This window comes from Helianthus annuus, chromosome 1, assembly GCF_002127325.2.
Source record: "Helianthus annuus cultivar XRQ/B chromosome 1, HanXRQr2.0-SUNRISE, whole genome shotgun sequence".
Lineage (NCBI taxonomy): Eukaryota > Viridiplantae > Streptophyta > Magnoliopsida > Asterales > Asteraceae > Helianthus > Helianthus annuus.
This window is the reverse complement of record NC_035433.2, coordinates 8,571,969-8,638,889: the sequence shown is the minus strand read 5'-3', so window position 1 is coordinate 8,638,889 and position 66,921 is coordinate 8,571,969. Positions and strand designations below refer to the sequence as shown.

The window sequence follows — 66,921 nt, the reverse complement described above, 5'->3', positions numbered from 1 at the left end:
TAAGCGCGTACCGTGAGTTCCTACGCGACACAGTGCTTACACTGCAAAACGCAGACAGCGCAGAAAACCCAGGAATATGCCAGGAATATGCCAGTAATATACCAGGAATATGCCAGGAATATGCCAGGAATATGCCAGGAATATGCCTGGAATATGCCAGGAATATACCAGGAATATACCAGGAATATACCAGGAATATGCTAGGAATATGCTATATGGAAGGTCTATAAATACCACCATTCCATCACTCCATCTTCCTCATCACCACACTTCCACTCTCTCCCTCTCTCTCTCTAGAAAAGCTACGGCCAAACACCCCCTCTCAATCCATCAATTTTTCGGTTTTGATCACCACATTCCAAGTCCATAAAGTATCAAGAATCCCGTATAAGGAGGCTTGGTGCAAACGGAAAACGAAAGACCTCATTCTCTTGCTTTTATCCACCCTATTTGCGTCTAGATTCTTCCCTAGCCTCGAGCTAGTGGTATGTTGCTTAAATCACATTCTTGAACTATTTTGAAGTGGTTAATATGATATGTAACGGTTAAAACTCGAAATCTTACAAATTGATGCATTAAAGTCTACTAAAAACACTAATAATGATGGTTAAAAGCTCATATGTTGTGTAAATGTTGTAGTAATTGATTTGTGTGGTTATTTGGACCCGATCTATGTTGTGGTAGCTCGGATCATCATTTAACCCGGGTTGGTCATGATCATGGATCATGACATAAGGATGTTTTGAAAGAAACAAGGGTGAAAGGGTGAAACTCTACTATACATGAATCATGAACTTGTGTAAAAAGGAATTTTTCTTGTAAAATGAAGTTCTAAACTAATAGATCTAAAGATCTACAAGTGGTATTTTCGAAAGACCAACTGTAAGACGAAACCATGTTTTAAAACCGAACCTTTCATGAACTAGAGGTGTTTTTGTGAACAAACAAGTGTGTGGACACTTGTGTAACAAAAGTTTTAACAAAGAAATAATTTTCTTAAAAACCGACTAGAAGTTGTGAAACTTCATATTCTTTAAAAATAAGGTTTTTAAGAAATTAAACTTATTTATAAAGATAACAAGACTTACTAAATGTGCTAGTAAATTACTACACATTTTTGTAAATATTCAAGTTCATGAAATGGAGTAATTAGTGAATGTTGTTGATGATTAGTGTTGATAATTGTTGATGTTGATTGTTGACGATTTAAACGAAAATAAACACATGTTTTGGAAACATGGGAAACCTCCATTTTTAGGGGAAACTCTGTCAAAATTTTTATAAATTTTGACACTTAGAAAAAAAATATAAGTTTTTGAAGAACTTATTCCCTAAAAATGTATTTAAGAGTATTACTAAGGTTTCCCTAATTTTTGGTGATAAGAAATGAGGATTTCTTCAAAAATAAAAATGGATATAAGTATGTATATTTTTGAGAGAAAAATATATATTATTTTATCACCAACTTTTGTGCTAAGTGGATATAGTATGTGTTATACGTGCTAGCGTATTAAGACTTAAAAATACACATACATCATACAAGATACATAATTCGGGTGCAAAGTGCAAAACACAAGATACTTATATTAATTTTAGAGAAAATAATATAAGTAAGATACTTAGTTAAAAATATAAAATATTTTTAACACAAGAATATATACACAAAAGAGAGTGACTGTACTTGTGCGATGCAAGTCTAGTGACTAACGTTAAGAAAACGCGTATAGGTTACGACGTTAATTAAGCAAATCCGGTGAAGTTTACGATGCACAGGAACGCAAAGTTGTGAGTTCATGCTCCCCCTTTTCTCTTAACTGTTTTCAGTTTATAACTTCGGGGGTGAAATACATGTCACAAATATTTTTATGTTTAACAAATGGTATGATAATAAAAAGCACACTTGGTGAGAACGAGTACCAAGTGTGTAGCAATATAAGAATACAAGAAACACACTTGGTGAGAAACGAGTACCAAGTGTAAAGTGATATAAGAATACGGGAAGCGCGCTTGGTGAGAAACGAGAACCAAGTAGGATGCGCTATGAAAAATGATGCGAGAAATCGTGTCACGAATAGGGTACAGAAGCACCATTAATCAACAATATACCTAGACCGCAGAACAAAAGGTTAGATCTAACGGGTGCCAGGCAGCCACACTCTCGGTGAGGGCGAGTACCGAGTAGTGCTTTTGTGTCTCAGAATATACCAATTAAATGCCTAAGGTTTGGTGACTTCCTATGTCGTGTCACATGTTAATGGCTTTGCAACCCATTAACAATCCTGATACTTACAGGAATACCTTATTTACATAAAATTTCATACCATACTAAAACTTGATGAATACTTGAGTACGTGGGGTACTCAAGAAAATGGGAATTATATTTGAGTACGTGGGGTACTCAAGAATAATTTGAATTATACATGAGTACGTGGTGTACACATGAAACTGGATTTATATATATGAAAACTTGATTTATTCACAAACTATGTTTTCATATAAAGTATACAAACGTGAAATACAAAACTGCATGAATTCACACCAACATTATGTTGACGTTTTTTCCAAAACTCACATGTATTTCCGGTAACTAGGATGGATGTGCGCGTGGTCTTACTTATGCTCTTGGATGTCGCTTATGTTTATCTTTAAATAAAGTTGTAAACTTTTAAGACAATGTTTTATGTGACCTAGCGATGTAAACGCTAAGCGTATGTTTCAAATTATGGTATTTGAAGTTATTTTCATGAGCATATAGTATGTTTACCTTTCGTATGCAATGAGATCCTTTCATGATCACACCTCGTGCTTCCGCCGCAGAAAGGGGTGTGACACTCTTATGGTTGGTTAAGCTTAAAAACATGGTTGAGACATCTAAATCAGGGGTTAAAACCTCATAAACTTTCTGTTTTTAATTAGGGTTTTACCCACAAGTAGTGTTCAAGTATGAAACTTGATGAATGTGTGATGGTTGGACTAGCTTAGGCTATCCTTCATAAGAATCCACTCATTACTTGATGTTTTGCTATAGTTTAGTTGTTGTTAATACCATAATACTTGTATGTTCGTGACCCTCCTTGTTGTTTATAACAACAAGTGTAGTGGTGAACAATAGAGGTGCCTAAATGGAAGCTTGTTCTTCCTACCTCATGTATGAACTCTATGACACAAAGAGGTGCCTAAATGGAGACATTAATCTCCTACCTCATGCTTGAATCATAAGACTTGTAATCTATATAATATATAAGCTATTCTATATACCTATATACCTAAGTAACTAAACTTGATGATAACTTAATAGTTACTTGTCAAGAAAATGTTACATCATCTATGACCATGCTCTTGTTACGACTCTAATGGATCTTTGAATCCATGAAATCATACCAACTCTTTTGAGTTCTAATAGTGTCAAGAACAAGGGTTATGTGTACAAGATGATTATTTTTACTTATGTTATTTTCTATACATTTTAAACTCTGAATCTATAATCTCCCGTAAACGCCAAACTCACACACCTTGTTTGCCTCGTGTAGAAGGACAAGGTGCTCCAAACTAATCCATCCACCAACTCACTCGCGGGAATTCAAGTAGGAAAAGCTTGCAAACACCGTGAGTATACTTGCACCCCCTTTTTATGTTTACCACTTTTTGGGGTGTAACATGTTTTACTATTAAACTACACTTAAACTTATTCTTTATGCAATGCACAAAACAATCCTTATACATGAATACTATGTTATGATACTTGATGCTTATGTGGACCATACTTATGTGATATGTTTTAGTCATTAGCTCTCACGAGCCTCCCTTCGACATGTATAGCGCTATAGGAGTAACGCATCGCCCCCCTTAAACTTGGGTCATGTTGAATTAATTAAACTTTCTTGCGTAAACAGAGGTTGGCTAGAAATATTGCATGCCACGCTAGGTTGATCTCGTATAGACTAAGTTGCCATGTGGATTCGTTTTAAACTTTTACACTTATACTTATGCTTAAACTTGTATACTCGCCTTTGCTTTTGCATTGAATTGTATTTTAAACATGTTACAGGTTGATGATGACGATGCTATGAAAAGAAGTAGCGTTGATGCCTAGATACACATATAGACGTTAGGTTTAATATGTTGTATCAATTTTGATTATGTTGTTATGTATTTCCTTTGAACACGTTATTTGAATTTCCTTGTATGTTTGACAATTTATCTATGAAATGAAATCGGTTTATTAAATATTGTCACAAATAGCGTTATGATGTCTCTAGCAATCTTCACACTTCGTCTCATCCCGATGTTTCCGCCATTGGTTGGGGTGTGACAGATTGGTATCAGAGCCATAACTATAGGGAATTAGGAAAATTGCTATGCTTTTGCCCTAGTCTATAGTTTTAGGAACTTTGTCTCTTATTTGTTGTTTAAAACTTTTGTACTCTACCATGCATGCTTCCTAGCTACACTTCTTGTTATTAAATTTATGCGCCTTTCCTAAGGCTAACACGAATACACTTATGCTATTTTATACTCTTGTAACATCAACGAGACAACTTTACCAAAATAGGCGTGAAACCCACAATTTGGTAAACGACTCTCACTCTACCTTTAATCTATTTTTGCACGAAATTTCACCATTAAGCTAGGAGTGACATCCACAACTTAATGGTAATTTCCATTTCAACTCTAGTGGACCCTTGTCAAAGTGTCAAAATTTTATTTTGGCCGACAAGTACCAACCACATTTAGGGTACGAAATCGTCAAGTTAGGGGTGAAACCCGCATCTTGTCGATTAAGTCCCATTCCTTGATTTTTATTCTCGCCAAAGTCCCGAATGTTCCAATCATTTAGAGATGTGTAGTAACCGGAAGGGTAAGATACCGTTAATCGCTTCTCGACGAGAGTATCTTACTTATAGGCCAAAGCACAATATCTCTAAATCGAAAGGACTTTCGACCCACTTTGGAATTGTCGACGTTTCTCTACCCGAAACAATCCTATGTTTTATTGAGCCTTTCTTTTATGTATCTCAATTTATATGTGATTTTATACTTGAACGTTCATTCATTTCGAAATGTCGTTTTAATCATTTCGCACGTTACCGCAATCACAAACAATAATAATTCTCGTGAACAAACTAAATTTATACCATCTTTACGCAACTTATGTGTTATACTTGTTGAATGCATGTGGAAACTTATGCGCTATGTGAACTTTACTTGATACATGAACATTTACTTGGAAAACATACACAAACCTTATTTTCAACTAATGATCAAGTCTCATCCTTTCCTTCTCTTTTTCAATCTTTTAGATGTCGTCTAGTTCCTCCAAGAGACGCAAGTCAAAGAAGGGTTCGACTTCCACCGCCATGTCTCAAAAAGATTGCATGAAATTTATGGCCAAGCAATTTGCTAAAGTCCTACCCGACATCGTTAGCAAGATTCAACCCGATTCACCGCATGGCTCTGTTGACTCAAAGGCAGACAAACCCAAACCGACCTTCCAGTTTAAGCAATTCATGGCTTGTAAACCCTTAGAATTTACTGCCAAGAATGGCGCTACCGCCATGATGAACTGGTTTGATGCCATCGAGCTTACCTTCTTGCAAAGTGGTTGCCCTGACGAACTAAGAACCTTGAATGCAACTGGGGTGTTTCGTGAAAAGGCACTCGAGTGGTGGACGACTGAACGTAACAAAAGAGGAAACGAGGTCGCACATGCTATGCCTTGGGACGATCTCAAACAGCTTATGAAAGACCACTTCTGTCCTCCTCATGAACTCCAAAAATTGGAGAACGAATTTTGGAACCTTACTCAGAAGGGGAGTGACATGGATGGCCTGATTACGCGCTTCAAACAACTCAGTGTTCTTTGTCCTGGACAAGTCGAGACCGTTCCCAAAACCGTAGCCAAATTCGTCCGTTGTGTTGCACCTTCCCTGACAAACCACCTTGCCTCTGCTAATCCCCAAACCATTGAAGATGCTTTTCGTATAGCCACAGAACTTAACAACAACTGCGTTATCCATGGAACCTATGATAAAGTTTCAATGAAGAATGCACGCCAAGCTACAACTGAAACTACCACTGTTGAGCCCTCACCCTCCCAATCGTCCAAGAAAAACCAAGGCAAGAAGCGGAAGGCTTCGAGCCAAAATTGTGCGGTCGTCACTCCGCCAAACCCTCAACCCTTACAAGCTTTAGCCGCCGTTGCACCCGCAAACACCGAACCACCAAAACAAGGTTATGTTGGAACTCATCCCAAATACACCACCTGTCTGTTTCACCATCCTGCCAATGTACCTTGCCGCAAATGTGCCAACTGTCAGAAGTATGGTCATTTTGCTACCCGTTGTCGAATCTCCTCTCAAAATGCTCCTGTGCGAGCATGCTACAAGTGCGGAGACCTCAATCATCTCGCCAATGTTTGTCCCCAACGCTATCAACCTCAACAACAGCAGCAAATGCAGCAACCGCAACAACCACCACATCAGCAACAACAAGCTCAGCAACCTGCTAGAGGCCGAGCTTTTGTCATCACCGCTGCTCAGGCTCAAAACGCAAACGACGTCATTACCGGTACGTTTCTTGTGAACCATATTTACGCTTCTTGTCTATTTGATACTGGCGCCGATAAGAGTTTTGTGTCGCTAGAATTCGAGCAATTGCTTAAGTGTAAACGCTCTAAGTTGCCAAAATCTTTCGCTGTCGAAGTCGCTAATGGTAAATCCGTCACTGTTGATTCCGTTCTTCCCAATTGTTCCTTGATTCTCAACGATCATACGTTTTCGATCAACCTTATACCTATGCAAATGGGTAGCTTTGACATCATAGTAGGCATGGACTGGCTTAGGCGAGTTCGTGCTGAAGTTGTTTGTTCTGAAAAGTTTATCCGCCTTCCTCTTCCAAACGGTGATTCTCTACACGTCTATGGTGAGAAACCTTCTCAAGGTCTCAAGCTTATGTCGTGTATCCAAGCGAACAAATGCTTACGCAAGGGTACCTTCGCTCTTCTTGCCCACATTGTGGAAAAGAAGGACAAAGGCCCAAGTATAAGCGATGTCCCTGTCGTACGTGATTTTCCTGATGTGTTTCCTGACGATCTTCCTGGTCCGCCTCCTGCTCGTTCGGTCGACTTTCGAATCGATTTAGTGCCTGGCGCTACGCCCGTCGCTAAATCCCCCTATCGTCTAGCACCCTTTGAGATGCAAGAGCTCTCGAGTCAACTTCAAGAGCTTCTTGACAAAGGCTTTATACGCCCTAGTACTTCTCCTTGGGGCGCTCCCGTTTTGTTTGTCAAAAAGAAAGATGGATCATTTCGTATGTGTATTGACTATCGTGAGCTCAACAAGCTTACTATCAAAAACCGATACCCTCTTCCTCGCATTGATGACCTCTTCGATCAATTGCAAGGCGCGACCTGCTTTTCAAAGATCGATCTTTGTTCTGGGTATCATCAACTTCGAGTACTCGAAGAAGATGTACCTAAAACCGCTTTCCGTACACGTTATGGTCATTACGAGTTCGTGGTCATGCCCTTTGGTTTGACCAACGCACCTGATGTTTTCATGGATTTAATGAACCGCGTGTGCAAAGCATACTTGGACCGTTTTGTGATCGTCTTCATCGACGATATTCTCATCTATTCCAAGACGCAAGAAGAGCATAAGCGACACTTGCACCTTATCCTTGAACTCCTTCGTGTTGAACGTCTATATGCCAAATTCTCCAAGTGTGAATTTTGGCTAAAAGAGGTTCAATTCCTTGGTCATACTTTCAACGAACTTGGAATTCACGTTGACCCCGCAAAAATCGAAGTTGTGAAAAATTGGATCGCACCTAAATCTCCGTCTGAAATTCGCTCGTTTCTTGGTCTTGCTGGTTACTATCGTCGTTTCATCTCCAACTTTTCAAAAATCGCTGTTCCTTTGACCTCCTTGACTCAAAAAGAGAGACCTTTTGTTTGGGGTCTCGAACAAGAGGAATCTTTTCAAACGCTCAAGGACATGCTCTGCAATGCTCCTATCCTAACGCTTCCTGATGGTAACGATGATTTTGTCGTGTATTGCGACGCTTCAAACCTTGGCCTTGGTTGTGTCCTTATGCAACGTGACAAGGTTATCGCTTACGCATCGAGACAACTCAAAATTCATGAGAAAAACTATACTACCCACGACCTTGAACTTGGTGCAGTCGTTTTTGCATTGAAGATTCGGCGACACTACCTTTATGGTACTAAATGTGTGGTCTTCACCGACCATAAGAGCCTTCAACACATCTTCAACCAAAAGGAACTAAACATGCGTCAACGTCATTGGGTAGAATTGTTAAACGACTACGATTGCGAAATCAAATACCACCCAGGAAAAGCGAATGTAGTAGCTGACGCTCTTAGTCGTAAAACTCATGTCAAAAGTATCCGTTGTTTCCAACTCGTCCACGATCTTCAAAATCGCATACGTAACGCTCAGTACACATCCGTTAATGAGGGTAACCTCTACAACGAGATGCAATGTGGTGCTGAAAATAGTCTCGTGTCCAAATCTGATGGCATTTTATACTATCTCAATCGTATCTGGATTCCCAACCGTGATGATCTTCGCAAATTCCTGATGAAGGAGGCCCATAACACAAAGTATTCTATTCACCCTGGTGCCGACAAGATGTACCATGATATGCGTACATCCTATTGGTGGCCTGGAATGAAGAAGGATATAGCCACCTTCGTCTCAAAATGTCTCACATGTTCCAAAGTGAAAGCTGAACATCAACGTCCCTCTGGCTTACTCAAACAACCAAGAATACCTATCTGGAAATGGGAGAGCATTGCCATGGATTTTATCACTAAGCTTCCTCGCACTACTACTGGTCATGACAGCATTTGGGTAATCGTTGATCGATTGACCAAGTCAGCTCACTTCCTCCCTATTCGTGAAGATTTCAAAGTCGAGAAATTGGCTAAGGTCTACATGAAGGAGATAATCTGTCGTCATGGTATTCCCATTGACATCATTTCTGATCGTGATGCTCGTTTTACGTCTCGTCTCTGGCAAACTTTTCAATCTGCTATGGGTACTAAACTCAACCTTAGCACTGCCTTCCATCCTCAAACTGACAGTCAAACCGAGCGTACTATCCAAACCTTAGAGGATATGCTTCGTTCATGCGTAATAGATTTTGGTGGCAACTAGGATTCACATTTGCCCTTGGTCGAATTCTCGTACAATAACAGTTATCACGCGAGCATTCAAATGGCACCTTTCGAAGCATTGTATGGTCGCAACTCGCAAGTGCCGTTCGCCTATTTGTTGGCACGAGATTGGTCAAGCCCAAATCACCGGTCCCGAGCTTATACAAGAGACGACGGACAAGATTTTACAGGTTCGAGACAACTTATTGAAAGCCAGGAGCCGACAAAAGAGTTACGCTGACAAGGGATGTAAACCTATGGAATTCGAGACAGGTGACTTCGTGCTTCTCAAGGTATCCCCTTGGAAGGGCGTGGTTCGATTTGGCAAGAAAGGGAAACTCGCACCTCGCTACGTTGGTCCTTTCAAAATTCTCGAAAGGATTGGCGAGGTTGCGTATAGACTGGACCTGCTCGAAGAACTCAGCAATGTACACCCTGTCTTCCACGTGTCCAACTTAAAGAAATGTCTAGCTGACGAAGGACTCCACGTTCCTCTCGAAGACTTGCAAGTCAACGAAACGCTTCACTTCGTGGAGAAACCGGTCGAAATCATGGACCAAGGAACCAAGCAATTGAGGTGCAGTCGAATTCCTATTGTTAAGGTTCGATGGGAAGGAAAACGTGGCGCTGAATTTACTTGGGAGCTCGAAAGTGAAATGAAGTCGAAATATCCTCATCTTTTCCCTACGTCTTTCTAAATTTCGGGACGAAATTTCCTAAAGGAGGGGAGACTGTAACGCCTGGCTATTTTGTACTTTCCATTTATAGGAAGTTTTGTTCGTAATTCTATTTTTGGAAGCCTTGTATTCTTGTAATCGTTCCTTTCTTTGTAATCTTTATCAAATCGAGACTTGGATCATTAATGAAGCTGGTATTTTATTACATACATGTTGTATGCACCCTAATTATGCTCGTATGTTCAACTTCGTGCATCAATCGATGTTTAATCATTATACTTGGAATCTATGTGTGAAACTTGTGATCAAACTAAACTTATGCTTTGAACGTATTTTGAACAAGAACGACAATTGAATTGATACTTATACGCTCGATTATACTTGGTTTATATTCCTCATGCATAAACATACCTTAAACTATGCTTTTGTGACAAGAATGGTCCTTAAAACACCATAAATCATCAACTACACAACTATAGGGGCCAAAATTGTAAAAAAAAGAAACTTGTTTCCGGAACCCAGGTGGCGCGCGGCCCGCGTCCACTAGCCTGGATATCCCAGGCGGGCCGCGTGAGGCTCGTGTCTGCAGAACTCTTGGATGGTCGCGACCAGCCACCATTTTGAGCGGGATTTTTGAGTTTAAACCGTGTTTTGGCTCTTGTAATCACCTCTAAACAACCCTAATCACCTCCCTATAAGTACCCAAGCTTCCCCAAACACTTGGACACTTTCACCACTCTCAAATCTCACCAAAACACTCCCAAATTCAAGCAAGAATCTGCATTTTCGGACAGATTCATACCTCTACACTAAACTTGGTATAACTTGCTCATTTCTTGATGAAAACACTTGGTTCTTCTTCCTATTTGCTTGGTTAATCATGGAGTTTGATTCCTTGACTTCTCCTTGGAGAAATCAGACCTGGAATTGCTCCAAAATTGACCAAAAACTTTCTGTTTTGTTACAAACTTATGTAAACTTCATCCAACTTGTGTTTGACACAACTCAAGCCAATGTCCTAATGCTTACAACCCCTCTTATGGTTGGTTAAGCTTAAAAACATGGTTGAGACATCTAAATCAGGGGTTAAAACCTCATAAACTTTCTGTTTTTTAATTAGGGTTTTACCCACAAGTAGTGTTCAAGTATGAAACTTGATGAATGTGTGATGGTTGGACTAGCTTGGGCTATCCTTCATAAGAATCCACTCATTACTTGATGTTTTGCTATAGTTTAGTTGTTGTTAATACCATAATACCTGTATGTTCGTGACCCTCCTTGTTGTTTATAACAACAAGTGTAGTGGTGAACAATAGAGTTGCCTAAATGGAAGCTTGTTCTTCCTACCTCATGTATGAACTCTATGACACAAAGAGGTGCCTAAATGGAGACATTAATCTCCTACCTCATGCTTGAATCATAAGACTTGTAATCTATATAATATATAAGCTATTCTATATACCTATATACCTAAGTAACTAAACTTGATGATAACTTAATAGTTACTTGTCAAGAAAATGTTACATCATCTATGACCATGCTCTTGTTACGACTCTAATGGATCTTTGAATCCATGAAATCATACCAACTCTTTTGAGTTCTAATAGTGTCAAGAACAAGGGTTATGTGTACAAGATGATTATTTTTACTTATGTTATTTTCTATACATTTTAAACTCCGAATCTATAATCTTCCGTAAACGCCAAACTCACACACCTTGTTTGCCTCGTGTAGAAGGACAAGGTGCTCCAAACTAATCCATCCACCAACTCACTCGCGGGAATTCAAGTAGGAAAAGCTTGCAAACACCGTGAGTATACTCGCAACCCCCTTTTTATGTTTACCACTTTTGGGGGTGTAACATGTTTACTATTAAACTACACTTAAACTTATTCTTTATGCAATGCACAAAACAATCTTTATACATGAATACTATATTATGATACTTGATGCTTATGTGGACCATACTTATGTGATATGTTTTAGTCATTAGCTCTCACGAGCCTCCCTTCGACATGTAGAGTAACGCACCGCCCCCCTTAAACTTGGGTCATGTTAAATTAATTAAACTTTCTTGCGTAAACAGAGGTTGGCTAGAAATATTGCATGCCATGCTAGGTTGATCTCGTATAGACTAAGTTGCCATGTGGATTCGTTTTAAACTTTTACACTTATACTTATACTTATGCTTAAACTTGTATACTCGCCTTTGCTTTTGCATTGAATTGTATTTTAAACATGTTACAGGTTGATGATGACGATGCTATGAAAAGAAGTAGCGTTGATGCCTAGATACACATATAGACGTTAGGTTTAATATGTTGTATCAATTTTGATTATGTTGTTATGTATTTCCTTTGAACACGTTATTTGAATTTCCTTGTATGTTTGACAATTTATCTATGAAATGAAATCGGTTTATTAAATATTGTCACAAATAGCGTTATGATGTCTCTAGCAATCTTCACACTTCGTCTCATCCCAATGTTTCCGCCATTGGTTGGGGTGTGACATTATACCTTATGGTCACGATGTTAGGCGTTCCAAACGCGTTCTACGCGAACGACGCGTTAAAGTGGCATAAGCTACCTAAACGGGTCGTAATGGGTCGTAAGCACTTAGGTTAGGTTTCATTTTAGAATGTAGGCTTTGTTAAACCATATTACACGAGTCTCTATACTCGTTTGGTTTACGAACCCTCATTCTATCCAATCTTCCGATTTTGGTCCGGTATATTAATATAGCTACCTATTAGGTGCCGTTTGATATTCCGTGATCTCTAGCATTGTGTGATTATTACACAAGAACTTCAAAGCAATCTCAGGTGAGTACATAGTCCCCTCTTTTACTGTTTTCCATACCGTTTTGGGGAGAAACACATGTGCCTACTTGTTACTTTCGTGCTTTCCTGTTTTCACATCATATACTTGCTATGCTCATTAGTACACTATTAGTACATGATTTACATTACATTGTTTCGCTATGTATGTTTACTTAGCATACTTAGTACGTTGATTTACGTTACATTTCTGCTACGTGTGTTGACTGATAGCATGCTAGCACATTGATTTACATGACTTTTATGCTATGTATGTCCATTGTGTGCGTACTTAGTACATCATTTTACACTACATTTTATGCTATGTAAGCCCATCGTGTGCGTACTTAGTACATTTATTCATCATATGCTCACATTTTGGTATGACATTTGGTTTGTTCAAATTATACAATGTGCATTCATTAACACCGATCATGCCGCCCGTTAGTAGGTAATGGTACCATAGGACTTGACAACTCCCATTCCTGAAATCTCGGGTTTGTTTGGATTGGAAGGAATGACAGAATACGATAAACATAATACATGTAGATCTTTAATTTGTTTAAAGGTCTATCACTACAGTCACAAAGGCTTGAATGTATGCATTTTCACAATACCACATAAATGTTCGTATCAGTATAGCATGCAATTGTTCCACAAAACATAACTTTGACTTAAACTATGTTTAATTCAATACCCTGTTTTTGTGCATTTTTACCTATGGCCTAGTTGATATATTTCACATGCCATACATGATATTTTTGATACACATTATATGACTTACAGAAAACATAAACAATTTGACATTTTATACACACTTGGTGGTTTACATTAGACATGAACATTTTGGACATGGTTTATACAATAACACTTGACAATTGATTTATACATGAACAATTTACATGGTGGTTGGTTTGGGTAAATGGTTTGAGTAACGTGGCGTATGTAATATGATACAAACATGGTGGATACGCCGCTGGTACTTCCTATATATAAATGTTTGTATAATATTACCTATCGTAGCATTATTTGAATCATTTCAATTTGAGACATATAACAATTTATACAAATAACATACTTTTCACGAGACATTGTTTTACAAACAACTTATCTTATTCAACTCATTTTACTTGGTTATTCGTTTAACCTTACATTTATCTATACATATCATCTGATTTTATCGTTTTTCAAATGATTTACAAGACAAAACAACTTACAGGGTTCATGACTGACTGTTATTAAACGTTTTCTTTAAACTCAAGTCATGAATCCCATTTTCACAAAACCTATGTATCTCACAGGAATTTTTATGCTGACGTACCTACTTTCACATGTGTTTTCAGGAGCTATCGCTTAGGATGACGATTGTGACACTAGGGCGGACCTGTGCCTTAGAGACATAAAACGAAGATAGACTTAGTTTGAATATGTTCTGAACACTCTATTTCCTGTTTTGAAACAATGTAACACTCGTGTTCAATAAATAAAATATAACTTTGTATGCCATAGTTGTGAAACAAATAATTCTGTCCCAACACTCCCCGACGTTTCCGCCGCGGTTGCATGTTATACGCGGTCGGGGTGTGACAGTTTGTGAAAATAATCGGAAGATTATAAAACTACAAGGGTTAAACGTGACAACATGTTAATTCTGACCTCTGAGTGACCTTTTAACGAACCCGAGGCTTCGAAATATTCAAATATACTCTCAAGAATAAGTGATAAAAATTTCACGTGGTTTCGAGATCGTTAAGCAAGTTGTCAAGACTTTGGGCTATAAGTGACAACTTGACGAAACTTGCATTTATAATGAGATTTAACGTAACCGAGCCTAACGAAGTTTGTTTATACATCCTTGGGCCTCTACAAACCAACTACAAGGGCCTTTATTGCCAAAAATGAAGTTAAAATGGGTTTTAAACGATCAGGGACTAAAGCTGCCAACTTAGAAACTTGTTTAACATGTTTCCCGGTTCCAGGCGGGCCGCATAAGCCTTAAAGGACTCTTACGCGGGCCGCGTAAAAGTGCCCAGCGCAGAAAAATCATGACAGGTGCGGGTTTAAGTTGTTACACCGCCTCAACCTCAATAGTATCGATTCTAGGGGCTGTATGTCGGTTTATTTAATCCACTAGGACACCTGGGGTGATCCTAGGATGCCCCATAACAGCTGCAAGCAATCCATGAAGTGGGATTTTTGTATATAAGGGCCATTAGTTCATGTTTCATGAACTCACTTTTGCAAACATCTCTCAAACACTCAATTCTGGAGCTTGCAAGGATTAAGAGAAGAAGTACAAGTACAGAAAAGACAGCAAGGACCCTTAGTAAGAGTTTAATTACCTGCTTAGTCGTTTTAATTAGCATAATCACCGAAAAGTCAAACTTGTCGTAATTTAGGTTTGACTTTCAGTTTAATCACATATGGTCCAACCACTGATCAAAACGAAAGTGGTTATGGAACCATATTAAGGTAGGTGATTAACCCCTAAAAGGGCACCTCTTAATTATCTCGTTTGACTAGTTAATTGTCGGGTCAAACTGGACAGAATGTTTGAAAATGATTTAAAATAATAAAACAAAAGTTCTAAATTATATTTTAACATTCTAATGACTTGGTAATCAATATTGGAACATGTTTTATCAGTCCTAACTCGACAATTAACGGTCTAAGGTCAGATTATAACCGAAAGTCGCAAAAGCTTGACTTTTGCTTTGACTTTCAGTTCTGACCCGTTTAAGCTTAATTCTCCCATGTTTAAGCTTCCATTAGGACCACATTACTTAGTAGTATAACCTCCTGAAGTTATATTGCATGGTACTTAGTGGTTTGGATTATATGCACTTGATTGTTAATATGCTTAAAAATGCCATAAATGCCCTTTTGACACACAAATGAGATTTTTAGCAATGTGAGTGGACAAAAACCTTTGCTACTGATATTTAGACTTGTCCTAAAAATTTGACATCAGCTTGAGGTCTGGATTAGGAGTTATGCTCAATATCGTAATTAAGAAGCTTTTTATTAATTTAACGGCATAATTAGCATATAGCCTATTTAAACCCAAATTTCGATACCAAACTTTTTACCCACTGATGTAAAATAATATTTTGGGATTTTTGAAGATTTTTATTTATTTTTAACCTGAGCATAACATAGGGTTCAAGCTTTGTTTCGATAAATGTCGATTATACCCTTTTCTTGAATAAAATGAGTTTTACATAACATTTTGATACCAAACTTTTTGCTACTGATTTTATATGATAGATAAAATATTTTGAACTTTATAAACTAATCAAAAACTCAGATTTCCTATTTTAACCCGAAAATCGCTTAAAACCGACTTTTAAGCGTTTTAAGCGCATAGTATGAGTTAAAACTATTTTTGGCACATAAAACTTATTACCTACTGATGTTTTAAGTTAATTTATGTAATTAATCGGTAAGCCAAAGTTTTAAACTCAGAATTCTAATTTTGACCCTTTAAGCTTATGTGAAATTACCAAAATGCCCCTACAGTGCATAGTTTGGTTATAAAAGATAAATTTCACATATATGTTATACCCTACTGTTATAACTTATAAAAATACATATTTTTACTGAATAGATCAGACCTGAAACTCAGATTAATATTTAAACTCGTTTATAAGCATTAAAATTACCTAAATGCCCTTATGGGACTTAACTTGGTTTAAATTACTTTTTGGGCATATATGTTAACATCCTACTAATGTATTAACATATTTTAAGCATAATAACAATTAGGACCTGTATATAATTCATTTGGTTACCCGTTACCCATTTATGCCTTCGGATCGGTTTATGTGACTAGTTTACATAAAATAGCCAAAACGGGTCTAACCTTATCATTAATTCCTCAATTTCCAGATTGTGATTAGTTTACCCATACTATACAAGTATCCAAGCTTGTCGGGTCTAAACCAGATTCTATTCCGGTCCCCGCTTAATCTAGCGTTTAGAACCGTAAAGTTTCTTTCTAGCTAGCCGGTCTAAGTCCTTGACTTAACTAAAGGCCCGTTAGCATCCTAATAGGTTAATAAACCTTCTATACAGATTAAATAGCTTCCAGTAGAAGGTGCCATAAAAAAGCTTTAGGATTATACTGCTGCGTTATCTTTCACTTTAGCTCAGGTAAATACTTTTAACTTAATTTACCTTATACGGGCTTGGGATACGGTATAATAATACCGCTTGGTCGGGTATGAAATCATTTAATCGAACTGTGATTAATAAATTTACATAACCCGTTTTAATCTATCTTGTTTGATAACATAAACATTGGGGGTTAATCTGACCGTGTCCTGGATATCCTCGGCTCATTTCATTTGAAAATGGCCACGACCTATGCACGGGGTGTAGGCATACGCCTGACAGATGCAAATGCTAAATAATATATATAAACCCACATGTTGGGGATAACTCCTTTGTGGGTTCTATAAGTGGTGAGTCGGTTAATCACGACCGGCTTTCAACCGGCCCCAATTGTATGACAAACATGTAAATCTGTATACAAGATTATCTTTAAATAATTGTCCCAAGTTATAAATGATTTGTGCCATGTGCACTTAAATCAATTTTCATAAATGTTTTCAAAAGAGTCAGTTAATTGTATTTACCAGTGTAAACTGACGTATTTTCTTAAAGACTGATTGACAGGTACCTCTCGTAATAGGCTAGAGCTATTAGGTGTCATAAGAGGATCTTGCAAATCCATAGATACCTGAAGTCTGTCATTTTGTTTCTTTGTACTTTTATGATCTGCCTATGGATCTTATTACATTCCAGTCTGTATATTCTTTCACTCGAACACTCAGACATTATGGTTTGTAATAGTTTATTTACCAAGCCTTCTGTTGTGCTATTATATTGTGTGTATTGACAATGATGATATCAACTACGTCATGATACTCCCCGTCAGGCCCACCGGTAATATGTGGAAATATCGGGGTCATCTCCTGGTCAGCAAGACAACGGTTTAAAGGCACGAAGATCGAGGCATGTCAGAGTCTCATAAGTCAAAGACAAAAAGTTGAGACAAGAGCCATTAATGTAGCATAAAGGGACAAGACAAGCTTTATCGCTTTCTACAAGAGGTAAGTCAAAGTATTACCCAATATGGTATGTAAGAGAAGAACACGAAACCGGAAGGAAGGAAAGGAGCCTGTTGCACTTCCTCTCCTGGAAGTATCACATGTTGCCTTAAGGGATAGTTGAAGCCCCTTGGTTGGCTATAAATACCAAGACAAGGATTCATTGCAAGACACTCCGGATGCAAGACCTTAGACACGTACTCCATTCGGTATCATACTCTTCCTTTGTATTTCAGTTATACGTTTTCAGTTGTAATATGTACTCCTCATGTATGTTTATACCACTTCTCCCAAAGATAAGTGAGTCATTATATCAATAATACATTCTTTATCTCCACACTTTAATCATTGTAGCAGCACTTACCACACTTCACATACAAATACTTTGTATTTCTTTATTGTAAATATTTAGTTTTATGTTATCATAAATTTATATTTATTAAAACTCACACCTAGCATTTATGCACCAATTTCTGATATGATATGTAGGTTTATAGTTTAGAATTGTCTAAATATCTTTTTGAATCGTATTCGTTTTACTATCTGGTTAAATTATTTCAATGTTACCCTAGAAATTAGTGTACAGGATATTATTTTGTAGAAATATGTAAAGGAAAATGACCAAACACTTGTGTTTTATAATTGGGGTAAATCACAACATTTTGTTGAAATGACACAACTTTAGTGAAAGAGTATGTCAGTTGACGATTAAAATGACCGACAATTATTCGATCACAATCAACTATAACATATGTTAACAGGAAATCTTTTCAAATGACCCAACTATCAATTGATGATTAGTTCTCATACAACTCTCCTTCAACCATGCAGATCTAAAGCTCATATCTTTATAGGCCTAGTGATATCTTTGAGGTGGGATAAAACTTTGAGACCAATAGGTCTTGGGTTTGATTCCTACAAGAGGGGTTTTTTCTCATATTTATTGGGTTTACTTCTGAATTTGTGTATTGTTTATAAATGTTACGATAACTAGGTAAAATTCTTTCATCGTAAGTAATCAAACACATAGTAATTTATTCCTTAAACATCAGAATTTACATTTTGTTTATGTAAATAAGCATTATAATTCTCGTAAGATAAAAAAAAGGAATATTGGATTTTAATAATCCGAACTATTCGTCGTTGGCCGCCAACAGACCCAACTTAAAAAAATAACCACTGGCAGTCCCAACTATTGACATATTAGCAACCAATGGACCCTGACTAACAGAACCTTAACGCCGTTAGTCTCCGGTCGCCGGAAAACCGTTTTTGGCCTGAAAAAATGTTTCTAAAGGTCCGATTTAAGGTTACAAAGTGGTTTGACACGAAAATGTTGAGTTTTCCTGCCAAAAAGTTGAGTTTTCCAGCCAAAAAGAAGTTTTTCGGCGAAAAGGGAGTTTTCCGGCGACTTCAATAATTAGGGCTTTTACTAGAAAAAGGTCCCTAAAGGTCCGTAATAGGGTTATAAAGAGGTTTTGGTCGAAAATGTTGAGTTTTCCGGCAAAAAAACGTTTTTCCGGCGACCGGAGACTAACGTCGTTAGGGTTCTGTTAGTCAGGGTCCATTGGTGGCCAATATGTTAATAGTTGGGACTGCCAGTGGTTATTTTTGAAGTTAAGACTGTTGGCAACCAACAACGAATAGTTGGGATTAGGCTATAGGGTGTGGTCATGACCCTCATGCTCACCATGACCCTCCATGTCAGCGCCACGTCATTGCCCTCTAATCCACCATCCAAAACCACTATCCTAAGGGTGTGGTCATGACCCAAACCACCATCCACCCTCTTTTTTGTGTGAAAAACAAATTGAATCAAAAATAACTAAAGCTAAAAACTAATATCAATTTTCAAAGTAAACAATCAGCCAAAAAACACAAAGACTTCATATTATAAATTAAGACGATAGTACAACAAATAAAATTAAATAAATTTTAGTAATAAAACCACATAACATTCAAACTAATAAAAAAAATAACATCCAAAGTTAAACTACATATTATAAATCAAGAAAAAAAACTACTCGTTGTTGTTAACCCGACCAAATTGCCAAACATGTTCAATCAAATCCGAACGAAGATGGTTATGCGTAGTCTCGTTGTATAACGCCCACATGTTAGATTCTTGTTGCCCTTCACCAACTGGTACAACATTCTCATGAATGTCATTAGGATCATATTCACATATGGCGTTACCTTCGTCTTCGATAATCATGTTATGCAGCAAGATACAAACATACATACAATATCTCAATGTTTTGAGTTCAAGTGCTCGTGCTGGGTTTGCAACTATGTGCCATTTTTGTTGTAGAACCCCAAATAGACGCTCAACATCTTTCCTAGCAGATTCCTGACATTTTGCAAATTTTTTTCTTTTTTCATCTTCTGGATACGGTATAGTTTTAACAATCGCTGTGTATGTTGGGTATATTCCATCAGCTAGATAATACCCGTGCTTGTATTCTACTCCTGAAACTGAAAACCTAGAATCAGGCCCCGTACCATTAATGATATCATTGAAAATATCTGACTGGCCAAGAACGTTAATGTCGTTATTCGAACCAGGAACACCAAAGAAAGCATGCCAAACCCAAAGATCATTTGATGCCACGGCTTCTAGAATTAATGTGGGATGACCATGATCACCGCGAGTAAATTGACCTCGCCATGCATTAGGGCAATTACGCCAAGGCCAATGCATACAATCTATGCTACCAAGCATTCCAGGAAAACCATGTTTACTTTCGTGTGCCTGGTACAACTTTATGATATCATTCTTTGTTGGCCTTCGTAAGTACTTCGTGCTGTATAGCTTGACCACCCCTTTGCAAAATTGATATAAACTCTCTCGTGAAGTTCTATCAGACATCTTCAAATATTCATCCCACATGTCGCTACTTGTACCGTAAGCCAATTGGCGAATTGCCGACGTACACTTTTGTAAAGTGGTAAACCCCCTTTTACCTGTAGCATCCCATCTTAATGTGAAAAATGGGTCATAATTAGCCAAATCGTTGGCTATACGTAAGAAAAGACGACGGCTCATTCGGAAACGACGCCTAAACATTTCATCCGTGTATACTGGGTTTTCGGCAAAGTAATCGGCCATCAACCTATCGTGGGCACCTACATATTTTACAAAAATATAAATTACACTAAGACATAATGGCACTTCAAAAAATATAATGCACGAAAAAAATACCTTCACGATCCCTATTTAAACATTGTTGTCGTTTTCTCTGTTTGGACGAGGTTTCTTCCTCCTCTATAATTATTTGTGTCGTTTCCATCACCACATTCAAAAAAAATTCGTTGATCTCGTCGGAAGAAGTTGGTGACGCCATGGTGGTGGGATAACCTGTTTCTTCTTTTTCTTTGCTACTGTAGGTACAAATAATATAACCGATTTAGTCCAAATTACATGAGAGATGTATAATAGAGTTGTCCAAAATTTGAAAAGAAAAAGTAATTTACTCCATAAAATATAAAACTAAATCAATTTTGTTACAACTAGAAAATATAAAAAACGTTTGCGACATAAATTAAAGACGAAAACTAGAAAATATAAAAAATGATAACGACATAATTTAAAGACCCCATTTTTGAGCAATTTTCGCCTTCATTTTTTGCAACACTTCTTTATCTTTTTCCGGGAGCGAGTCGATATTTGTCGCCATTAGCTTAAAGTCTTCACGATCGGCCGCTTCTTGCATTTCTTTTTCTTTCAACTTAAGTCTCGCCGCTTGTATTTCGTTAAATTCGTTGAACTTGCTCATCAACTTATCCACCTTCGTTTCACCCGGAGTTTCATTTTTTGTCGACGCCTCTTTATTTTTGGCCGCCGCTTCCTTTTTTGCTTTGTCTCTACCATTTGGGCGCTTCAATTCCGGAATCTCCGTCACTTCATCGTCAAACTCGGGTTCGTCATTAATATTAATATGGTAACGCACATCCGAATCACCGGCACTATGTTCTATCGACTCGAATGTTTTACACCTCTTTGCTCTTGTTACTTCGTTAGGAATCGGCGCCCACTTGGGACAATTTTTAAAGATTTCCCAAGCCCCTACGTATGTGAACGCACTACCTTCTTTCGTATGGTATTTTGACATAGCTTTGGCAAAAACCGTCTCATCACTCGCCCCACTTGGCCGATTCAAATAAGCATTGTTGTAATAACCACAAAACGCCGATATCTTCTTATTCATCTCTCGATACTTTGAGCCCAATGAGTTCTCTTCTCGGTACGGTTCTTTTTGCATCAAAGCATGAAATTTGTTGCAAACCTCCTTCCAAAAACTACCAGACTTTTGATTATTACCTACAAAAAAAAGTATCAAGGTGTAAATAAATGTTGTTTTATCTTGAATAAAATATTATTTTAGTATAAATACAAAAGTATAACATACCTATGATCGGACACGTAGACGTATTGGTCCACGCCCTTGCCAACGCCAACTCTTCGATCGATGTCCAAGTTTGACCTCTACCGGTGGTTAACTTTTCTTGTTCCGGCCTCTTTGAACGCTTTTTTGTAGATGTTTTCTTAGAACTTTGTGGTTGGGTTTCGGGTACAACGGCAATGTCATCCAAATCGTCTAACGAAGGGGTATCGGGTGTCGGTTGCGATTGGACCTTCGTATGAATAGGCCGACTTTGGCTTTGTTGGAGCGTTTTAAGTTGTTGTTGATATTGTTGTTGAAACTGGATTTGTTGAAGTTGAAAGAAACTAGTAGGATGCGGGGTTTGAGGGAGTTGCGTGAACGCGTTAGGAACTTGATTATAGCTTGAAAAAGAAAATTGTGGAGTCGCCCACATCGGATCAACAGGTCCCGTCCACGGGGTTTGTGGCGGGTTGTTCGGGTTGCTTGGATCCATGGTAGTATTTACTATTCTTTGCTATTGTAGGTACAAATAGTATAACAAATTAAAATATAAAAAATTGAAATCTCATACAAACATTGATTTGTGCATCTCTAGTGAGTGGTGAATGTACTGGGTTGGTTAGAAAACATAATATCACACACTTAAATTCTTATAATGTTCTAACTTAAATGACCAGGTTTTTAAGCCCAAGTTTTTGAACCCAAGTTTTTGAACATTCGGTTCTGTTCAATCTTTGCTTCACAAAGCGAGAGCCTTTCACTCTTATGTTGAAAGCTACCTTTAAGCTTTGGTTTGTAGTTACTATTTCCTTTACAAACTCCCCAAACTTCTGAATCAAATCAACTAAATGATTCATTTTCTTTTCAAAGTTGAGCTGAATCCCAGAAGTAGGCAAATGGGTATACCAAAGCGTAAACCAAACCGTTAGTAGCAGTTCGGTTTGGTTCGGTTCTAAATTTCAACCGGTACGGGTTCGGTATTTACCGGTGTTTTACCCGTAAATACCGGTACCGACAAACGGGGAAAACAGGTTTCGATACCGGTACCGAATATACCCGGTACGGTTCGGTACCGGTTCGATACCATTACTTCCATAAAAAACGAGTAGCAACTTAAGAAGCAAAATCAATGAACTAAGTATCAGCTTATAATTTCCAACCTCTAGTATATACTTAATGTTCTCTCTTTTGTTTTAATTATTTGATTTTTCAAAGATTCCATCAGTAGTATACTCCCATCCAAAAAAATAGTCCACTTCTAATACCAAAAGTTTCAAATAGTATTCCACTCATGACCTTCACATTCACTTTTGTAAATACAGTTGTATATGTTTCGATACCAATTTAAGAATTCAGTCATAAATCTAAAACAAACAAACGTGAGCAAATAACTTAACTAAAAGTCTAAAATCAACTATTGATCTGATCAATCATAAACATAAATAAACCATTAATCAATTATAACTATGATTGAAAACTTTCAACAGAAGAGAATAAACAACAAACCTGGTATACTTGTCGTCTTGATCTTTTTGTTGTTGCTCCTGTTGCTTGTCGTCTTGTTGGAGCAATAGAAAAGAGGGTTAAGGTTTGCTAGTATTGCTATGCTGATGTTGTTCTTGTGCTTGTGGTCGTACGAATGGTTTAGGGTTTTGATAGGTGGGGATGATGGAAGAATAGAAAATAGGGAAAAAAATTGTTTATATATTTATTGTTTCAACCCTAGAAAATAGAAAAAGTGGGTCGTGGGATTCGTGGGTTAATTCACGCACACCACGATATGAAGCTCCAAGGGGGTGGTGTAGGTATGAATCATGTTCCTATGTGGCAATTAATGATCCAATTCATGCCCCCCACACCCTATAGCCTTATTAAAATCCAATATTCCTATAAATAAGCAACTTAAAAAGATACATTTTGTTTATGTAAATAAGCACTATAATTCATGTAACATAAAAAAAAATACAAACAATCATAAAATCTTACCTATTTCTAAATTTAGTAAATAGGAAAAAAAAACCAAAATACGAGGAAAAAGAACGGTACTAAATTCCAACGTTAAACATGTATATTCATGTGAATATCTGAATTTAGGACTTCAGAGTCCTTAGCCTTATTTTGTTAAGCGTGGGGTCATGTTTTGCAATCCAAATAACCCTTGCAAGATATACTCCGTATTAATTTTTTATACATATAAAAATATAAGTTATTATTTTGGATATTGATTCGGTTTTATGGTTCGGTAAACAGGTATATGGTTTTGAGTAATCGGGTTGGACTTGGAGTACACCCGTACCAGATGTTTTGGGTTTCATGTATACTTGTCGGGCTCGGGTTTTTGCATCCCTATCGTTTAGACTATCTCTAACCCAGAAACTAGGGCTGTAAACGAGCCGAGTCGAGCCGAGCTAGACCCAGCTCGAGCTCGGCTCGAACTCGATTCGAGCTGGCTTGGCTCAAGCTCGAGTTTTAAATCGAGCTGAGATTTAAGGCTCGAGCTCGACTCGATTGTTTTCTAAGCGATGTGGGACAAAAAATAAAGGATGTAAACCTTATCGAGCCAGCTCACGAGCCGAGCTAGGCCAAGCTCAAGCTCAGGCTCAGATCGTTTACAGACCGAACCGAGCCGAGCTGACTCGTTTACAACCGAGCCAATTTCGAGCGGAGTTTTCTTCGAGCTTTTTTCGAGCGAGCTGCGAGCAACGAGTTTTTTGAACACCCCTACCAGAAACTCAAAAATACTTGTCATTTAAAATTAGTCATTTTATCTTCTGCCATAAAAATACGTTTACAATCTCTAAAACACACATGTGTGCGCATACATACATACATACATACATACATACATACATACATACATACATACATACATACATACATACATACAAGCCGTTAAAGTTGCATCAAGGTTTCGTTTCGTTTTTCTTTTGTTGTTTCTTTTCTATTACAACCTTTAAAATATAATTTTCATAAAATTTCAATTTGCCGTTGTCGCATGATTATTTTTATCAATGTTTCAACACGATTTTTTCAGAGTGAGAACTAATCTACGAATTATCGAAACCAAATCTTACAAATTTTAACACCCTCGTCAAAGCGTACCGACATCCCCCATTGTTTTATTTATTTATTTATTTAATGTTGTTTGTCGTGATTGGCTAGAGCAGGCAAACTTATTTGGTGGACGTATATGCGGGGTGGGGGGTCCATCGATGTGAGTGGCGTCACCACTTGATTGGATCTAGGGTTGACGTTATCCTCATTGGTTGATTTATATTATTTCTATTTCTATACTAGCTTATAATATACATTTATTCAAATAGTTATTAATTTTCTCCTCATGTACCCGAAGATTTCGAAGAAACAGTGGAGCATTTGTTTACTGCCTGTTCGATAGTCATAAGGGTGTGGTCAGCTTTTAGCTTGTGGTGCAACATACTGCCTCTATACTTCGAATACAAAGATATCTTAGAAATACACAGCTTCATCAAGAGTGGTAAGAAGGCGGAAAAGATAATTTACGGGTTGGCTCTGATAGCATGTTGGTGCTTGTGGAAGGAACGATATTGTTTTTAACCAGAAAATTGGTAGTCTGTTGGATATTATAGGGGAGATTAAGTCGAGAGGGTATGATTGGGTTAAAAATAAATCGTCGTGTAAGTATATTAGATGCAGAGGCGTCTTTGAGAATTCACGTACCCTTTTCGAGATTGAAAAAATGTGCCCTTCTGTTATGTTTTGTTATTATTTTAAAAAGATCAAATCAGTATTGGGCTTAATAAACCTAATTCCAAGTGGGCTAAATTCTAAACCATAAAAAATGATTTGTAAATTGGCCTATATTGAAAGTGGTATGTGTTTACTATTTAAAAAAATAACATATACGTATCGGATTTTTTTTAAATCGCATGCCCCTCGAAATTGTGGGCCTTGTGCGGAGGTCCTCCCCGCACACCATCAAAGCCTCCCATGATTAGATGGACGGAATGGTTTAAATATCCACTGTATATGTTGTAATTTCTTTGCCCTTTGCCCGTTTGGGTCGGAGGTTTTATTTGTTTGTTTGGCCTTTTACCCGTTTGAGTCGGAGGTGTGTCTTAATGAAGTTTTATTTTCAAAAAAAAAGTTATTAATTTTCTCACCTCTGGTTTTATTTCAAACATATATACTCATTTTCAATTTTATTTGTTTATCTATACACCAAACGTCACTTTAAGTTTTAAAATAGAAGACTAAACTTTTATTTATATGGAGATTTTTAACAAACTAGTTATGGGTGTTTATTTTATAGAAAATAGGAAATGAAAAATAAAATATGTAAATAGGGAGTAAGGTTAACTAAAATTGAAAAAACCCCAAAATAGTGAAAATGTAAAAAAAAACCATTATCTAGACCCGCGTGTTGCGGCGAGATCGTTAAACAGACCCAAAATGGACGTAAAAACGTAAAACCGTAAAATTTATATCAAAATGTAAAAAAAGGAGTTCCATGAGTTATAATACGTCGACAATATTTGAATCTTATGTAAAAAAGTGAAACGTCTTGCGGCGCTACCATTAAATCGAATAAAAACTAGACATAAAAACGTTGAATCACGCACAGGCGTTACATAGTGTTAACTTGCAACTCAAATGGGTTTGAATAATTATAGTAATAGTTAAATAAATTTACAAAATGTTTGTTAAAATTAAAAGTAATAGTAAAGTTCTATTTTGCTCCTGTGGTTTGGTCTAAGTATCTAATTTGCTCCGATAGTTTCAATTTGATTTATTTTCTTCTTGTGGTTACCTAACTGGTTCAATCACCTCCCTTACGCTTACACCCTCTAAATTAATTTTTTTTACAAAGGGTAAACAACCCTTAAAATTCTATATCGATGCAATGAGAAAAATGAAGCATTGCTTCATTAAAATGCGTTAGAAAAAATGATTTTATAAGAAGTGAATAAAACACAAAATCTAGCACACTAATGTGAAAGTTGTGTGTTCTTTTTTAGCAATTTCACAAAAGATACTAGACTTCTTTTTAAATTTGGTATCGAGCATAATCAATTTATCAAAAGCATTGATCCGATAAACCCTAGATCTAATAGTTTAAACGAAATTTCAATCAAAGTTTGAAATTGTGTTTAGGGTTGATAATCAACAACGTATGCTAGGGTTGATAATCAACAACGTATGCAATCAGTTGCGGTCTGATCATGTCGTCAACCAGTGAATATCACTAAATTTTTAAAGGGAACACACGCCATCCTCAATTCCTCACATTCCACACACTTTGTTGACACACAAAGTCTAATTTTGGTATTGTTCCTACTAGTTACAATCACTAATTCAATGGTTTTGAGGTTTAAGGACTTGAAAGGCAAAAGATAAAACTATCCCTATGCAAAAAGATTTGTTTGTCCTTGATAAAAATTGATTGGGAAGGTATGAGTGTAAGGGAAAAAATTTAGCCAATTAGGTAACCACAGGAAGCAAAAATATCAAATTGAAACTATTGGAGCAAAATGGATATTTAGACCAAACCAAGGGAGCAAAATAGAACTTCACTCTAAAAGTAAACTATAAGAGTTATTTGGTACTTACACTAATACTCTAAGGGAAGATCTTTATTTTTAGTAATAGTCTAAGGGAGATAACATAAATATTTATATAAAATAGAGGCTTGCACATAGCTTTAAGTCTTGTATATATGCATTTGTATAAAAGTTGATGTCATATGACATCCACCTATTGACTTACAAATACTCATTAACCAATCAACACAAAATTGAATGGTAAAAGTTATAACGAACCAATTTTATAAATTAATATATGGAAAATATGATCTTGTTGATTCTTGTAGGTGGATCTTAGAATACTTGTCTAAGGGTCGTGTAATACAATTTCTTTTACTTGAACAAAGCTATATATCTCAATTATTCGCTTGATCACAAACTTTATAAGAAAACATTTATTCGATACGTCTTACCCATTATTCTCATATGTGTATAAAATATATATTCTATTCTACTATTACTTAAAGTAGAAACTTGGTGGCAAAGGCCACCGACAACCAAATTCAAAATTACAATTGTCTTTTTATTTAATTGGGGAATTGGTCTGTAATAATCCTACATATACCTTATTGGCCATTAATAATCCCACCTCAGAATATTCCCCTCACCAGTCTCACCTTTCACCTATTTTTTCTACAATGGTCCCCCGTTAAAAAAACTTAACGGAGTTGAGCTTTTTTCCAAATTACAAACAGAATTTTAGGGCTTTTGATCAGAACGATGATACGAGTCAATTAATGTAAAACTTACTTCGAAATGGTGGTCCAAGACTCCAAGTGACTTGATTTTGGTTAATTGGAAATTTAAACACCCGAATTGAAGCATTGTTTTCATCGTTTGGAGCACCGTTTTGAGGCAAGTTTTACATCAACGGACTCGTATTGTCGTTCTAATCAAAAGCCTAAAAAATATGTTTGTAATTTGGACAAAAGCTTAACTCCGTTAAGTTTTTTTAACGGGGGACCATTGTAGGAAGAATAGGTGAGAGGTGGGACTGGTGGGGGAAATATTCTGAGATGGGATTATTAATGGCCAATAAGGTCTAGGTGAGATTATTACAGGCCAATTTCCCTATTTAATTTTCATTTTGGCTCTTTTAAAATTTTCCATTTTAGCTCCCTCATTTTTTTTAACTAATTTGTTTTCCTCCTAAAACTTACACAATAACAAATCTATCATCTAAATTTCTAACTTTTCACTTTTACTTCCTTGGTTTTTAATTTTTTTCTTTCTTTCCCTTTGTGTTTTTAGTTTATATCATGTTTACATGTTGCTATAAATTCGAAATGGGTAGTTGGTTCATCACAACTTAATACATTTCGTTTAATCGTACCGTATCTTTATACATTTCTTTCGTGTGCTTAAACACGTTAATGTCACCGTGCCAACGCGCTTAACGAACGATAATGTGCCCTTAAATGTCACGCCACAACACGCGACCTCCTTATTTTCATTCTTTAACTTAAAAAAAATATTTCCTCACGTGCTTATTTTTATGGACATTTCGGTACATATTCATGTGTCGGCATTGGACGTAAACAGTACACATTTACGTTTCAACCTAAAGTTTTCCTAAAAATGAGTCGGGTCTAATATAATATGTTTTCATGCCTATTTTTATGTACGTTTTAGGTTGTTATACGTTTTGATGTAAACACTTTATTTTCTCACATGCTCATTTTTATATGTACATGTCAATATAAATTCATGTTAATGAACATGGTCAAATATAATACGTTTTCGTGCTTATTTTTATGTACGTTTTTACTTGGTTTATGATTTGACATACGAGTCACTATGCGGATTGATGCCACTAAGTCTTAATGAAAATGTAAGGGTTGTGTAGTAATTAGGTGAAACCCCACTAAATGAACCAACCCGGTTTGGATTTTGTTATTTGATTTAAATGCTTATATAAGTTAGATTGATTTTTATATAATTGACACATTACATAACGCTTGAGCTAATCTATTTGATGTTTGCGATGTACCCACGCCGCAACGTGTGTGGCCTTATTACTAGTATAATCTTAAAAGAGAAAGTTGGTGTAATAGTACACCGACATAATTACAAAAACGCCCTCCTCCCAAATTAAGTAACTGCAAACGACATTTCTCTTCTTTCTCTATCTAGGGCTAGACTTCCGATTATGCAAGCAAGACACAACCACCACCATGAAGTGATGGAGGGCTGGGATAACTTTTCGTTTTAAGATTTTTGGTGCCTTTTCTCCATGTGTCATATACAAACACGCGCTCTCCTGTATCTCTCATCTCTGCAACGCAAATCAGAAGCAAGCGAATTCTGAGTATTGTTATCTCATCGGCGGTTTCTTTGTTTTATATGTCCACACTACCGTAAACCCGATTGATGTTTCGGTTTCTCCTTTTTCATCTCAGGCACCTTCCGTGACAACACCCATTTGCTATTCCGTTAGCACAAAATCCTTGAAATCGATCACAAGGTAAGTAGTTACAGATTCCAAACACCGTCAGATATCGATTTTAAGAACCACTAACGATTGAGAGTCAGAAATCATACTTTTAATGACGAGATAATATAGGAACAATAGAATTTTGAATTTCTCATTATATTAGCCACGGATCACCCTCGATTGTGACTGGAATCTGCCACCAAAGTTTGTCCACAGTCTCTGGTCACCACATGTTGGTTCAGTTCTGTTGATACATAATGGAAAACATGAAAACATACCTGTCACCGCAGACAGTGCAGTGGAGAATCCAGTGAGAGAAGACGACATGGAGTTCGACATCTTTGTCAAGGTGATCTGGTTCCTCCTTAGGGTGCTGACTGATGATGGTGACTGATGAAACCGAAAAGGGTATCGGCCGTAGGAGAGGGAGGTCGAACGTGATGATGTTATGCTTATGGGGTATCTCTAATTGTGTAACTGTCTAACCCCTTAACCTCCACATAAGTCTCCTTATATAAGCACCCAGGAGGAAACCTAATTAGTTAATAAGGGTAATATGGTCCATCAACAATTACCAACTAATTATTTAATAGGTTTTTATATATTTTGATCTATATAATGTAAATGATTATAATGGCTATAGATTAAATATTAATACATAATATATTTAATCTTACATTCTCCCACTTAGCCGAGTAATCATTTACCATGAGTATTAGATAAGCCTGATCAGGAGTTGACACTTATTTTAGCCTTAAACAAGTACTATAGCAGAGAAATACAGCCGTTGAATCATTATGCGACTCAGGACCCCCATTAATCATACTATAGCCTTAATTTAAAACCTAATCGTCATGATCAAAATACGCATAAGCCATTTGTTTGATTTGTAACTTTATTTGTCTATATGCCATTATACCGGTTGAACATATTCTAAGAGACATACAAAATCAAACTGAGGAAATTTCATTAATAATAAAACATAAGCTAGTACAATATGCTCAAATAAGGTCTTTACTAAATCCCATATTCCGAACATGTTCTTCATAAACCTTAGGAGGGAGACCTTTAGTCATCGGATCCGCAAGCATATCTTTAGTACTAATATACTCGATACAAAGATTATTTTCCTCAACTCGTTCACGTACGAACATATATTTTGTATCGAGATATAAACCAGCTCCAATCGAACTGTTACTGTTCGAGAAACTAACGGCAGCTGAATTATCACAGTAAAGCTTCAATGGTCTAGAAATGTAATTAACGATTTTGAGTCCAGTGATCAGATTTCTAAGAAACATTCCATGACAGATTGCGTTATAAACAACAATGTACTCTACCATCATTGTGGAAGTTGTGGTCAACTGTTGTTTATGACTCTTCCATGAGATAGGGCCGCCTGCTAACATAAAGATATAGCCCGAAGTGGATTTCTTGTCATCTTTGCATTTTGCAAAGTCAGAATCAGAATAGCCCACCACTTCTAAATGATCACTTCTTCTATAAATCAGTTTATAGTCTTTCGTCCCTTGCAGATATCGAAGTACCTTCTTAGCTGCTTTCCAATGATCTAGGCCATGATTAGTCTGATAACGGCCTAGCATTCCAGCAATATAAGCGATATCTGGGCGAGTACAGACTTGAGCATACATCAAGCTCCCGACTACTGACGCATAAGGTATCTGGCTCATTTGCTCCTTCTCAACCTCTGTTGTCGGACACTAGAATGAATCGAAAACATCTCCTTTAACTACTAGAGCATCGGAGGGTTTGCACTGTTGCATGTTGTAACGTGTAAGAACACGATCTATGTAAGCCCTTTGGGACAATCCTAAGATCCCTTTGTGTCTATCTCGGTGGATTTCGATGCCAATGACGTAAGAAGCATCTCCGAGATCCTTCATGTCGAAGTTATGCGAGAGTAACCGCTTCGACTCATGCAACATGTCTAAACTATTACTTGCCAATAGAATATCATCTACGTAAAGGACAAGTATAGTAAAGTTGCTCCCACTCATCTTGAGGTAGGTGCATTGATCCACTTGATTCTTCATAAAACCTTGCTTCTTCATGACTTCATCAAACTTGAGGTACCACTGACGTGATGCTTGTTTTAACCCGTAAATGGATTTCTTCAACTTACAGACTAGATGCTCCTGACCTTCAGGTTTAAAGCCTTCAGGTTGTTTCATGTAAACATCTTCGTCCAAGTCTCCGTTAAGGAAAGCGGTTTTAACGTCCATCTGATGCAGCTCTAAATTGAAATGAGCTACTAGGGCCATGACGATCCTTAATGAATCTTTACGAGAGACAGGTGAAAACGTCTCTTGATAATCAATTCCCTCTTTCTGAGCGTAGCCCTTTGCAACCAATCTCGCTTTGTAGCGTTCAATGTTCCCATTCGGATCCAGTTTTGTTTTGAACACCCATTTGCATCCTACGGGTTTGACTCCGTTAGGTAATTCTACCAAATCCCAAACATCATTTTTCTTCATGGAATCAAGCTCATCAATCATTGCTTTATTCCATTCAGAAGACTGATCACTGCTAATGGCTTCATTGTAAGATATAGGATCATTGAGCTTTCCGGGATCCATTTCAGTCAGGTAGGTAACATAATCATCCCAATTAGTAGGCCTTCTTTGCCTAGATGACCTCCTGAGTGGATTATTGGGTTCAGCGTTGTCTTGGTTATGAGCGTTTGATGTGCCTTCGTCATGAGGTATAATAGGTTCTGATTGTAGAGGTAAATTTGCAGTTGGTGCAGTCGCTTCAGGTACAGTAGTTGCATTGGGTACAAGAGGAGTAATCGGAGTAATGGTAAGCGACGAGTCTCTCCCCCCCCGCGTCTTGTACTTCTTGCAATTCTTCGTAAGGGTTGGTACTGCTCCCACTGACCTTGAAATCCTCCAGGAACGCGACACGCTTGGTTTCAACAATACGGGTGACATGGGAAGGACAATAGAAACGATAACCCTTTGAATTATCAGGATACCCGATAAAGAAACAGGTAACTGTTTTAGGGTCAAGTTTCCTTAGGAAAGGATTGTAAAGTTTTGCTTCAGCAATGCAGCCCCATACTTTCATATATTTAAGACTCGGTTTCCTTCCTGTCCAAAGTTCATAAGGAGTTTTAGGGACAGACTTAGAAGGAACTCTATTGAGTATATGAACAGCTGCTTTTAACGCTCCAGTCCAGAGGAATAATGGTAAATTAGTGTTGGCTAACATACTGCGCACCATGTTCATAAGGGTACGGTTTCTTCTTTCAGCGACTCCGTTCTGCTGAGGTGTACCAGGCATGGTGTATTGGTTCACAATCCCCTGGCCCTTACAAAACTCATAAAATGGACCAGGAGCTTGACCCACATCAGTATGTCTTCCATAATATTCACCGCCTCTATCTGATCTCACAACTTTAATCTGACGATCTAATTGCTTTTCAACTTCAGCCTTATAATCTTTAAAAGTTGTTAGAGATTTAGATTTCTCCTTAATAAGATACAAGTACATGTAACGAGAATAATCATCAATGAAAGTGATAAATGAAGTATGTCCTGTTATGCCAACGATTTGGTAGGGACCACTAATGTCAGTGTGAATGAGTTCTAATAAATTAGAGCTCCTAGTGGCACCTTTCTTATTCGCTAATGTCATTTTACCTTTAAGACATTTGACACATGTTCCAAAATCAGAGAAATCGAGAGGAGGTAAGACTTCATCCTTTACGAGACGATTTAATCGTTCTTTTGAGATGTGGCCTAAACGTTGATGCCACAACATGGATGAAGTTTCTAAGTCTCGTTTCTCTTTCATCTTTGTGAGTGATTCATTAATGTTATATGACAACAAAGATTTGGAAAAGCCATCATCTAGTTCTAATCTATAGAGACCACCATCCAGAACACGAGTACCATAAAGAACAGAATCATAGAGGATAGAGAGTTTGCGATGACCATGGGAAACAATAAAACCGTCCATGTCTAACTTTGGTCCTGATACAAGGTTCCGAGTTACCTCAGGAACATATAAGGTATCATTAAGTTTAATACATAAACCAGTTTTCATAACTAATTGTAATGTTCCAATGGCCTTCACTTCTAATTCTCGATCATCCCCAACCTTAAGCGTTCTTTGGTTTCTTTCCAGCTTCCGGATTGAAAGGAATCCCTGAGTTGAATTGGTAACATGAACCATAGAACCAGAATCAAACCACCAAGAATTAGCAGGAACACTTAAATTATAGGACTCAAGTATCATAAAATAATCGTTACCTTTCTTAGCCAGCCACTCCTTAAAGTCAGGGCATTCCTTCTGCATGTGTCCTGTCTTTTTACAGAACTTGCAGCGGATACTGCCTAAGAAGTTCTTAGAGCTGGAAGGTGCACTTGTATTAGGATTAGGCCTTTGGACTTTTGAAGCATCCTTCCTCTGATGATTGTTCTTCCTTTTCTTAGAGTTGGAGGTGGTGAAGTTTGCAACATCAGTAGTGCGATCCATCCTCATGCGCTCTTCCTCCTGTACGCACATGGCGACCAGCTCACTCATCGTCCATTTTTCCTTCTGAGTGTTGTAATTGATCTTAAATGCTTCAAAGGACGAAGGAAGCGAAATGATGATAAAATGAATGAGGAAACCATCACTGATTTCCATTTCCAGCCCCTTCAGCTTATTGGCCATGTCATTCATCATCATGATGTGCTCGCGAATGCCGCTCCTCCCATCATACTTAGTTGTCACCAGCTTGAGGATAAGGGTACTAGCGTGTGCTTTAGACGTCCCTTTGAACTGCGCCTCCACATGTTCCAAGTAGGTTTTAGCATCTTCAGAATCAGGAATAGCTCCCCTGATTGCATTGCTTATGGACTGCTTCATAAACATGAGAGACATGCGGTTACACCTAGTCCACTTTTCATGAGTTAACTGCTCAGCAGCAGTACTTTGAGTGGTAAGGTCCGCTGGGTTATTCTCTCTTAGAGCATAATCAAAATCCAGGAATCTAAGTGTAAGCATGAGAGCATCCTTCCATGCAGCATAGTTATCATCGGTCAAAGGTGGAATCCCGCAATTGGGCGCTGATAGTGGAAATAAGATGAGTAAATTATGATACTAAGGAAGAAGTCCTAATGTGATCTAAGGGCACGTTAAACTAAGGCAGGCATAAATAATGACCATTTTACGTTATGAAGCTGTGATATTGTCTATTACTAACATCAAAATAATAGACTTAGTTAAAATTCTACTTAAACGAAGACAAAACAGCTTTGGCCAGAAGTGTAATCATTTAAGCATATGTGCAAAGTGGTTGTAACAAATCGGCTTTGGCCAGAAATTGAGACAATCACTTTAGTTATGCACTTGTTAAGTATGCCATCTATGAAAGAATTAAATCAGCTTTGTCCAGAAATTAATACATTCATGTTTATGATGCACACTTAACTAGGCTTTCGTAATACTTGGATGATAAGTAGATGTATCAAAACAGCTTTGGCCAGAAGTGATACATCAGAAGCTCATTCAAGTTAAGCCATCTTGGTTTTGCAAAACATTATCTGATTCTGATTAATTAACTAAATAATTACAAAACCAATCATTTAATAGCAAACCACCCGTTAGCGCAGATCGAACTAAATCTTAGTTCACATTAAACAACCTAAAATGATGAGGTTTCGAGTCAGGTCTCGACTGAGTTATGAGATCTCGAGTCAGTTATGAGGTCTCGAGTCGCAACCTTGTTGTCTCGAGTCGGAACCATGGTCTCGACTACTATATCTTATGAGATCTCGACTTATGATGAGGTCTCGAGTCGCAACCATGGTCTCGAGTCGCAACCTTATGGTCTCGAGTCATGATCTTATGGTCTCGAGTTGTAAACTTTTGAGCCCTTATGATTTCGAGTCGAGACCTTATGGTCTCGAGTCGAGATCTGTTGGTCTCGAGTTGTGAAGGTTTAAGGACCTGATGATTTCGAGTCGAGACCTTATGGTCTCGAGTCATAATCTGATGGTCTCGAGCCCACTGTTGATAGCTGTTTATTATGATAACATAACTGAAAATTCGAAATCTAAGGGATTATGAGATATTATTTTCTGTTTTAAGATGATCTAATTTTATCAAAATATTTCGAAAATTATAATCTGTTTATCTTTTAACAGTTTTCGAAAAATCTTTAGAGGACAAAATCAGATCAAAACAGGAAAAACACTTAATAATCCGAATCATATTCCAAAACAAAATAGAATTTTCGAATTTTCCTAAGAACATGATGAACCCTAAAAAAACATAAATTCTGGAACCCGAAACCTGAATTTTAATAGTTTTTCTAAACAGATTTCGGTTAAAACATAATCCAGTTAATTTCGAATGAACATATGATTAACCTTTTTCCGAAAGCAGTGATCTCGAGTGGACATGACCGACTCGAAACCGGTTGTGAATTAAATGAGGCTTTCAAGATTCCGTTTTCCAAGTTTCAATCCCAGAATTATGGATATGAAAACAGAACTGACTAATCAACATATGCTCTGATACCACATGTTGGTTCAGTTCTGTTGATACATAATGGAAAACATGAAAACATACCTGTCACCGTAGACAGTGCAGTGGAGAATCCAGTGAGAGAAGACGACATAGAGTTCGACATCTTTGTCAAGGTGATATGGTTCCTCCTTAGGGTGCTGACTGATGATGGTGACTGATGAAACCGAAAAGGGTATCGGCCGTAGGAGAGGGAGGTCGAACGTGATGATGTTATGCTTATGGGGTATCTCTAATTATGTAACTGTCTAACCCCTTAACCTCCACATAAGTCTCCTTATATAAGCACCCAGGAGGAAACCTAATTAGTTAATAAGGGTAATATGGTCCATCAACAATTACCAACTAATTATTTAATAGGTTGATATATATTTTGATCTATATAATGTAAATGATTATAATGACTATAGATTAAATATTAATACATAATATATTTAATCTTACACCCTTTTGATAACAACGGTTTATTATAAGTTTAAAACACTATTGACCACCAAACTTTAACAACTAATCCATTGTTCACCGTCTATTGTCACCATGGTTAACCACCGTTTGACCATCGAAATCCTCGCTGAAAGCTGCCGGCAAAATTTTGCTACCACCACCAAATCCTCTCAAATTTCATCTACAATGGCGACCGTTGTAGTTATACTGACTAAAGATGATGCATAATCAAAAGAAGATCAGCAAGAGTTCGATAATCTCAAGATTCTCTAAATAAAACACGTAGTAGTTTTAAGTTCAAACCATTTACTCCACGTATCCATTATACTGATTTGTCCATGTTTAAAGGCTCGTTTCTTTACTAAATCTCATTTCAAAATTCTCCACCATTGTTTTTTTCTTTTCTTTTGTGAATATTTTAATTTTCATTTACAGGTTTATTTCTGTACTTTTATACTACCTCAAAACTTTTTTAAAAATATCAGTTCCGTGATAGCCCTTTACGTTAAGAAAAGAGTTAAATTCTTGGTTGGTCCCTGTGGTTTTCAAAAATTTCAGACTTGGTCCTAGTGGTTTACTAATTACACGCTTGGTCCCAATAGTTGTCAAAAATGCACTCGGTTGGTCCCCAGCCCTAACATCAGTTAAATATCTCAGTTAAGTCCATATTAAATGACCAAAATACCCTTGCTTATTAACAAAACCCACTGCATCAACCTCTTTCTCTCTCTGGAAGGTTTTTCATCACCATCCTCATAAATCAGAGAAATCACCATCATCATTTTCAGAGAAATCAAATAAATCAAAGAAAACACCATCATCATCTTCATTATAAACCCACACCCCATCTCTGTCTCTCGTTCTGGGAAACCATACGATCTCTCGTTCGATCTTGAAACAATCTTCTTCTTCTCCGGTGACAATTCAAACACTCCGCCACCGGATTTCACAACCGACGCCAAAAGTTCACCGGAAATTCCATGATTAACAAGCTCAAAATCGAGCTTCAGGATCTGGATCTTCGAATTTTGTCGAGGAAATACGCGATTTGGCAACACGAGGTCCGGCACACGGAGTGATCGGTGGAGAAACTCCGTGAGGATTTCGTCCCTACCGAAGATCTACGGCCAGAGGAAACCGGAGAAGGCGGTGGTGCGCAGAAATCTAACGGTATATTGTAAGACGAGTGATGCGAATTCGCCAGGTTATTGATCGGAAAGCCGTAGCGAATGATCGAATCACACCGGAACCGAATTACAGGTGTTTGTTTGTTTGTTAGAGGGATTTGGATTAGAATTTAATGAATTTGAGTGATAATTTTATAGAAAAATGGTGGAATTTGGGTTGAAGCAGTAATGATGAGATTGTCTAGAACATATCCCACATTCAGACCCAATGGTTGGTGATGAAGATGATGGTGATGAAGATGATATGCAATAGGTTTTTTAATTTTTTAATTATTAGTTTTAGGTTTTTAATTGTTCAAGGGTAATATAGTCATTTCATACTGTTAGGATCTGAGTTTGGATTGATTGTGATTTGTGTTTGAATTTAAGTGAACAAATGAAAGAGTAGTGCAGCGGAATTTAATGGAAGCAAACTTTTCACAATCAAACAGAAGATATGCTTTCAATCATACATTTTCATCATTGAATCAAATGATTAAATTTAGTTTCAAACTTCAATTACAATGAATGTATGAAATGCAAACTCCCCCTCAGCCCGAGCTCAGTGTTTGTTCGTGCGGAAAGAAGATGGTGAATGAGCTAAACAGAACAGTACAGAGTACTGTTCTTTTATAGGCACTTGCAAACCACTGAGCATCAAAGCTGACGTCACCATGAAAGTGACATCTAACCTCCTAACAAACTCTAACAACTGATCTATACAAACATTGCTATTCTAACTACTGATATTACATTACAATGCATAAACCAAATATAAACTGCTGCTGCATCCTTCCACTGCTGTGAGCCCAACAGATGTTGTCATGATCAGCAGTGCTTGAACCAAGGCAGTAGATTGAGCAGCAGAGCTTTAGTTCTTCTATCAGACTTTGTCTTGGTCAGCAGTTGTAGGTCAGCAGATTGCATGATCAGCAGATAGGAGGTCAGCAGATGTTGAAACCACTTTCAAAGGGAGAGACTTGCAACCAAACATCTGCTTATTTTGAATCTACTGCTGTGATCCAGTTTTGGCCTTTATTATCTGTTCATTTGGTAGGGTTCAATCCCAGCAATCTCCCCCTGGAACAGATAATGCCAAAACTCTCCATTATTGTAGATTTTTATTGCCTCAACAACAGTTCCCTTATTTGCCCTTTGAATTGTAGTTCAAAGGTTAAGGCATCTGTATCATCTTTATCCCAGCTAAGTGGAAGATCAAGGAGATCCTGCAAATCTTCAAGTCTTAGGCCAAGAGCTTGTTCCCTTGTAAATTTCTTCACTTCGCCATCTGCCCTGACCATAGTCAATACGTGGTTCTGTTTGTCAGTTTTCCACTCTTGTATTTTTAGGCGAGATGGGTTTCTTGGGAGATTTTTATTTGTTGAGGAGTTTGGTGATGCTGGCCTATTCATTACTGGCTGGGCAGTACTAGCAGATTGATTCAATTCAAGAGTTTCTTTAATCATTCTTTGTAAGCCTTCTTTCACAAGGTCATCCCCAGCCATTAACTCATGAATTGTTTCAGCATCCAACTGTTTTTGGCTCCTTCTTTTGTAGATGGCAGCACCAGTAGGAGCAGTGGTTCTTTTGACTTGCAGCTTTGGTGGTCTTTTTGAGACCTCTGCTTTGGAGTAGTCAGGCTTTTGTGGAGCTTTTGGATCTTTCTTCCTTAGCTCTTCCAAACTTTTGTAGGTGGCCCTGACCCTCGCTTCTCCCCACTTAGACACAGAGTTCTTTGACCCATATTCAGCAATTATCAGCTCCTCTTTCATTCTCTTTAGCTCTAAAGCTTTATCAGCTTCAACCCTTTTGAATTTCTCAGGGGGAGTCTGCTTGACTTTATTCTTGATCATTTTATGAATCCTGGCTACTTCCTTTTCAAGCTCAGGAATAGTCCAGTTTCTGAACATGTGCTTCTCCCCCTTGTATGTCTTGTAGGTCATGATGTTTTCAATGTAGTCTTTTCTCAAGGACTCATCTGCCTTCTCTGAGATTTGCTGACATACATTCTTTGCAAACTGTTCCAAAGCTTTGACCTGTGTAAGTAGAAACTGATAGTTTTGTTGATACTCTCTATCAGATTTCCCTTGTTTGTTTTTGATTGAGATATCCTCTGCTTGCTTGGCCTTGATTTTCAAGTATTCTTCAATATTAGTTGGCCTGGGATATCCGTCAATCAATGGCAAGCTCCTTTTGGCAGGGTCATCCTCATAGTAGAAGGACTTAATTTCTTCTCTAACTGTTACAAGTTCAAGAGGAAATTGAACACCTGCAGGAGGTAAGGGTTTGTACATTTGAGCTAAAGAAAGAGGAATGGGTTTTGAAACTGTAACAAGTGCTTGGGATTTTGAAGCTTTTGGTGGTGGTGATGGAGAATCATCATCTGATATGACAACCCTTTTCCTTTTTTATTTTAGGGAGGGCAGATGATGTTTTGGGTGGTTCAGTGGTTTGTGGTTGACTAACAGCTGTTGAAACAACTGGTGTTTCAACCACTGTTGTCATTACAGCAGATGTTTTGTCATCTGCTGTCTTCTGCTTTAGGGCAGGAACAGATGGTGGTGGTAAGGCAGTGGTGTGTGTTTGAGTGGGAGCAGTTGTTGTAACAACTGTTTGGATGGAGGTTTGATGTTGGTGGCTTTTGGACATTGTTTTTGGAGTGTGCTTTGGAAGGCTGGATGGTGTGGATTTGGGTTTCCTTACTTTTCTAGTAAGCTTTCCTTTTGGAATCGGATTTTGATCATCCTTTTCACCAGAACAACCCTGCGCATTCAGCTCTATAAAAGCTCTTTTCTCCTCATTCCACCTTGCTAGGTCCTTTGCCGCTCTATCCTTCTTTACACTTATGACAGCATCATCAAGTGCATTTTTGGTAACATCAATCTTTTTACTACCATCTGGCAAAGGAATATCTCTGAGCATTGCACCTGTTGTTGTATCAAGATATAGCCCATTATCAATCCCCTTCTTTACCCACTCCTTAATTTTCTCCCCCTTTTTGGCATTATCTGCAGGGAGGTCATCAATATAAAGCACAGTTGGAGGAGCAGTGCCAGTGGTTGTCAACAACTGGGCCTTGATCGCCTTGATGTCATCGTTTGTATCCCTGAACCTAGACTCCATTGCCTTTTTGAGATTTTGAACATGTTTTTCATGTTGTTGCTCGGCCAATAGAAATTGTTGATGGAGAAAAGGTTGAAAGAGGTTCCAGATCTCATTTGTAACATCTGCTGGTGGTGGAGCAGGTGTTTGAGATGGAACAACAGTGGATGGTACCTTTTGAATTGTTAACAACTGTTGCAGCATGTCTTTAATTTCTGCAATAGATGTATCCAATTTTTCAACACGTTCCGTCAATTCTTGGTACTTTAAACCATCACCCAATTTAATGGGATCATCTGATTTCCCACCAGCAGTGGTTTTATCAGAAGTAGAAGGAGGGAGTGTACTCCAAACATCAACAACTGATGCCCCTTTTTCTTGGTACTGGGGTCTTCTTCCTTCAACACTTGATAATCTTTTGATGTTACCAGTGGTTAGTACAAACTCACTGGCAGATAACAGAGGTTTTATAGAAGGAATTGCCTCCAAGGAAGTCTTATTGATGTAACCACTGTCCAAGTGTAAACCTGTAGGTTCAACACTTGTAGTGGCTGCTTCACTTGGAATACCACCAAGAGTAACTTGTAACTCAAGGGGTGTAACCTCCTCAGGTTGTGTTGGTGGGTTAGCAAAGATTGATACATCAAGCCCAGTCTCTTGTTGAAGTATTTTCTCATGAATAGGTGAGTGAGAAGGACTGGTTTGTGCTAGGTTCAAATCAATTGCATCCAACAGTAGTTTGGTGTTTGGTGGAATTGGGGATGTGAAGGTAGGTTTAGAAAGCAGAATTGCCCCGGGTATTGGGTTGTGGAGGATGGAAACGAGTGCTTCCAGAGCCTCATGATGTGGTGACCCTATTTGTACAACCTGTTCTTTTGTGAAGAGACAGGAGGAGTTTCAGGTATGGGTTGAGATATTTCTACCAACTGCTGTGAGGAAGTAGCAGCAGTGGTTTGATGTGATTTTTGTGCAATCACAGGCAGTTGCTCTGGTATCTCATCCTCCAGAGTTGCCTTTTTGATGGGTTTGGGCGGTTTTTTATTTTTCTTTTTCTGTGGTTTTTTGGTGATTTTAGGTGTGGGTTTCAAGACAGTTGTTTGGCTGCCTTGATCACCTTGAGTAGTGGGCTCAGCAGCAGATACCTGAGGAGCAGTGTTTGCTGCTAAAGTCTGCTCAAGCACCTCTGCTTGTGTTTTACAAGGTGCTAACATTCTTGAAAATGTTTCAGCAGTTAAGCTGTTTATTTGAAAAGATTCACCTTGGTTTATTACCGCAATATCATCCTTACTGAACTTTTTCTCAAAATAATAACTTAAAAATCTTGGGAACGGTAAGAATGATTTGGTTTCAACATTTTTAACCAAATCATTGAAAATTTCCTTGGAGTAGTTAAGATTTTCTCCTTGTAAAATAGCATACCCCAAGTTTTGAATTTTCAATGGTATTTCATTAAAGGAGGTGGTTTTGTTTGAAACACACATAAGAAGGGTATGAAATAAAAATCTGGTTGCAGAAGGGAAGAAACCCTTTTCTAAGGTATCCCTCTTCATCATTGTGTCTGCATACCCTCTCTCAATGAAGTCAATTTTTAACTCGTTTTTAAGGAAAGAATCTTTACCTTGCAGATCATCGAGTTGAAAGACTTCAGATATGGATTGCGGTGTTATTCGGACTGCTTTCTTCTGCAGAGTAGAGTTAATGGATATGACAATTTTTCCTTGTTTTTCAAGGATGCAATTTTTCCAAAACTCTCTCTGAGTTTGCAGGTAAATTGGTGCATTAGCGGTCAACAAAGTTTTGTACTTTGAAGCGTTGAGAATGTCGAGGATGGAATCAAATGTATCGATGTTGCCGGGTTTTGTGAGAAGACCCAGTAGATTGTGAGATGGTTTGTGTGGGATGTCGGTGGAGGTAGCCTTTTGAGAGGCCCCTTTTGAAGCGGATGATTTTGATTTTGTCACTTTGAAGATGAGGATCGTAGATGAGATTGTGGAGAGATTTGAAGAAATGAGACGGAATCTGCTTTGAGAAGAGAATTTTTGAGAATTCAATTCGACAGTGAAACCCTGTTTGGGTGTTGAAAGAGGGGTTTTATAGAGGAGGGGCGGATGCTGACATGGCAGCAGTTACAAAAGGTCTGACCACTAAGTACTGTCCGCATGCCATCCCCTGGTGAAGTGAAGGACAGTACTTTTGAACAGTACTTTTTGTGAAAACAACTGATGAAAGCAGTAGTTACCATGGAAATGAAGGACAGTGGATGCTTTTCACTATCAGTAGATAGCTCAGCAGTGGATACAACACTGATTATGATCATCAGTAGTTATCAAGAAAAATGAGAACAGGGGATGACTTTCAGCAGTGGACAGACTTTTGTAGCAGCACAGATTTTTGAACCCAACAGTGGTTATGGCAGACTTTTAGGATTTTAATGAAAAATTCATTTTTAGCTATTTTTAAGGATGGATTTTTGTTTTTCTGAAAACATTTTAATGCTTTTATTCATAGAAAAACAGGATTTTGCCTGTTATTCCATGTTGAGCATACCAATCCTAGAGATCAAGCTTTCAAAGGTAGATGTGTCTAATGCTTTGGTTAGCACATCTGCCAGCTGATCCTTAGTTGGAACATGATGCAGAGAAATCAAACCTTTTTCATAGCAATCCCTCACAAAGTGATGTCTGATGTCGATATGTTTGGTGGTTGAATGGGAAACTGGATTTTTGATGATATTTTCTGCTGTCTGGCTGTCCAACATGAGTGGTGTCTTTAAGGCAGTGATACCAAAATCCAGTAACTGATTTTGAAGCCAGAGCAGTTGGGCTGTACAGCTTGCAGCAGCTATGTATTCTGCCTCAGTAGTGGATGTGGAAACAACTGCTTGCTTTTTGCTTTGCCAAGACACTAAGCAATTGCCTAGGAATTGGCACCCTCCTGAAGTGGACTTCCTTGTTTTATCACATCCAGCAAAGTCACTATCTGAAAAAACTGAAAGCTCAATTTTACCATCAGCTGGATACCAGATACCAAGTGTGGGAGCACCTTTGAGGTATCTGAATATCCTTTTTACAACAATAAGGTTTGACTTTCTAGGGGATGATTGGGATCTTGCACAGACACATGTTGCAAACATGATATCTAGTCTAGATGCAGTTAGGTACAATAAAGACCCAATCATGCTTCTATATAAGGTCTGATCAACCAATTCATCCTTTTCTTCAGACATGACCAATTTATTGGTTGCAATGGGTGTACTACATGGCTTACAATCATCCATATCAAATTTCTTTAGAAGTTCTTTTGCATATTTGCCTTGATGGATGAAAGTGCCATTTTGCAGCTGCTTTACTTGGAGACCAAGAAAGCACTGGAGTTCACCCATTGCACTCATTTCAAACTCAGCTGTCATGAGTTGTCTGAACTCTTCACACATTTTATTACATGTGCTTACAAAAATGATGTCATCCACATAAATCTGGACAATAATCAAATCCTTTCCTCTCCATTTTAAAAACAGTGTTTTATCAATCCTGCCTCTGGTGAAACCAATGGAAAGTAAAAAGGTGGAAAGAGTTTCATACCAGGCTCTAGGTGCTTGTTTCAAGCCATACAAAGCTTTGTTTAGCTTGTAGACATGATCTGGATAAAATGGATCCTCAAAACCTGGAGGTTGACAGACATATACCTCTTCTTGAATCTTACCATAGAGGAATGCACATTTTATATCCATTTGGTACACCTTGATATTGTGGTGACAGCAAAGGCCAGAAAGAGTCTAATTGCTTCAAGTCTTGCAACAGGAGCAAATGTTTCATCATAATCAATTCCCTCTTCTTGTCTATAGCCTTGAACCACAAGTCTGGCTTTATTCTTGACAACAATGCCCCTTTCATCAGTTTTGTTTTTGAAGACCCACTTTGTGCCAATAGGACTGACTTCCTCTGGCAGTGGTACAAGTTCCCATACTTGTTGTCTTTTGAACTGTTGGAGCTCCTCTTGCATGGCTTCTACCCAGCTGTTGTCTTTCAGTGCCTCTTGGTACTTGACTGGCTGATGGAGTGATAGGAAGCCAGCAAAAAGACAAATGTTTTGGGACTGCTTTCTTGTGAGCACCCCTTCATTGATGTTGCCAATGATTTGATCTGGTGGATGAGATTTCAAGAAGATTAGCTCTCCTTGGTATGGAATGATGGCATTTTGTGGTGAAGGCTGCAGATGTGTATCATCTGAGCTAACCACTGCTGGTGACTTTGATGACCCAGCAGTGGCTTCAAAAGGTGTAGGTATTGGAGGTAAAGGTGTGGACATCTGCTGACTTTGATCCACTGTTTGAGGACTTTTGTCAGCAGTGTTTGATGAGGTGGAAGCAGGGGTTAAGGGGCTACTTTGGTCAACAACTGTTGAGGTACCAGTGGTTGAGCTTTGCCAACTGTTTTGAACAACTGATGCTCCCCCTTTTGAAGCAGACTTTTGAGGAATGATGATTTCATATCCATAGTCTGGTGATGAATCCTCTGATGGACCTGCAGTGTTAGTCTTGACAGCAGTATTTTCAAAAGTGAATTTTTCAAGATCAAACAATTCTGCAGGATTTGCAGGCATTTTTAGGGATGAAAGTTCATTGAACTTTACATTCAAGGTCTCTTCCACTGCTTTGGTCCGTGTATTAAACATTTTGTAGGCTTTAGCAGTGGATGAGTATCCCAAGTGATATCCCATATCGATTTTGGCTGCAAATTTTGAGATAGAATCTTTTAAGTTCAAAATGAAGCATGGGCAACCAAAAACTTTGAAATATGAGATTAATGGCTTTATTTTATACAGAATTTCATAAGGAGTCTTTTTGTGCCTGGAGTTGATTAAAACTCTGTTTTGGACATAGCAAGCAGTGTTTACTGCCTCTGCCCAAAAAGTTAATGGCAAACCTGAATCTGCAAGCATGGTTCTGGCAGCCTCAATCAATATTCTGTTCTTTCTTTCAACAACTCCATTTTGCTCTAGTGTTCTAGGAATGTTGTACTGCCTTACAATCCCTTTCTTCACACAGAAGGCATCCAACTCCTTATTTTTGAATTTTGTGCCATTGTCATTCCTGAAGACTTTTACTGGAAGGTCAAATTGCTTTTCAACCTGTATCACAAAGTCTTGCAAAATACCTGCAGTCTCATCTTTGGAGTGTAAAAAGAAAGTCCATGTTAACCTAGAGAAGTCATCAACAATAACCAAACAGTATCTTTTCTTTTTGAGACTCATGACTTGCACTGGGCCAAACAAATCCATGTGCAGCATTTGCAAACACTGGGTTGTTTTGGACTCTTCAATGGACTTAAGAGAGCTCTTGTGCTGTTTTCCTTTTAAACAGGAAACACAGTGTTCAGGACATGAAAACATTTTTTGTGGTAAGTCTCTTACTAAGCCATTTTTTGAAATTTCATTGATTGTTTTGAGATTTGTGTGCCCCAGTCTTTTGTGCCATAACTCTGTCTCTTTGTTCGAGGCAGCTGAGAACAGACAGGCATCAGCTCTGGGACACTCTCTTGACAAGTCAACAACATAAACATTGCCACTTCTTTGAGCAACAAGTTTTGTTGAGCCTTTCTTGATTATTTCTTCAATCTTACTAACCATTTCTGGTCCGACAATCCTACAACAATCCTTTATGAAGAATGATCCAAACCCTTTATCACTCATTTGAGACACACTCAGGAGGTTGAATTTCAGATTATCAATAAGATTGACATTTTCAAATTTTACATTTCCAGACTTTACAGTACCAGACCCCAGAACTTTTCCCTTACTATTATTACCAAAGGATATATCACCCCCTCCATGAATTTTGAAATCTTGAAGAAGGGCTTTACGTCCTGTCATGTGCCTGGAGCCTCCACTATCTACATACCAAAGACTATCTAAGCATGTAGAAGCTCCCTGCACATGAAGTAAATGGATTAGTTCAAAAAGGTTTCCAAAGCCAACAGGGCTTTGGATGGGGTCTCAACAGTGTCTGGGATGGAAGCAGATGCATGGACAATGGTTAGCTCAGGGGTTTGTACATTTTTGGGAATGTATTTCTCTAACCACTGTTGGGGGTCTTGACCTATCATTTGTTGATAACCAAAAGGATGCCTGTTCACTTTTGGTTTAGAGGGCTTTTTGTAAGTCTCATAAACGTGTGGAATCCTTTGGTATGATGCTTTTTCCTTGCCTTTTCTGAATTGATTGGCAGGGGGTGCATCTGTCACCTGTACATCCCTTTGAACAGATGTTTGGTTCAACTGTTTTGTGACAGCAGTTTGGACAGGGACGAACAGTGGTTGTTTCTTGGTGAACTTAACAGATGATGCTGATGAACTTAAGGATGTTTTTGCAGTGTACTCTTTCTTCTTTTCATCAAAGTTTTTGAGATACACACATTCCTTAGTTTTGTGGTTATCTTTACCACAGATGGTGCAGCTTGCAGCAGGTGACATGATGCTTGTTTTGTTTATATCATATGCTTTTAGATGAAAACAATCTTTTGTTAGATGATTCTTCTTTTCACAAAATTCACAAAACAAGTTTTTGATCTTTTCTCTTTTCTTCCTTTCCTCAGATTCCTTTGCAACAGAGTTTTGAACCTCTGTTGGGATATCTTTGATAGGAATGACTCTTGCTTTTGGAGCTTTTACACCATCAGTGGTTGTGAAATCCATTGGTTTGAAATTTTCAAGGATATCACACTCATCAGACCATGTGGGTTTAAATTGGTATTTCTCAACTTCCTCAAAAGTTGAGGATCCCACAGATCTTTCCAGAGTAATTTTGTTACCAAGTTTATCAGTTATTTTAACCTCTTGGCCATTTTTGGTGGTTGGGATAATTTCAGAAGAACCAGCTTGCATTGCAGCAGTGCTTGCAATATCATCATATTTTCTATGACCTATACCAAACTTGACATTGCTTTTAAGCTGTTTCTCAAGCATAACCTCATACCCTTTGCAAGACTCCACCCATCTTTCACAAGTGATTTGGGTGGACTCTAACTCCTTTTTGCAAACTTGGTATTTTTCTACCATAGTTTGGAGTTGAGTTTTGGTTATGCTTTGTTCTTCTTTCAAACTGCTGATCTCTTTATCTTTTTCAGCCAATTTGTTTTTAAGTTCTTTCAATGACTTTTCAAATTTGACCTCATCAGACAAGATTTTATCTCTAAGGTTTTCATTCACCTCTTTAATGTTAGCAAATGCAATAACACAGTTGTCTGAACACAGTTTTTCAAGAACTTGAGGTGATACCTTAGCAACAGCCATCATGGCACAATCACATTGATGATTATCTTCTTCATCAGCTCGCTCTTCTTCATCACCAGCTTTCTTCGGCTCTTCTTCCTTTTTGTCTTCTTTGGACCAAGGGTCGGTCAGTGGTTCAATCAGGGTTTCTGAATTTTCTTCCAGCAGTAGTTCACCAGCAACTGCAGTAACCACTGCTTCAGCAACTTCATCCACTGTTTCAGCACTTAGCTGTTCACCTTCAGCTTCATCCCCTTCTGGTATTGACTCTAATGCCATCAAACAAAATTATTCATTAAAAGCATCATTAAAGCATATAGAGCAAAATTTTCATCACTAAGCTCTTCAGGCATGCTGCTCCAATCAACAAAGCCTTGTGTGAAAAAGTTTTGCTGATCTGGTTGTGTCACAGTTGGAGCAGCTGTTTGAGGTGCAGCAGGTTGCACTTGTGCCTGAGGGACAGGGGCTTGAACATACTGAATTTGTGGAACAGTGGTTTGAACATAAGGCACCGGCACAGGGGTTGCAGCATAATGAGCAGTGTTAACATGTGCTGCAGGGGCATATTGGGTATAGTGCACAGTGTTTTGTTGTTGTGGTCTAGGATTTGTGCTAGGGTGAGTTATTATGGGACCAGTAGTTTGACTCCTGCATTCTCTAGCAAAGTGACCTAGCCTACTACACTTGTAACACTTGATTTTCGATTTATCCAACCCCACCCTTAAATTTTCCTGAAGCCCTGGAAATTTTCTCCCTGTTCTTTTGTAGAACTTGCTTGTTCTTACACTAAGCAAGGCCAACTGATGCAAGATGTCCATCTCCTCTAAGTCAGTGGGATCAAAATGTTGCAAATCATTCAGCTCAAAACACAAATTATCTGACATCTGGTTTTCAGTATTTGCTATGAAAGCATACTTTGTAGAGTGAGAATCAGAGTTAACAAAGTTACCCCCAGCTGTTATGTCAATAAAATGATCATAACTCTGATCCTTACTACTACTGCCAGATTCTTCCTGACAAACAGAGCTGTGCTGCCGAATGAATAGTCATCAGCAACTTTACCAGACTCTTGCAACCTCCTTTTTTGGTTCAACTCCCTTTCATAGGTCAGGAGTCTACCATGGAGTTGGGTCAGGGTCAGATCTTTGAATTCAGCTGAATTCCTGATGACAAAAACAATTGTGTCACATTTTTCTGGCAATGATCTAAGGAACCTGCTATTTTGGGTTGCATTTGGAAATGTAACCTTAACAAGCCTTATGTTACGTCTGCGTTTGCGTCTAATAAAAGACGACTAAAGGACACTAGAAATATAAAAATTTTCTTAAAAGTGTCCAACTTTTTTGCAATTTAAAACGATGATATCAATAACATATGTGCATTAATTTTTAACAAAATTTGGGCATGACCCGTCCATAAAAGAGCGTACCCCTGTTTTTAACATAATCAGACTAGATACAATTCTATGATTCGTTCGACAAAATTCTACTAAGAATCAATACAACAAGTTTTGGACCAAAAACATTTGAACAAGCTAGCGGAAGCGTTTGGTATGACATAACATGAACACGCGCTCGCTCCGATTCTCCAAGTCGCCTAAAATGAGGATTTACCTACATTCAACAACAAGCTTTAAAAAGTTAGTCGTTATACTTGTTTGCTTATAAAACCGTCATTTATTTCCATTCATATACGTAATTTCATTTTTTTCTTACGCATTCGATTACCTAATTAAATGGGTATGACATATACTTTTATACAACTAACCCGTTAGTAGATGGTGACGACCAAACATAAAATATTGTATAAACTAAAACGTCCACAGCGTTTTCTAACCGCATAAGTTACTTCAACCCAATTATCCTTCCAACATTCAATCATTTCGTTACCATATCAACACTTCGAAAGTCCGACATTCATAAACCTGCACTTTCAAACATACTCAACAATAACTTGGTTAGCAAACCCGTAACTCAACATATTCAAGTACTACATCTTCGTAAGAAGGACGCCAAACGTTTATATGCATCTATTTAACTACCACACAATGTACGCCTTTCGCATAACTATGTACATGCATATATATATATATATATATATATATATATATATATATATATATATATATATATATATATATATATATATATATATATATATATATATATCTTCTATACACATCACGCATACTAGTTTATACAATTTAAACTCACCATGACTCCAATTATTCATACCTACATGCCATCTTATTCACTTCAACTTAAATAACACACCTCCCTAGTCATGCATATGATGTAAGAACTAGGTTCACGTTTTATTAAAAATATAAATAAAATAAATATAATAACGAGACTCTCGTTATTTGTGGGAAATTCGACTAGTACAATACCGGTTACAAAACTAAATAAACGAATATAAAATACAACTAAATTGTACCAATCTTGATTCAAAGCCAATGTCTTTGAGAACTTCAACCTCATCTACGAGATCGGAACTCCGCTGCAAGACAAGCAAAATTGTTGACGGATTTAGTTGAGGCACGTGTTCAACACGCTTCCCTTAAAACAGATTCCGCGCCTCCTCTCAGACGGTTCTGTCTCCAGGGTACAACAACCGGAACAGTATGTGTACTGCCGGAGATAGATCTCGCGCCCGAGATAACACCGGGTATGATGGTGTTCATAAAATAGGAAATATTTAAGTTGTGTAAAACAATTTAGAGAAAGCTCTTCTCTAAATTTCCACCGAACAAAGACAAAATTTCTATGTGTATTTTTTCTATCTTCTCACAATGGACCATCGTGATTATATATACACCAATGTTTTACAATTAAAACACATTTAATCTTGTAATCAACAAGATATTAAACAGGATTTAATTACAAGGTAATCAATCTTGTAATAAACATGTTTTAATTGTATTAAAACGGAATTAAAGTGGTCAAATGTAACTCTCATGTCAATTCATGACATTCTAGTAACCGGTGAAGACCGAGTTGACTGGCTGAACCGAATCGCGCGTACAAGTGCTCACCATAGTCAAACCCGCTCCTACATGGAGTCGCGCGCCACACGGATACCACTACGCATACCAGGACGCCACCTGGTCATGTGTCATCCATACTCGTGCGCCACCTACACTCTCCGCCCTAGCCAATAACGTGCGCCATGCGCCTAAGTAGCTCGCCCCGCATCGACATGCGACATGCCATGGCATCCGCCTACACCACCTAAGGGTGCGCCATAAGCGGACCCGCCATGTATCTGACCACACGCTCATGGACAAAAATACAAAGACGGTGTGCACAAGTAAGGGTGCTCCGCACCCTTTAGGGTCCCCACTAGTGTTTGCCTTTAAGGAAACAATATACAAGGAGTGCTCCTCCTTATAAACCACTTTAAGTTTTGTCACCCACCTATGTGGGACAAGTTGACAAAACTAATCCATTTCATTCATCTTTGTTTGTTCCAAACATACAACTTCAAGCTTCGATATCTCATTCATCTTAGCTCTATTTGGACATAGTTTGAACATAAACCATAAATAATTATTTATACAACACATATATAAATATTATTGATGTCCAAAATATTTAGTGAAAAACTCATTTTCACTAAAATTTCCAACAATCCCCCACATGAATGGAGATCGATTAAACACACAAAATTCCCCGATGAAACCTCGACAGTCGAGTATTGCAGGATAGGTAGGTTTTGCCTTTGAACCTTCCTTTGTGAAGCATACTTAGTCTACTAGGGTTTTGTAGACGTGATGTCCTTGAACAACCCCCCATTTGTGTAAACGACAATATACATTCACACAATACTTTCCCTAGCCGGGCCATCCCCTCACTATCGTGTCCTATTATGGTCCTGGAACACTAGCCTGGTTCTGCGAGAGCTCTAGGATTGCGCACCCCACAATGCCATTCGAAGCGACCCTACTTCTCTCTCACATAGGTGATTCCTTTGAATCATTAAAAGCATTATAGCTTATTATGATTTCCACAAATCAATTAGCCATATATTATGCTTAGCCTCACAACAATGTCACTGAATATTGTAGGAATGGACTAGGACGTATTTAAACACCCTTTTATAGTTTTAGGGGGATATATGAACACACACACTAGCTTATACATAAACATATATATATATTAGCTATGCCCCCACGGTGACTACCCTTCGGTTCATGATTAAGTTGGCCTATTGAACCTAGATCTTGGGATCTCCAGTCAACTAGGTTAGGTTTCCCTCATGTCCATTTTTCATGGGCTTTAGTCTCATTCCACAACTTGATCTTTTATCAACCCACTGGTTGTTGGATCCAAAATTATTTGTTGACTTTGCTAAGTCAACAACAATAATTTTCAGTTTAGATCAGTTGTTCTAACGTGTTCTTGACTCATTAGTCACTTTTGCCTTTTAGTCGATTCATAAGACTTATAACTCGTGATCTCAACCTGGATCCACTTATGTAACTTGTCTTTAGAATGACATGAAATTCAATTCATGACTAGACACGTTTTCACCATGCCTTTGGTGTGTCATGACTAACATCTAACTAGATTATGAATCTAACCAATTGGCATTCGAGTCCAATCTACTCGATTGACTCCATATAACCATTGTGTACTCCACTTGGTCATGCGTTTGCAATATATGCAAGTCACCCCCACATTTAAGTGTAATTGGATAGCATCCAAATGGGACGATAAAAGGTCCTCCCTTTCATTTCGAGTTTGAGAAAACTTCTCAACTACCATTTTCACATTCAAATGCAAGTCACCCCCACATTTAAGTGTAATTGGATAATCTCCAAATGGGGTGATGAAAGGTTCTCCCTTTCATTTCGAGTTTGAGAAACTTCTCAACTACCATTCCACATTCAAATGCAAGTCACCCCCACATTTAAGTGTAATTGGATAGCATCCAATGGGGTGATGAAAAGTTCTCCCTTTCATTTCGAGTTTGAGAAAACTTCTCAAGTACCATTTCCACATACCCTAAAGGGTTTGTTTCTTAAATGGTTCCTCCCCCCACATTGCTTGCATTTTAATGAAGTTATATTTATAGTTTTGTTTAGCAAAAAATTCGTTCTTGTGTCATCACATATTTTGAATGTTTAAAGTTAATTTAATCTCCGTCGAGCATATAAATTAACAAGTATTAGTCTAGCATGCTTTAGACCACAATACTCTAGCATGTGAACAGAAGATGCATCATTCCGATTCTTCACAGCCTTAAGAGATAACGCACTATCTCTTTCGAACATTCGTTTCTTAGTTTAGACACAATTAAGAAATTTTTATTTCACCATTCCAAAACCATCAGTTTTAGGAAGGCCTCAAAACCATAGTTAACTCCATCCATTAGGATCATAACTCGTTTGCCTTTTTATCTCCAAGGCTTCACCATTGACTTCCTAAAGACTTAAACATAAGTCTTAATCCAAGTCACTTTGATGAAAGATCTTTGTATAAAATCACTTGAGTCTTGAGATATAGCCAATTAGATTGACTCTCAACATCAAAGCATTCACGTATGCCTATAGTGATATATACATTTACGTTGTTGTTTCATTAATACCATGTATTGGGATACTCTCCCAAATTGTGGACCAAGCCTCAACATAGTTTAAACAGCATTGATGGTGATAGAAGCATCTACAAGTCCATCACTATTGTAAATTTCCCTTAATAAATTTGCCAAATTTATTAAAATCATTTACAATAATAACATATATTTCTTTCATATGTTATATCATTTGAAAACTTACATGTGCATTTCCATGTTGATGCTCTCAACATTAGATGACATATCTTGTTTTCGTGCATTTCATCTCAAACCATGCACCACGTTTCTCACGAACTCGTTATACGTTTGATGTTTGATTTGTGACTTATTACATAAGTCATGATCACAACCCGCTCGTTGTGTCCGTGTAAATTAGTTTTTACACTTTGTATCAAAATGTGTATCCTTTTGACAACTTATTAGTAGTCCAAAATAACGGATACACCAATGATATCTAAACATCAAATCCCAAAGTGTTATTATTTTCAACACACTTTAGAACGAAATAAACGCAATTACATCGTTCTGTTATGTTTTGAGGTACTCCCTCAATCATAAGTTGTCCAAAATATAAAGTTGTTTACAATTAACTACTCGCAAGTAGTTGAGCAACTTATTATATTTATAACAACATCGAGTTGTTTTTCAACAAATAGTCTTTCCAAGACTATTATATGGTTCAAGACGTTATACTTCTCGTTTTGCAAGTGTTTTAAAAATAAACTATATATTTATGTTTTGATTAAAAATCAAAACAATAAACCTTATAATAGTTTATTAAATAAAACAATTTCAAACTCGCTCGTTTGAAAATTAAAACGAATACACGTCGTTTTAATAATTGGTTTATCATATTTAAACCATTTCTAACCGCTGTTAGATAATAACGATTACCGATCGTTAAAATGAGTGGTTTGTATGATAGCCAATTCTAATATGCTAATTAGAATTTAAATGTTTATCAAACATTCAAAATATTTGGTTTTTTATAAAGTAAACCGTTTCTAACGCGCTTGTTAGAAATAAAATGAATATATATATATATATATATACATACATATATATATATATATATATATATATATATATTCACTTTCGGTTTATTTAAATGAAAATTTTCTAACACGCTTGTTAGAAATAAACACAAACCTTTTCTAACACGCTCGTTAGAAAATATATAAACCAGATACAAATCATGTTAAATAATTTATCATGGTTAACCCGGTTCTAACCCGCTCATTAGAAATTGACGATTTCAAATCGTTAAAAGGTTTCTAACACGCTCGTTAGAACTAAACGATTACATAATTTGTTTCGAAGCTTATAAAAAAAATATAAACTATTTCTAATACGTTCATTAGAAATAAACAAATACGAAACCGTTTTAACATTTATGTAAAAAACCGTTTCTAACTTATTTGTTAGAAATTTAAAGGTTTAGACGAAAGCGTTACAAGGTTAATTATTATCCATAAATTGTTTCCAACTCACTCGTTAATAACTATTTGCAACAAAAATCTTTTCTAACACACTTGTTAGAAAATCTGATCGTCTTTTAAGTAGTTAGGTTTACAAAATCATCGTATCTAACACGCTCATTAGATATAATAGATGATATTAAACCTTATTATTCTATAAAATTCTAACACGCTTGTTAGAGATATAAAAAGTTTTAATGTCGTTATTCTTTCAACAACGTTTCTAACACGTTCGTTAGAACATCCAACCGTCTTTAAAACATTGTTCCTAACACGCTCGTTAGAACATATAGATGTTTTAAAACTTATTATTATACAAAATAATGATTTCTAACACGCTTGTTAGAATACATAAAATGTTTTAAAACTTGTAATTTTATAAAAAAAATTTACTTTCTAATACACTCATTAGAAAATATATGTGTTTCAAGACATTTAAACCAATATTAAAATACCAATTAAATTTTATAACATGCTTGTAATAAATAAATAAAATGTTACAAACATTTTTATATGGAGTTACAAAATATATTTTTCTAATACGCTCAATAGAAAATTTAGTATTTCAAAACATATTGAAATACATATTATTTTGTATATGGTTCGGTTTTTCTAAACGCGAACAAAAAACCCATGAACTCTAAAACATGAATCAAAACGTTCGTTTTGCAACACGGTATTCGGATTAAAGATTGTACTCCAATCATCAAAACTAATCCGACTCATTGTACTAAACAAAATATTTCCCAAAAATATTTACAAGATTTTAACAAAAATCTCAATTAATATTTTAAACTTTTGTGAACCTAAATCCTCGTAGAGAAGGGATTTAAGATTGTTGCAACAATCTTCACGAAAGTCTGTTTTAAGAATGTAGGAACTAGGTTCACGTTTTATTAAAAAATATCAATAAAATAAATATAATAACGAGACTATTGTTATTTGTGGGAAATTTGACTAGTACAATACCGGTTACAAAACTAAATAAACGAATATAAAATACAACTAAATTGTACCAATCTTGATTCAAAGCCAATGTCTTTGAGAACTTCAACCGCATCTACGAGATCGGAACTCCGCTGCAAGACAAGCAAAATTGTTGACGGATTTGGTTGAGGCACGTGTTCAACACGCTTCCCTTAAAACAGATTCCGCGCCTCCTCTCAGACGGTTCTGTCTCCCAGGGTACAACAACCGGAACAGTGTGTGTACTGCCGGAGATAGCTCTCGCGCCCGAGATAACACCGGGTATGATGGTGTTCATAAAATAGGAAATATTTAAGTTGTGTAAAACAATTTAGAGAAAGCTCTTCTCTAAATTTCCACCGAACAAAGACAAAATTTCTGTGTGTATTTTTTCTATCTTCTCACAATGGACCATCGTGATTATATATACACCAATGTTTTACAATTAAAACACATTTAATCTTGTAATCAACAAGATATTAAACAGGAATTAATTACAAGGTAATTAATCTTGTAATAAACATGTTTTAATTGTATTAAAACGGAATTAAAGTGGTCAAATGTAACTCTCATGTCAATTCATGACATTCTAGTAACCGGTGAAGACCGAGTTGACTGGCTGAACCGAATCGCGCGTACAAGTGCTCACCATAGTCAAACCCGCTCCTACATGGAGTCGCGCGCCACACGGATACCACTAAGCATACCAGGACGCCACCTGGTCATGTGTCATCCATACTCGTGCGGCACCTACACTCTCCGCCCTAGCCAATGACGTGCGCCATGCGCCTAAGTAGCTCGCGCCGCATCGACATGCGACATGCCATGGCATCCACCTACGCCACCCAAGGGTGCGCCATAAGCGAACCCGCCATGTATCTGACCACACGCTCATGGACAAAAATACAAAGACGGTGTGCACGAGTAAGGGTGCTCCGCACCCTTTAGGGTCCCCACTAGTGTTTGCCTTTAAGGAAACAATATATAAGGAGTGCTCCTCCTTATAAACCACTTTAAGTTTTGTCATCCCACCTATGTGGGACAAGTTGACAAAACTAATCCATTTCATTCATCTTTGTTTGTTTCAAACATACAACTTCAAGCTTCGATATCTCATTCATCTTAGCTTTATTTGGACATAGTTTGAACACAAACCATAAATAATTATTTATACAACACATATATAAGTATTATTGATGTCTAAAATATTTAGTGAAAAACTCATTTTCACTAAAATTTCCAACATATGACCATCCGATAATAGACTTACTTATAAACAAATTACATCCATTCGCATGTTTAACACATTTGGTCAAAATCTTATAAAAGGAAACCGCCCAAACCCCCAGGGAACGTAAATTACGGCCTACCCAGTAAAATACGGCCCAAAATACGGTCTAAAGTACGACCTGCCTACTGTTTACGGCCTCAAACATGATGCTGATGCAGGGGAGGCCGTAAATTCCGGCCTGGGGCGTAATTTACGGCACCTGCATCTTCGTTTCGTCTGTTTACGCTAAAACTTGCGTAACTTTCAACCCGTTTACCCGTTTAACCTCCCGTTTCTTCCTACATGCTTGGAAATTAACATTCTATCATGCGAACTTGAAATCCAACATCCGAGTTAAGGAATTTCTTAACTTATACGTGTTCGGCTTATTATTCACCTACGAATTATTCGACCCGTTCATGCATTTATCAAAATAATCTGTTGATTTGACCTCAACTTCATATGACCTTAATAATTAAAACATTATATTGCTTAAACAAACTAAGAAGTGATTATGGAAATCACTTACCTTGAGCGTCTGTTTTCGTATTCCCTTCCTTGTCTCCTCTTGGCCCATTAGCTTTCCATGCTTGATCCCTTGCTAATACGACGCATATCCTTTCATTCCATCATATTTCAACATTGTTAGTATACATGATCATTCCTCGTATCAATCATTCTATTCCTATGTCACATTGACTTTCATTGGTCACCACTAACATTCATAAGGCATAGACTCGTTACTACAATATTCGTAGTTCAATCAAATCAACCTACCATCATGTATGTCGTATAATTATCTAGCAAGTTTTTACATTTTGTACACGTTCACCTCTTAATCACCATTAGACAAATAACCAAAGCCATGATGGCCGTCACACCATACAAGTACAAGGTACAATCCCCAAAATGCATGATTTTGATCAAAACATACATTCAACCCGAATTCTCATATGAATTCCATCTAAAGCACATTATTCAAGTTAGTTCACTATCAATTACTTTATTAACACCTTCTATGCGTATTCATCCATTCATTGCATACAATCTTATATATCAAACTCACCTAAGCATTTCATCAAGCACTTGGCATGCGTACCACAGTTTATGCACAATGTACAAGCATCTTAAGCACAATTTCCATACTTCACTCATTGATTAACATAAACATCCTACTAACTTGAAATCTACCATTCTAATCATGAGCACATAGTTCTAAATCAATTACTCCTAACAATTTCACCAACACCAACCTAATTAGCATGTAGAACTTCACAAATTCTTAACCATCTTTTGTCATGCAAATGGGTTTTGCCCTAAACCACGCTCATATTCAAGATTTAGCATTTCTTGATGTTTTAACAACCATAGCAACCATTAATCATACCAATTAATGCATTATATTCACGAATTTTACTAAACCCACAAAATCAAACATCACCAATTCATGAAATTTCACTTACTTGAGGTTAAGAACACTTAGTACATCAAAATTCCTTGCTCATGCATCCGATTCCTTGCTAATTTCACCTTTAATTGATGGAATTTTAGTGACTTAGGGTTTATGAGAGGGAAAGAGTTCCCTGGCCCTTCTCTCGATCGCACACCAGACTCAAAGTCTGGTTTTTTTTTTTTTTGTCAAATTTTATAACATAATTACACATCTAGTCCCTTATCTTTTTAAAACATATCACTTTATCTCATATTTACACACTAACTTTGCTAAACCTTAATAATGGTAAAATTTCATGTTTACCATTTCTTTTCGCTAACTCATTGCGATTAAACATTATAACGTGTCCTACGAAATTTGGGGTGTTACAAGTCTACCCCCCTTAAAATGGTTTCATCCCCGAAACCTTTCTCATTCCAACTGGACCAATTCTACTCCTACTTTTTCATCTTTTCGTTCACGAGGCTTAATACCACATGGATGCATTCGAGATCTTGGCAAGAGTTTCATTCGTTCATAAACGTCTTTGTACGCATTATCCCTCCGTTCTTAAATCAAGTAAATTACTTTCATAATCGCATTAAAGTCAGGATCTGGTCCAGAGCTCTTATTAGTGTTGCTTTCACTTTATAATGCTAGCCCCTAGCACATACCATCACTAGCGCTTCATTCATCGAATTTATTCCAATTGTATGCAGTTATTAACCATACATACTAAGTCTATGGCTTGTTTCTAACATCCTATTTAAGCATATTACGTTCATATATTTACTAACTGGAATAAGTCGATTTATTTCATTCTACTCATACATCATATGCTATCTTTCATTTTGTTCACTATGAGCCATCCTAAGCATTCCATTACTATCGTTATTTCCGATTATCCTTAAGCTCATAGGAGGGGTCGATATATTATCATACGCATATTATAATCATTTAAAGACTTATTGTTACAACCAAAATCACCCTTCTTAAACTCACTTATCCATACTTAACACGAAAATTAAGCATTATTTCCATGGTTACTATTGTTACTTATGCCATGTGTATCTTTTCTACAATGTCTTGTTCAAATGAACATGGCCAACAAGCCGAGCATCAAGGTTAGTATTTCTTAACGATACTTGTCATCACTTACATTCTATCAGAATTTCCACAGTTACAGGCATTCAAGTTCTATACCACTTGACGATCATTACGAACATTTTGAAATTCATTTTACATTTTTGCATTACGGTTTGTATATATACATTCTATTCTAACACATTAGTCTCTAGTCGAGTCATAACCTCCTATTTAAGTTATAACTCTTTTTATACACATCTGACGGAAGTAAATTCCATTGATTCGTGATCCATACCTTACGATGCTCATTCCTTTCCGGTTAGTGACATTGCGTCCCCATTCTTCAAGCTCACCTATGAGCATGAAACTTGACAAATCAAATCATTATCTACCGAGTTCAAATGGCGATCGCCATCTGACCCGTATGTCCCATTTATCCTTTCTACCATTCTTGCATACAACGCATTTACATAAATATACTCATGTATATATATATATAAAAGTTTAAACATAATTTGAATCATATCACTTAAGGAATATTTACTTGTTCGGTCTGTAATTACTTACACATTCGGATATTTTCATTCCTATCACTATTTTGTTCATTTGCTTTACATTTACTTATATGACTTGTGTGACGCAATCATAGTCAAACTATTGACTTCTTCTTATGTAGACTAGTTTTCGTCTTTTATATCTTAAATCCGTTTCGCGGATTCGAACACATTACTCATACCTTTCGTACCTTTTATGTTTTGAATCCGTCTCACGGATCCAAATATTGCATTCACATCTTTCATTCTTTGAATCCGTCTCGCGGATTCAAACATTTCATTCATATCTTTCATTCCTTGAATCCGTCTTGCGGATTCAAGCATTGCATTCATATCTTTCATTCCTTGAATCCGTCTCGCGGATTCAAGCATTGCATTCGTATCTTTTATTCCTTGAATCCGTCTCGCGGATTCAAGCATTGCATTCATATCTTTCATTCCTTGAATCCGTCTCGCGGATTCAAGCATTGCATTCATATCTTTCATTCCTTGAATCCGTCTCGCGAATTCAAGCATTGCATTCATATCTTTCATTCCTTGAATCCGTCTCGTGGATTCAAGCATTGCATTCGTACATTGTTGATCCGTACTTTCTTACGGATTCAACATTTTATTCTTATCATTTGCATTTTTTTTACTCTTACATAGTACTCTTAATCTCCCAAGAGCCTTACTACTCATTTCACCCGCACGCCCACCTGCTACCCAATTCTAACGGACATACAGGTAACAATTATCGCGATCTCACGAACGTCATACGCTTCTTGTGTACTGGCCAGGTACACAATCCACGTACTAGTTTCGTGTCTTCGCGTAATCGCCACATTATGCCCGAAGAATTAAGTTTCGGCACGTGTTACATTTTTAAAACTCCTTTACCATGTCGTTGTTATATTCATTTAGAATTTTCTTTCACTTGCCTAATTATACTATTTCATACATCAACGCGTTTAGTATACGTACCAGGGGTCAATTCGTCTTATTACTTACCTTGATGCCGGTCCTAGACCGCATTCACGGATCATTCCTTCCGAACAATTGCGCTTACCCTTCTGAAAATCCAATTCAGTGTAATTTTCAGTTAGTTTAGGAACGGATTTTTTGGCGTCCTCTGCGCTTGGCACCATAGGAACATGAGGACCGAAAACGACAGACCTCCAACATCCAGTGTTTTGTTGAGCGAGGATGTGACGCATCCTTCACTCCCAGATGTTATACTCATTTCTTTTCAGCATAGGTGGTTTAAACAAAGAGCCAATGTTATTTTTATGATCTTGAGATTGTGACATCTTTCCGGTTGTTTTACAGGTACTGATTAATCAACTTTATCGGTGATTAAACCTTACTCTGTTTTTCAACACAAACGAACAAACGACCAGTATCAACAATTTCGAGCTGAACTATTTACGTCAAAATGATTGTTAGATCAAGTTTGATTGTCCAAGCTCTGATACCAATTGTTAGGATCTGAGTTTGGATTGATTGTGATTTGTGTTTGAATTTAAATGAACAAATGAAAGAGTAGTGCAGCGGAATTTAATGGAAGCAAACTTTTCACAATCAAACAGAAGATATGCTTTCAATCATACATTTTCATCATTGAATCAAATGATTAAATTTAGTTTCAAAGTTCAATTACAATGAATGTATGAAATGCAAACTCCCCCTCAGCCCGAGCTCAGTGTTTGTTCGTGCGGAAAGAAGATGGTGAATGAGCTAAACAGAACAGTATAGAGTACTGTTCTATTTATAGGCACTTGCAAACCACTGAGCATCAAAGCTGACGTCACCATGAAAGTGATATCTAACCTCCTAACAAACTCTAACAACTGATCTATACAAACACTGCTATGCTAACTACTGATATTACATTACAATGCATAAACCAAATATAAACTGCTGCTGCATCCTTCCACTGCTGTGAGCCCAACAGATGTTGTTATGATCAGCAGTGCTTGAACCAAGGCAGTAGATTGAGCAGCAGAGCTTTAGTTCTTCTATCAGACTTTGTCTTGGTCAGCAGTTGTAGGTCAGGAGATTGCATGATCAGCAGATAGGAGGTCAGCAGATGTTGAAACCACTTTCAAGGGGAGAGACTTGCAACCAAACATCTGCTTATTTTGAATCTACTGCGGGGTGATCCAGTTTTGGCTTTTATTATCTGTTCCTTTGGTAGGGTTCAATCCCAACACATACATAATTAACTAAGAAATTTAACTGATGTTAGGGCTGGAGACCAACCGAGTGCATTTTTGACAACTTTTGGGACCAAACGTGTAATTAGTAAACCACTAGGACCAAGTCTGAAATTTTTGAAAACCACAGGGACCAACCAAGCATTTAACTCTTAAGAAAATATCATTTCATCTCCTTTTAACTTTCTATACATTTTATAAAATGTCACTTAAACACACTCGAGAGTCAAGAATATATAATCTGATTTTCCTTAATAACTTTTGTTCATTAACTAAAAAACTATTTTTTTTCCTTCTTATGTGTATATTGTTATAAATTCGAGTTAGTCTACGATTTGACGTCAATTTTGTTTGAAAACGAGTCAAGCGAAATATAATATGTTATTATGCTTATTTTTGTGTACGTTTTCAGTTGACCTACATATTAACGTAAATTTTATTCGGAAACGAGTCGGGTAAAATACAATACGTTTTCATTTAACGGTATAATTTCGAATTACTCTATATTTTAACGTTGCCAAGTCTTGATACAAAGGCAAGGGTGGTGTAGTTCTTAGGTGAAACCCCACTAAATAAACCTACTCGGATTCGATTCAGTTCCTTTTGTACAATATATATTCGATGTACTTTACTTTTTGATACGTCGAAACACCCGTTTTCATATAATTATTGCATCACATAATGCTCGGACTAATCAACTCAATGTTTGCAACGGATCCGCAGCGCACCGCCTGCTGGTTTTATTACTAGTTATACTAAAATCGCATGCCCTACAAGTCCCAATAAGCATCTAAAATTATGAATCTAACATATATAGACCAACGCACCCACAAACAAACAATTAGGTTCATGTAATCATATGTTTATTCATAACTAGATGGATTTCAAATGTTGTCGGATCCTTTTCAAAGCAAAGTAACTGTCTAAAACCATGCGTAGTCGTCTCATCATCTCATTTTGGGGCGTTTTTTTTTTAATAAACAACGCCCAAGCATGCCCGAGCCACCGCCCCAGGGCGTTTTTGAACAACGTTGTTTTTGAACAACGTTGTTTTAAAAACGCTCGAGCCCCGCATACTTTTCGAAATCTTACCGTTGATAAACGGTCAAATTAATTAAAATATATATTTTTTATTTCAGCTTTTACCCTATTTAAATCTCACTTCTTACCTCATTTTTTATAAACTTTTCACCCATATTCTCTATTTTTTTATAATTTTCTCCACTTTTCATCCACAATTAAGAATCGAGACAAATGGAGACAGATATCGAATTTTTGTCTAAACTCATCGACCATCTCACCGGCAACGCGTTGATCCTAGCCCAAATGCGACGGCAACAAATCCGTCAAAAAATATGTACTCTAGCTTAATAGTTTTTTATTTATTTGTTTCGGTTTTTTTTATTTTTTTAGGATTTTAATTTTTTTTCTTATTTCGGGTTTTTTTTAAGAATGTAATGTTTTTATTTAACGAATTTTATTAGTTTTAATTAAAAAATTAATAATTGTTTAAAGATTGACGGGACATTATTGGGCATTATTACCACTACGCCCATTTGTGAAAAAACGTCTTTTTGCTGACTAGGATGATAAATGGTGGAAAACGCTCATGGGTGGGCCATTATTCACTCTTACCACTACGCATGATCTAAACTCTAAACCAAGTTATTTGTTTTCTTTTGTTTTCATAGTCTTGTTCAGTTTACCACATTTTGACTTATGCATAGATCTACCCTTGATTATTTTACATAACATTCTCTAAAATTAAATAAAATATGAGATAGAATCCATCATATTTTGGTATAGGATTATTCACGAGCTTAGCTGAGTGAGTGCGAGTTACTGTTTTTTCACTTATGTATAGATCCTTTGATTATTTTATAAAACATTCGTTAAATCATGGGTGGGCCATTATTCACCCTTACAATGGTCTAAACTCTAAATCAAGTTATTTGTTTTCTTTTGTTTTCATAGTCTTGTTCAGTTTACCACATTTTGACTTATGCATAGATCTACCCTTGATTATTTTACTTAACATTCTCTAAAATTAAATAAAATATGAGATAGAATCCATCATATTTTGGTATAGGATTATTCACGAGCTTAGCCGAGTGAGTGCGAGTTACTGTTTTTATACTTATGTACAGATCCTTTGATTATTTTATAAAACATTCTTTAAAATTAAATAAAAAATGAGATAGAATCCATGATATTTTGGTTTATGGTTGTTCATGAGCTGGTGCGAGTTTGAGCACGACTTGTATTTTCGGCCAGCCTTTACTCGAATTTTAAACTTAGCTGAAAACTTGAGTTCGAACTCTGCGTGGATTAGTTTAAAAAAAAACTGGCTCGGTTGGATTATTAGAACTTATAAGAAAGATAAGGTCTTGATGCGGCGTATATAATTAGGCTTAAATATTAAAAGTTAGGGTTAATTTAAGTGAGTCAAACAAACAAGTGATTCTTGTGGCTTGAACTCGGGTTTTTTAGAAACCAAATAATATCGGCTTTTCTCGTTTCAAAGCTCATCAATTTCAAACGAGTTTCAAACCACAACCTATTTTTACATTTTTACTTTTGATTTTATTTGATTTGATTAGACTGATTATGTTAAAGTTTTATCATAATATAAAATATCAAATTTTGAGCATTTGGGGTGTATCTTTTATATTAGTTGCACCACCTTTTTAAAAGAATATTTTGCGTGGTTCAAAACTTAACACAACTAGCATCTCATAAGCTTAATCAGCCAGTCAGATTATTAAAATACCATAATTCTATAAAAATGTTCTCTCTCTTTTAACTAACTATATTTCTATTTGTGAATTTATATTTCTATTTTTAGATATTTTTATTATTTTATTGTAAGTTGGTGAAGTGGACATGTCATGCACTTGTCCCAACCTATTTAAATAACTATTTAACTATATACAAATCATATTAATTAATTAATAACAACTTCTTTTGAATGAGAATGTGGTTTAGTGTTTAACTTTTTTTATAATTATTGAAGCTTCATGTACTATCATGTCTCAACATTTTATACCCTTAAAATTTAACCTCTCTACTTTCATTTAAGCTTATTATTTTAAGCTTACACTTTCTTATATGCTTTTATTTTAATATTTTGGCCAACTATACATTGACATATAACACACTCATAATTTTTTCTTTTTTTTCTTGTTTACAACTTTTAAAAGATATTATTTTATAGAGCTTTGAACATACCGTTACAACGAGCTTATCTTTATCTACGTTTTAATATAAGTTTTATTCAAAATCAAGTTTTGTGTGATAATGTATAAGTTAGCAAAACACAAATGTACAAGTCATTAGAAAGAATTTTAAAATGTATTTTTTTTTCTTTCTTTTTCACGCCTATACTTTTACTTTTTATGAGTGTGTTTTTCTCTTCTTACTTGTCGGTAATAGACCGAATGTTGTGGAAGGGTTGTTATAAATAACGTGTGGATTTATATAAATGCTTTTGTTTTTATATTAATTTTCAAGAACGCTAAGTACAAGATGTTAGCATTCTCATCCAAACCACCAAAATCTGTGTGGGGGGTTTTTAAAATATAAGAAGTATAAAAAGTGGTTGTGAGTGAAGGAGAGAGAAAATGTTACTGTTCATCTGTATATTTGGGGGGACACTGTTCACCCCCTATACTTTTTTAATATA

At 37.0% G+C, this 66,921-nt stretch overlaps 1 protein-coding gene across 2 annotated transcripts; it reads right to left on the bottom strand.

The window, feature by feature from the left end:
• Positions 1–19,773: 19,773 nt before the first annotated feature.
• LOC110864168 (glutathione S-transferase T3) lies at positions 19,774–24,031 on the bottom strand. Of its 2 annotated transcripts, none has more exons than XM_022113223.2 (3): positions 23,676–24,020; positions 20,987–21,165; positions 19,774–20,910 (listed from the first exon to the last, which is right to left on the bottom strand). In XM_022113223.2, exons 2-3 carry the CDS (start codon positions 21,126–21,128, stop codon positions 19,805–19,807), a joined length of 1,248 nt encoding a protein of 415 aa, XP_021968915.1. In that variant the 5' UTR covers positions 21,129–21,165; positions 23,676–24,020; the 3' UTR covers positions 19,774–19,804. The 2 variants fall into 2 exon arrangements, with proteins under 2 accessions (XP_021968915.1, XP_021968918.1); XM_022113226.2 differs by lacking the exons at positions 19,774–20,910; positions 20,987–21,165 and adding exons at positions 21,236–22,105; positions 22,194–22,683 and having other exon boundaries at positions 23,676–24,031.
• Between the last annotated feature and the right edge of the window lie 42,890 nt (positions 24,032–66,921).

Bases quoted from the DNA above. Each gene is read 5' to 3' on its own strand.
- LOC110864168 (XM_022113223.2), bottom strand. From the start codon at position 21,128: ATGGCGTCACCAACTTCTTCCGACGAGATCAACGAATTTTTTTTGAAT. The intron at 20,911-20,986 runs GTATTTTTTTCG...TAAAATATGTAG, and splicing joins TTTAAATAGGGATCGTGAAG to GTGCCCACGATAGGTTGATG.